The sequence below is a fragment of the Panicum virgatum genome, chromosome 8N (genome assembly GCF_016808335.1).
Source record: "Panicum virgatum strain AP13 chromosome 8N, P.virgatum_v5, whole genome shotgun sequence".
NCBI classification, from domain to species: Eukaryota; Viridiplantae; Streptophyta; class Magnoliopsida; order Poales; family Poaceae; genus Panicum; species Panicum virgatum.
In genome coordinates, this window is record NC_053152.1 from 29,391,874 (window position 1) to 29,443,279 (window position 51,406).

Sequence of the window (51,406 nt, forward strand, 5' to 3'; positions counted from 1 at the left end):
GCGCTGCGTGGGCAACGCAGCTGTCCGCCTGTCCGAGCCCATCCATGTGACGGCCCGGGTATTGATTTGCTTTCTCTTTTCCTTTCTATTTTTTTCCTCTATGTTCCGTAATGGCAGTAGTCATTCTTTCTTTCTTTTTCAGGTTTTTTTCTTTTACTTTCTACTATATTTTCTCTAGAGAAATTATTTTGACAATAATTTTAGAAAATTGTACTAAAAACTTGTATCAAGGATTGTCTATAGAAGTTGTATGAACTTGTACGCAAAAAGTTATCCAAAAAGTCTTCCTGCTAACATTTTCATAGAAGTTGGGTTGAAAATTTTCTTATGTAAACCTTTTTAGAAAAACAACGCATTAAATTTGTATGTGTTCAAAAGTTGTACCAAAAAATTATCTTTCAAGGAAGTGTTAGGAGAAAATTATACATAAAAGTTCTATCTCTATCTCTATCTCTATCTCTATACTACTAAAAAAAGGTTAAGGGTAATGTTTTTTCGTCTACATCGTTGCCCCTCCTCTTGGTTAAACCTGGGATGTCGTGATTCGCCCTTCCACCACGTTCTCGTTCCTCGTCCCGGCTCCCACACCCTTCCTCCCACAACACTGGCAGGCGCATGGCAAGTTCTCCAAACCCTAGCTGATCGCTCCCTGCCGCCGCCTCCAAGGCTCCTTTCCTCCTCCATCCTCCTCCGATGGCACCTTCCTGATCCTCGCTCCTCCCTCCCTCCCCGAATTATCTATAGCATTCAAATTATCAGATATGTTAGATCAGATATGTTAAATCTTTGGTTTATAGAGCATCGATGTTAACTGAATCCAATTTATTCACAAGTTATCGATAAAAACTATCAACACATTAGATTAATCCGTTTAGTCTAGCTTGTTCTTGCTTTTATCACAAGTTCTCGGTATTTGTTTAGATTTTACTAGGTTAATCCGTTTAGTCTAGTTTATTTTAAGTTTTTTTTACCGCATGTTATCCAGCTTAGATCTGATCTGATCAGCATCTATTTGTGATCTAATCAAGATAGCTGATTGAATCTAGATCTAAGTGTTGTTCTCAAACTACATTGCTTGAAGTATAGTTTGCCTCTATTGGGTCGTCTGAATGAATGATAGTTGATCGGTTAAGAATCTCCAGCTCAGAATTACACAGCAAAAAGAATATAATTGGTTCCACATATTTGTACCTAAAATTATGTGAGAACCGGTTTGAATTTGTACCTAAAACCAAGTAGATCCACATATTTACTTTTAATAACTATATTCTACTTTTTACAATTTGTAAACAGTTATGTATAACTAAATAGAATCACAGTAAAAATGAACGCGCGCAAGGTACTGGTAAAAGTAGAAGGGGCGGTGAGGCGAGTACCCAATGGCCTTGTGACGGGGGTGTAAACCCGGGACCCCTGACGGGCCCGACTCGTGCGAGCGGAAGCCCAGCAGACTCGCTGGGCCAAAGAACAGGACGGCCCACTAACCGGCGCTGGGAGCTGCCTTCGCTCCTAAGCCAACGAGTCCGGGAGCCCGACCTCCCGGGACACGTGGCGCCCCAGGTCAGAGCCATGCCTCGGGACGTGCGCTCCAAGAACGCCGCGCCTCCTGACAGGCGTGGTGGCCAAGATAAGCACCGTGCAGGCACCAGGACGCTAGCTCTCCTTATCTTGCGGCGAGGGCCTAGACAGCAGGACTCCCTGATAAGAGGATAGCGCCGCTCGCGCAGGCCCCGCAACACAACCGGAGGGGGCGTCCACTGACGCTGCCTCCCCCCGCCGTAATGATGGTTGCCCATGCGCACCATTTCATTACGCCAGCAAGCGTGACCGGACGCCCCCGTCCAGACCTCAGTAAGACAACCCTCACCGGGCGCGCCGTCCGGCTGACAGGGGATATGCAAGAGAGGCACGCAATAGTCCCGCAGACAAGGACGAAAACTCCGGAGGACAAGACCGGAGGTGACCCTCGAGCGACCGTTCGAGTGGTCGCGCCGCCCCGACTGATCCAGGATGGGACAACACCGGGGGAACACGTTGTTGTCACAGAACAGTCCAAATAATACCGATCAAGTGCACTAATCCACCATTTAAGTTTAATCCTCAGTTATTCCACTCAACCAGTACACCCAGACTGCCTGCTGTAACCAGGATCGATTACACGGGAACTCTCGCCAAAAGACGAGCACAGGTGATTACAAGCAAAAGCAGAGTTCAAATTAATTTACAAACATAGTTTAACACAAGCTTCAGAAATAATTTACAACAAAGTTTTACAATCTAGGGTTTAAAATCCAAATCTCAGAGTTCAACACAGCGGAAGTAAAGCAGAGTTTAAAACAGAGACCCAAAATACAATATGATAACTGCCATCGACGACAAAAGACGAGCTTCACATCTTGCCCACTGATGTGAGGCCAATCTGCCCGTACTTCATGGAGAAGACGTAACCCACTCGACAGTCCAACTCGGAGGAAGAGGCTGACCACTCCAAGACGCACAGATCTCCTCGAAGTCTTTCGGAACACAGCCTGCTCAGAAGGGGGTACAACCAAACCCTGAGTACTCTAATACTCAGCAAGACTTACCTGTCTATGGGTATACTTAGCCCATTAACTAGACATGCAAAGCTCTTTGGCTCTGGAGTTGTTTTGCGGAAAAGATACTAATACTGAATCCTTACTTTCAATATTTTAGCTCCAATTGATTTGACAGCTGCAAACTAGGTTTGCCTATTTCTCTAGAGCATACATAGTTGATCATATTATCTTTTAGTAACATAGAACTCAACATTTCCATTCCAGTCTCATTCCATTTCTTTACTACGATGTGACAGAGAGATCAAGGTTCTCATATCCGCGAGTCATGGCGAATCGATCCGATTTAACCTTGCAAGGTGGACCTAACTCACACGCCCAGTGCGACCCCGCCGAGTTACACTGAGCAACCGTTCCCACGATTACCCCGAAGCCTGAATCAAGCCTGCCAGTACCCGGATGATGAGCCCCGCACATGCGAACACCCGGTGAACCCGTGGACGACTTCACCATCCGTCATCCCAACCCAGCACCGCAGGTCGAGAATCAGAGTTCGTCGCAATTTAGGTAATTAGCTTACCGGTTTCGACTACCTCCTACTCCCGGCATGTGGTTAGTACTGTTCAATCCTCGATCAATAGTGCCAACAATGGTACGGTCCTCAATCGACATAGGTGGAGTCTCGGCTTTTCCTTTATTCCATAGTCATGTCCAACTTTCCTTCACCCGGTCTCCACTTTCAATCATACAATACTCTTTTCCCATAACCTTCTGAAATAACAACCCTATATCTCACAGGTGACAGGAAATCACCCGTCTTCTACCGAATCTTCTTTATGCGTAGCAGTGCTATCATCCTGCACATACTAGTAGAGACACTGGAGTAATCTAGGGATTATGCATCTAGGGTTCCATACAACTCCTAGAAACTTCATGCACAAGTACATACTTTAATAACACTTTGTAAATTTAAAGTAAGGTTTATGCTCCGGGGCTTGCCTTGCAGGTCAGCAGGGTTAGTGACTTCTTCGGGAGCTTGATCAAAGACTTCTCCTGGCTGCGGTTCTCCTGCGGAAGGCTCCTGAACCGGCTCGGCAATCAGCTCATAGGCGACTTCGGTTTCAGCGTCTATACGAATAAAATATGCCATGCATGAGACTCATGAAATGATGCAAGGCAATGCAGTAAACATACAAGAATGCATGGATAAAATGGATAACAATAGCCCTAACTATGGTTCAAAGGGATGGTTCAGTGCTGAGATGGATTCCTGGTTCAAATGTCTTTTAGCCTAAAGTGTCTCCATCAAAGAAGACGAGAGGGTACAATTAATCAGATCAGGCTTAACTCTGGAATGGATAAGAAATATTCTAAACCCTAGCGACTATCAAACAAGCATAGGCAAAACTACCTAGCAAAAGAGTGTGACCTACCCATCTCATGATTCTAACAGATAGAGCATGAAATTCTGGATCTATAGGAACTGGTTTTGCCTTTTTAGGATTTTTCTACGAATTTCTATGAATTGTGGGAGTTTCAGCACACAAGATTGAACAGTGGACCGGTTGGACCGGTCCACTACACCGGTCAGACCGGACTAGACCGGTCCAACCGGTCTTGCCTAGCGGTTAGACCGCTCCCAGGCGGCGCCGGCTGCAGAGTAGAGCTCTGCTCAGCGCGGCAGCCCGGCGGCGGCGTTCCCGCCAGTGAGGGGCACGGCAGCGGCAAGGGAGTGCAAGAACGCGATCCACAGAGGAAGGCGGCGCCCGTGCGCGCAGCAGCTGCACAGGAGCTCACTCTAGGGCGGCGGGTGACAAGCCGGCGGCGGCGCACGGCGGCGAGAGACGTTCCCGACGGCGGTGGCGCACAAACCAAAGAGGAAAAGGGTCGGGGAGGTCGAGTAGAGCAAGGGGAATCCCACCACTACCTTGAATCGAGTCGAGGAGGAGCGGAGGTTGGTCGTCGGCGAGAGGGACGGAGGCTCGAGCTAGGGTTAATGGAATTCGGCGGCGGCGGGCGCGATTCCAGCCAAAATAGAAGTTGTAGAAGAAGATTAGTTCTACCACTTTGATAGTGGGCGATATTTTGATTCGAAGTTTGGATTACGGAGAAAAACGTGCTCACAGTTCGGCTAGAGTTGAGTACTATCGACGATCATGATCAAGCTAAAGACATTACTAAGCCATGATTAGCGATTAATCACAGGATTAGCACCAAAATTAACACCGGGGTGTTATAGTCTTCCCCCCTAAAAAGAATCTCGTCCCGAGATTCAGGACGATAGAATTATGGTGGAAAGTTCAAGGGCAAATACCTTGATGCGTGCGTAGAAACTCTGGATACTTGGACTTTAGAAATTCTACTTTTTCCCAAGTAGCTTCCTCTTCGGAATGATGAGTCCACTGAACCTTATAAAATTTGATGGTAGTACGATGAGTAATACGGTCCTTGCGATCAAGTATCTTGATTGGATATTCAGAATAAGTGAGATCAGACTCTAGTTGAATTGAGTCGCTTTCAACAGCTTCAGTCGGAACTCTAAGGCACTTTCTGAGTTGTGACACATGAAAGATATTATGAATTGCAGAAAGATTTGCTGGCAGATCTAATCGGTAAGCCATAGGACCGCATCTTTCCACAATTGGATATGGACCAATGTAGCGGGGAGCTAACTTTCCTCTTACTCCAAATCTTTGCACGCCATTCCAGGGTGATACTTTTAAATAGACATGGTCACCGATTTCAAAGGTGAGTGGACTACTCCTTTTATTAGCATAGCTCTTCTGTCGAGACTGTGCTATTTTGAAGTTTGCTTGGATAAGACGGACTTGTTCTTCGGCTTCTTGAACCATGTCGGGTCCAAAGATAGTTCTTTCTCCCGCCTCAGACCAATTCAAAGGTGTTCAACATCGACGACCGTATAATGCTTCAAATGGTGCCATTTTGATGCTTTCTTGGTAGCTATTGTTATAAGAAAATTCTGCTAATGGCAAACATTCATCCCATTTCTGTGGGTAAGCTAAGACACAGGCATGGAGTATATCCTCTACAATCTGATTTACTCTCTCCGTTTGGCCATCCGTTTGAGGATGATATGCAGAGCTGCGAATAAGATGGGTCCCCAAACAAGCATGTAATTGCTCCCAAAAGCGAGCAACGAATTGGGTCCCACGATCGGATATGATGGTCTTTGGCACCCCATGCAAACACAGTATGTGATCCATGTACAACTCGGCATGCTTCTTTGCCCGATAGATAGTTTTAACTAGAAGAAAATGTGCTGATTTGGTAAGGCGATCTACAATAACCCAGATAGAATCATAACCCTTTTGAATTCGAGGTAAACCGACAATGAAATCCATGCTGATGTCTTCCCATTTCCATTCCAGAATACTTAAGGGCTGAAGAGTTCCCGCCGGTCTAAGATTACTAGCTTTAACCCTTCGACAAATGTCACATTCAGACACATACTTGGCAATTTCTCTTTTCATCCGAGTCCACCAAAATCGTTGTTTTAGGTCTTGGTACATCTTATTGCTACCCGGATGGATGGATAATCGAGAAGTATGAGCTTCATCAAGAATTTTCTTTCGGAGCTCAAAATCCTTAGGCACCACTAATCGGTTATTAAACCATAACTCCTTCTGATTATCTTGGTGGAAACAACTTACTTGCGGATCTTCTTCGGATAATCTTCTCTGAATTTCTTTTACTCCTTTGTCTTTCTTTTGTGCTTCAATGATTAGATCACGAAGAGTAGGAGTAAGTTCTAGATGGGCCAATGTGCCATGTGGTATAATGCTCAAGTTCAAATTTTCCATTTCAAAGCAAAGAGACTCACTTAAGGGTATAGCAGAGAGGCAATGACAGTGAGCCTTGCGACTTAATGCATCTGCAACCACATTTGCTTTTCCTGGGTGGTAGTGTACTTCGAGTTCATAATCCTTAATCAACTCGAGCCATCGTCTTTGACGCATATTCAGATCAGCTTGAGTGAAGAGATACTTGAGTCTCTTATGATCTGTATAGATGTTACACCTTGTACCCATAAGATAATGTCGCCAGATCTTTAAGGCATGGACTACGGCTGCTAGTTCTAGATCATGTGTAGGATAATTTTCTTTATGACGCTTGAGTGATCGAGAAGCATAAGCAATCACCCGATTTTCTTGCATCAAAACACAGCCAATTCCTGTGCCTGAAGCATCACAATAGACATCAAATGGTTTTGTAGTATCTGGTTGAGCTAGGATTGGTGCTGAAGTAAGTAGAGTTCTTAACTTCCAGAAAGCTTCCTCACATTGGTCACTCCAATGAAATTTGGTACCTTTTTTGAGAAGTTCATTCATAGATTTAACAATTTGAGATAATTCTAGTATGAATCGACAGTAATAACCCGCTAAACCTAAGAAACTTCGGATTTCAGCCACTGAGGTTGGAGCCTTCCAGTTCAGTACATCCTGTACTTTACTGGGATCAACAGAGATACCCTCAGTCGTGATAACATGACCTAGAAATGGAACTTCCTTTAGCCAAAATTCGCACTTGCTGAGTTTAGCATATAGCTGATGTTCCCTGAGACGCTGAAGTACTATATGAAGATGCTGAGCATGTTCTTCCTCCGTCTTGGAGTAGATTAGGATATCATCAATGAATACCACAACAAATTTATCCAACTCTAGCATGAATACTGAATTCATGAGGTACATGAAATAAGCTGAAGCATTGGTTAACCCAAAGGACATAACCATGTACTCATAAAGACCATAACGAGTGGAAAATGTTGTTTTTGGTATATCTGATGGCTGAATTTTGATTTGATGATAACCAAATCGAAGATCTATTTTCGAGAAGAACTTGGCACCGGCTAATTGATCAAAAAGGAGATCAATGCGAGGGAGAGGATACTTTTTTTAATGGTGACCGCATTCAAGGGTCGATAGTCTACACACAATCTTAACCCATGATCTTTCTTTTTCACGAACAAGGCTGGACAACCCCACAGTGAAGTACTTGGTCGGATGAAACCCTTATCTAGTAATTCTTGCAACTGGATTTTCAATTCAGCCAACTCGCTAGGAGTCATTCTATATGGTCGTCGAGATATAGGTGCTGTACCAGGCTGTAGTTCAATCACGAACTCCACATCTCGATCAGGAGGCATACCTGGTAATTCTTCTGGAAACACATCAGGATACTCACTGACCACTGGAATTTCCGCTAAGCTTTTTTCTTTAAGGTGATAGATTGCATTGATGGGTAGTTCATGCTTAGAGAGATGAATATCCAAAATCCCGTGTGTGGAAGAATTGATTCGGACAATGCGAGATGAAGTATCAAGGGTAACACGATGTTCTTCCATCCAATTCATTCCGAGAATGATATCTGTTTGGAAGAATAATGGGAGTGGTTCGAAAAAAAATTTCCACCTAGGTCAAGGAATACGCCCGAAACACATTGTCTGGCGTTTAACTGTGCACCCGGTGCATGAATAATATATGGTCTTTTCATGTATGTTACTTGTAAGTTGAGCCGTGCTACACATGCTTCGCTGATAAATGTATGAGATGCTCCAGAATCAAATAACACAACAACAGGGCGCTGGTTAACGGAAAACATACCCATCATCACTTGAGTACCGTCAGTAACATCTTCCAGTGTAGTGTAGTTCACACGACCAGTTTTGATAGGTGCTGCTTTCTTCTTGTGATCCTGTGTACTGGCAGTTGGAACTGGTGCGAGAGGCCTATAGTTAAACTACTTGCGTGGTAGACGACAATCATGAGCCAAATGCCCAGGAAGTCCACAGTTGAAACAGGGATAGTTATTAATGCGGGTCACTTGCTGCATTGGAGGTCTCTGACCTTGCTATGGCGCTGAGAGACGTGGTACCCACGGCTGCTGCTGTGGCGGCCTAGCGACCCAATGGCCCTGCTGCGGAGGACGACTTGGAGCCCACTGACTTCCTGTCTGTACTAGCTTGTACCTCTGGGGCGCACTGTTAGAAGATCCAATAGGTGCCTTCCTTTTTTTGTCGGCCTTATGAGCTAATGTAGCATCTTCTTGAGTAATAGCCTTATTAACCAGTTCTGTAAAGTTGGCACAAGTAGTTAGGGCTAGTTTGTCTTGCAGTTTGGTGTTCAGTCCCCTCCTAAAGCAATCCTGCCTCTTTTCATCACTATCCACATGAAAACTGCCATACTGAGACAACTGATTAAAGGTTTGAGCATACTGCAGAACAATATTGTTTCCTTGCTTCAATTCTAGGAACTCTGCCATCTTCCTTCTCATCAGACTAGTAAGAATTTGATGGGCCTTGAATGCTGCCACAAACTCATTCCAAGTGAGTTGTGTATTGGGAGGGAGCAATGCTTTATGATTAACCCACCATATCTTTGCTGGGCCTCTCAGTTGCTGCGATGCAAAGGCAGCCTTGTTCACTTCTGTACAATTAAGGATGCTGAATTTATCCTCGATGGTGCGAATCCAAGCATCTGCTTCAAGGGGATCATCTGCCTTGTGGAACAAAGGTGGTTGTGTGGCCAGAAAACCCACGTAGTCAGTTTCTGCCGGTGGTGCTTGTCGACCTCTGCCGGCATTGTTTTGCACCAATTGCCTCATCAATTTGGTCTGCTCATTGCGGTCAGCAATAAGAGCCGCAATAGTTTGAGCCAAGGAGGGAGGTGGCGGTGGTGGTGCTCCGTGACCCTCATTTTCATGGTTAGCAGCATTGTTATCGCCCATCTGCAAAAGCACCATCCCTTGGTTAGCCATTCCTCTATCAGGACTAATCCATGCAAATAAAGAATGTGCATAATTAATATGAACACACAGCATGAATCGTTTCCCTCGCGATATGGTTCACCAAGAGAACAAAATGGCTTGCTTCAGTTGAAACCGCATCTAATCGGATTTGAATAGCAGATTGGTAACTCGGCTAGCTACAACGCTGTAGTCTTAAGGTTGCACAACTATTAACAACGAAGCAATCAAAGTAAATTTTGATGAGACGCAACCATAAAGCAACAAGACGATCACTCAACTCGGATATGCAAGATGCATGCACGTTCTATCATTCCTCACCCAAACAATTACCAATTATGGTATACGAGGGCGACTAGTGGCACAATTACGTACTCTCCCTATATATACTAGTCGTTCCTACGATCAATGATTCATAACGCGCTTGCGTAGTTAATGTTCCTGCAGACAAACCAAGACAACAAGAGAGATATAATTATCCATTTCTGGACCCTTCGTGCCAGCACACACGAACGGCCCCTATGTGTCATACGCCACATGGGTAACGCATATGCAGTTTCCCACATATTCACCCATACTTTACCGTCCACTATAGAGACGGCATCCAAACATTCGACGCTAAATGGGCATCGCTGCATACATTACCGAAGCAATGTATTCACTTCCCGTACAAATCGCCTTACGGGACTCCCAAGGGTACACGTGCCCCAAGGTACACGGATATGACCAACTGCATAACGAGTCTTCATCTCGTAACATTGCCTTACGAGATGGCCGTGATCACAATCACATGGTAAAAAATCCGCACTCCATATCAGGCGGCAGATAGCGACTGACTCGTTTGAATTGAGCCTTATCACCTCCTCGTATGCTCATCATACGAGACCCGCGCACGTATGAAACACGTGGGCTATTCAAGGGACTATCAGAATACTCACCTTGCTTACCTCAATGTAGGTGGGTCGTTACGAAATAAGAGTTGTGCACAAAAGTAAGGTTTAACGAGAAGTAAATGCTGGAAGTGCTAGAATGAAATAGATACTTAGATGCCTCCTAACTTATATCACATAATTAGGGCATACGAACTATCTATCCTAATCCTTAGCGCATCTAGCGTCAACTTTTCGAAAAACGCAAAAGTTTTGCAGTTACGCACTCAAATAATCACCCCCAGTGCAATTAGCTCTGATACCAGCTGTCACAGAACAGTCCAAATAATACCGATCAAGTGCACTAATCCACCATTTAAGTTTAATCCTCAGTTATTGCACTCAACTAGTACACCCAGACTGCCTGCTGTAACCAGGATCGATTACACGGGAACTCTCGCCAAAAGACGAGCACAGGTGATTACAAGCAAAATCAGAGTTCAAATTAATTTACAAACATAGTTTAACACAAGCTTCAGAAATAATTTACAACAAAGTTTTACAATCTAGGGTTTAAAATCCAAATCTCAGAGTTCAACACAATGGAAGTAAAATAGAGTTTAAAACAGAGACCCAAAATACAATACGATAACTGCCATCGACGACAAAAGATGAGCTTCACATCTTGCCCACTGATGTGAGGCCAATCTGCCCGTACTTCATGGAGAAGACGTAACCCACTCGACAGTCCAACTCGGAGGAAGAGGCTGACCACTCCAAGACGCACAGATCTCCTCGAAGTCTTCCGGAACACAGCCTGCTCAGAAGGGGGTACAACCAAACCCTGAGTACTCTAATACTCTGCAAGACTTACCTGTCTATGGGTATACTTAGCCCATTAACTAGACATGCAAAGCTCTTTGGCTCTGGAGTTGTTTTGCGGAAAAACTACTAATATTGAATCCTTACTTTCAATATTTTAGCTCCAATTGATTTGACAGCTACAAACTAGGTTCGCCTATTTCTCTAGAGCATACATAGTTGATCATATTATCTTTTAGTAACATATAACTCAACATTTCCATTCCAGTCTCATTCCACTCCTTTACTACGATGTGACAGAGAGATCAAGGTTCTCATATCCGCGAGTCACGGTGAATCGATTCAATTTAACCTTGCAAGGTGGACCTAACTCACACGCCCAGTGCGACCCTGCTGAGTTACACCGAGCAACCATTCCCACAATTACCCCGAAGCCTGAATCAAGCCCGCCAGTACCCCGGATGATGAGCCCCGCACGTGAGAGCACCCGGTGAACCCGTGGACGACTTCACCATCCGTCATCCCAATCCAGCACCGCAGGTCGAGAATCAGAGTTCGACGCAATTTAGGTAATTAGCTTACCGATTTCGACTACCTCCTACTCCCGGCATGTGGTTAGTACTGTTCAATCCTCGATCAATAGTGCCAACAACGGTACGGTCCTCAATCGACACAGGTGGAGTCTCGGCTTTTCCTTTATTCCATAGTCATGTCCAACTTTCCTCCACTCGGTCTCCACTTTCAATCATACAATACTCTTTTCCCATAACCTTCTGAAATAACAACCCTATATCTCGCGTGTGACTGGAAATCACCCGTCTTCTACCGAATCTTCTTTATGCGTAGCAGTGCTATCGCCCTTCACATACTAGTAGAGACACTGGAGTAATCTAGGGATTATGCATCTAGGGTTCCATACAACTCCTAGAAACTTAATGCACAAGTACATACTTTAATAACACTTTGTAAATTTAAAGTAAGGGTTATGCTCCGGGGCTTGCCTTGTAGGTCAGCAGGGTTAGTGACTTCTTCGGGAGCTTGATCAACGACTTCTCCTAACTGCGGTTCTCCTGCGGAAAGCTCCTAGACCGGATCGGCAATCAGCTCGTAGGCGACTTCGGTTTCAGCGTCTATACGAATAAAATATGCCATGCATGAGACTCATGAAATGATGCAAGGCAATGCAATAAACATACAAGAATGCATGGATAAAATGGATAACAACAGCCCTAACTATGGTTCAAAGGGATGGTTCAGTGCTGAGATGGATTCCTGGTTCAAATGTCTTTTAGCCTGAAGTGTCTCCATCAAAGAAGACGAGAGGGTACAATTAATCAAATCAGGCTTAACTCTGGAATGGATAAGAAATATTCTAAACCCTAGCGACTATCAAACAAGCATAGGCAAAACCACCTAGCAAAAGAGTGTGAACTACCCATCTCATGATTCTAACAGATGGAGCATGAAATAATGGATCTATAGGAACTGGTTTTGCCTTTTTAGGATTTTTCTACGAATTTTTATGAATTGTGGGAGTTTCAGCACACAAGATTGAACAGTGGACCGGTTGGACCGGTCCACTACACCAGTCAAACCGGACTAGACCGGACCAACCGGTCTTGCCTAGCAGTTAGACCGCTCCCAGGCAGCGCCTGCTGCAGAGTAGAGCTCTGCTCAGCACGTGTACCCGCCGGCGGCATTCCCGCCGGTGAGGGGCACGGCGGCAGCAAGGGAGGGCAAGAACGCGATCCACAGAGGAAGACGGCGCCCATGCGCACGCCAGCAGCACAGGAGCTCGCTCCAGGGTGGCGGGTGACGAGCAGGCGGTGGCGCACGGCGGCGAGAGGTGTTCCCGGCGGCGGTGGCGCACAAACCAAAGAGGAAAAGGGTCGGGGAAGTCGAGTAGGGCAAGGGGAATTCTACCACTACCTTGAATCGAGTCGAGGAGGAGCGGAGCTTGGTTGTCGGTGAGAGGGACGGAGGCTCGGGCTAGGGTTAACGGAATTCGGCGGCGGCGGGCGCGATTCCGGCCAAAATATAATTTGTAGAAGAACATTAGTTCTACCACTTTGATATTGTGCGAAATTTGATTCCGAGTTTGGATTATGGAGAAAAACGTGCCCACAGTTCGTCTAGAGTTGAGTACTATCGACGGTCATGATCAAGCTAAAGACATTACTAAGCCATGATTAGCGATTAATCATAGGATTAGCACCAAAATTAACACCAGGGTGTTACAGTTGCCCAAGAAGATCGCCAGGATTATTCTTTGCCCAAGAAGATCGCCAGGATCAAGCATGCCCTCTCCCGACCGACCGAGTGGGCCCCGGCGACTGACAAGGACGAAGCGCACCCCGACGGTGCTGAGACACAGCGCTAGATATTTGTAAATGGGGGCCCCACCTTGGACTATAAAAGAGCCTACGTAGGAAAGGGTTGGACTCCCACGGGTTCGACACTACTTGACCAGCTTGTAAGCTCCCATCTGAACTTTGAGCACCCGGGCTCGAGAGCAATAGAGCAAGAACACCACCCCCCATACTGGACGTAGGGCACATTCGTCCTGAACCAGTCTAAATCCTTGAGTCTTTGCATGCTAGACCATATCCGATCAAGCGCACAACAAACGAGCAATCGAGTAGTTTAGTAGTTGCCCATTTCCCGCAGCGACAGTTTTGGCGTCGTCCGTGGGGAGCGCTTTGTGCGTTCACTGCTTCGGCGATCGGATGGTTTCGATCACCCCATTTACCGCTCCAGCGGTGAGCTGCGGCGAGACGATCCGCTTCGGCTCCCTAGAGTTCCCCGCGATCCCCCACAACGGGTTGTGGGTGCTTCCACCATTCCCGCCTTTCTAGACCTTCCACTTTGGAAGTCTGGAGTTCGTCACCAACCAGCTCGGTGCACTGCGCCTCCATGAGGAGGAAGCTGCTCCGGCGGCCGCAGAGGAGCCCGCTCCTACCAAGCCTCGCAATCTGAGGCATCGGCGATCAGTCCGCTGGCGCATCAAGAAGCGCAGGCCGTCACAGCCAACCCATGCGGTGCTCCGCCGCATCGCGCTCATGATGGCCTCCAACCCCGCTGTCGAGGACGTCAACTTGGTCCTCTTCTCTTTGGCCAATGTCTCTCGACAGCTCACGGGCGGACCTCCGCTCCCGACACCCCGCTCTCAGAGCGACTTCCGTTCGACCTACGCAACGCAGTGAGCGTCTACGCTCGAGAGGTGCGCAAGGCCGCCCAAGGGTTCCTGCCTACATCCCAGTTCGTGGGCATGACGGAGAGCTACCCCGACTCAGTCCACGACCTCCTGTGCTTTGAGGATCCCCTGAGTGATTCCTCCAGCACAGGAGACAACCACCTGGAGGAAACATCCGCGCCGCCGCACATGTGCGCTATGGCCGACAACGAGCCGCCGCCGGAGGTGGTGCTGTCCAAGTAGATGCACACCCCAGCGGACCACCGCGAGTGTGCACTCACCGACGCGCAGGCTCATGGCAAAGATCTCCGCCATCGCCAACAGACGCCTCTGCCCGTGGACCAGCCTCTGCGAGTCCCCTTCGGGTCAAAAGGGATAAACCCCGCGGGCTCCGCACGTCAACGCGCGCACAGAGTCAACCGCGACATCATCAACAATGCCCGCATGCAACTCCCGCAAGAGTTCCGTGCAAACCAGAACATCGTAGCCACTGCAATCCTCCTACAGACGATGCCAGAGCCGGATGATCCGGCCCAGAGGAATTTTCACCGCCAGGTGAGAAACCTGGTGGAACTCGCCGCCGTCCAGCAGGCGGAGAGCTCTTCGCTACACCGCCGACAGGCTGTTGCCTCGTGTCCCGCTGGCGGTGCGAGCCACGGTGGGCGGGAACCATCCGAAGTACGGTGCCCCCCACCGGCGCTGCAGGTCAACGCAGGCGGCGCGCCAGCCCCAGCGGCGGCATCCGCTCCTCTCCTGTCGAGGCTTCCGATTCACGACCGCGTCGCTCCCAACTACGACGCGCGCAGTGTGATCCAAGGACGGTAGCAGGCGAGGCACCACGCCGACGTCGACCGCGCGGCCGCTCGTGTAACACCCTAACTTAAATTTCAGCAATTAATAATAAAATTTATTTGGCTTTATTTAATTTTCTAAGGTTTATATGATTAGTCTTACATTTAATCTAATTTTCTTTCACAAGTAATTAAAATTTATTTTAGGTTTAAAATGTTTGTGCATTCATGGTGGTGCATAGTTTTATTTTGGTTGAGTGCTTAGGGTTTGGATTCAAATTTCATTTGAATTCGAATAGTTTGAGTGGAGTTTGAAAAAGAAAAGGAGAAAGGAAAATAGGAAAAAAACCAAACCGGGCCGAATCCCTCTCTCTCGGCCCAGCAACCCAGTCCCGCTGGCCCACACTCCAGTCGCTCAGGCGCACCCTCCTTTCCTTAGTGGCCCACCATCCAGTCTCTCGACGCGCACAGCGCCCGCGCGGAGGCGCCCTCCTCTCAGAGGGCAGGCCCACCAGTCGGCCGCCCACTCCACTCGTGCCGCTCCAGCACTTTCAGTCGCTGACCGTTCGGCCCCACCATGGCAGCGTCTCCCCGAACCTTCCTTTCTTCATCCTCCAGCCGCGACCGACCCCGACTCCACTCCGCGACCCTCACTGCGCCGTGGAACGCAAACCCCACAAACCCCACTAGCCAGCCACACCACACCCTCCATCTAGAATCTCCACCCCAAGTCCGGGATCACGCCGAGTGGTTGGCAGCATCCGCTTTCCCCACGCAGGATCAGTGCCGTGCGCCGCCGTGATCTCCGAGATCACCTTCTGTAGCACCCAAGCTGAGATTCTCGGCACAGCCTCCTTAAACGCCCCCGGGCACCCCTGCGCCCTCACCTTCGCCCTCCATCACAGCCAGAACCGAGCCACGTCGCGCCAAAACCTGCTCCGTCGGGCCGACGCTCTACGCCACCACGGCCACGCTGCGCCACCGCCCCCGAGCCCCAGCAAACCACCGTAATAGCCCCGCCACAGTACCAAGACACTATCCAAGTACTACAGGCTCGACCCCAGGCCTACACCTCGCCGGAATTTCATCTGCACCGCCAAGTGGTGAGATCGTTCCGACGCCGCAATTTCTCGCCGCCGGTGCGGATCGGCCCCAGCTGACCCCGGCTCTGGCTTCGTAGGGACACCACACGTCAACCTATGAAGCCCAGGAGCCCGGAGGAGCCCTGCACCGCCGGGACCGCGAGCTTCGTCCCAGCGCCGCCGCCCGACCTCGCCGTGGACTCCCCTGCGCTGCAGCTCCGGCCGACCCAAGCCTTCAGTAAGCACCCCAGAGTCTCCCTGGTTCCTTTGCGCTAGTTAGCTCAGACCGTAGGCCATTTTCAGTGCGGGAACGCCGCACGACTGGTGCTCCACCGCTGCGAAGCCGCAGTTCGCCGTGGTGGACTTGCAGCAGCGCTCCACGACCCAGTGCTAGCACTGCTCTGGTTTGCCCTCGGTCCACGGAAGCTCCCTGCACCCTTTGCACCCCTGGCCCGGCACGGAAACCACCCGAACGCGCTACGCCGGCGAGCTCCGCAATGCAGAGCCGCTGCCGCAGTCGCGCCCGATGTTCAGAGCCTCGGCATGCCCCGCTCATGGCTCAGGTAGAATACCCAGGTCGCTAGTCCTCCCGACCCAAGAACCCATCGAGTTGACCCCGGGAAGGCCGAGTTCGGCCAACTCCGGTGAGGCGCTGCTGCGGGAACCTCTGTTCCGGCGACCTGAGCCGCCACCTGCGCGCTTAATCCTCTCTAGCCGTCCAATCCCGTGTGGACGGATGAGATTAAAAGCCTGCGTACCCCTTCACCAACGAACTAGAAGACGCCACTTGCCCTGTGTAATCCGCGTCAGCGCCACGTGGCCACCACGTCAGCGCCACGTCAGCACACGTCAGCCGGCCCGGAGTCAAACCAGCAGAGAACGGTCAGCGCCTATAAATTTTGCAAAGGTTCCCCCGCCTTTCCCTATATCAACCCGCAGTCCATGACTGTGTAAAAATATTTACATCTAGGCCCTGTTTTATTCATTTAGACCCCTGAGCTTTCCCAGTTTTGAACCCGCAGTCCAGCCCGGTTGTTTTAGCGCTTTAGCCCTCGGATATTTTCTATTTTTAGATTCTAGTCCCTAGTTTTGCGCATAAGCCCCTGGAACCTTAGTTTTTCTCGTAGTTTAGTCCCTAGACCTAGTTTTAGCTCTAGTTTTCACGTTCTAGCTCCGTTTTAGGTGTTCTTTATGTCCACGCGATCGTTGTAATGCATAGAATAGTTCTAGACTAGTTTTGGTTGCTGTTTTTATGTATTGTTGTACTGTTTCTTAGTGTTTGCTCTTGTTTGCATGTATGTGTATGTGCTGGACTTGTTTTGGCATTGCGATCGTGAGTAGCCGTTGATCCTTCGGAGGAGTACCAGTACCCGGAGCAGCCACCGTCTTCACAGCAGTTTGAGCAGCAGGAGAACTTTGAGGAGGGCAAGTATAACATGAACACCACCTATCACTTTTAAATATAATTTCATACTGCATTTTAATACTATATGCCTATAAGGACTTTCCTAGCCACTTTATACCCTTTATATATATCCCTTGGGTTGCATTTTGGTAGTTGTGCTAGGTGCCGCGCTATAACACACTTGGTCCTTTTTAATTTATTTGATTAATGGTATATGCAACTTAATTCTGGGAGTGGCCCGCTTGAGTGGCGCACGTCTCGTTAAAAATTGGTTTTTCTAGAAACTTGGTTTAGGGGGCTCGCACTGTGTTTTGTGCTAGCTACTCTCCATAAGGACCATACTTCATTAGAGTGACAACCTGGGACAACCGCACAACCACAAGACTAGAATGGGATGGTCTTGGCTTACTAATTAGGTCATTTTGGTTCGGGAGTAACTTACCGACGGGGCAAGAGGGGGGTGAGCTTCAATGGTCCCTGCGCTGCGAGGCTTGGTCTATGTTATCTTGTACCCCCTCGAGGTGGGCCCCATCGTTGCAGAGCCTGAATCCTTAGCGGTTACACCTTACTAACGTGGTCCTTTGTAATGGCCTCGTAGTGAGTTTGCTAGTCATCTCACCTACGGAAGTGTGATGAACAACAAGCGTAGCTCATGACTTGTGGGTAAAGATGTGCAACCTCTGCAGATTGTAAAACTGGTATACTAGCCATGCTCACAGTCATGAGTGGCCCAGATCCTCCTTTTGATCAGTGGGGTTACCTTGGTGGTTTCGGTGTGGTCCTCAGAAGTTCTTAATTAATTTGATTAATTTCTATGCAACTGGGTTATGGTAATTTCATAAACTTGTAGTAATTAGCTTTAATAAAATTTTGCCAAGATTAAAAGCTAATGCAGTTGAGTCAGCCAACCTTAGAGCCTCATAGTTTGTGTTATACTTGTTGAGTACAAGTTGCGTACTCACTCTTGCATACTCTACTCTTTTCCTCTTGTTCTCTTTGGGAACACCCTACTGCTGCTCAGTTCCTGGCGACGCGGAGGAGTTCACCCGGAGCTACCAGGAGTACGAGGACTTCTAGGCGTTCGTCTCCCAGTCGACGTCCCTGTGGTGCCCAGCTTCAACGAGAGTTTACGTATATGTTTTTACGCTTCTGTTGTATCAGACATTTTTGTCATTCATGTAATAAACAACATTCGTACTCGCTTTATTATATCTTTTTACGTGATATGTACTGTGATATACTATTCATTCTGTTGTATATACGTGTGACTTGATCCTGGCACGTATATGATTGCTCGGTTTATGTCCTTTTGTAAACCGGGTGTTACAGCTCGAGCAGAGGACGCGCGGGCATACGCACCCAACCCGGAGCACTCACCGCTCTGGCGAGGGGGACGCCCCTGCGACCCTAACGTGGATCGCGATCGGAGTCCGAGCTCGGACCCCACTGGGCCAAACGCCTTTTCCAAGGCGATCCATGGGGCACCTTTCCCCCAGCGCTTCCGGCCGCCGGCGAACATCGTGAAGTATACTGGGGATACGAACCCCGGCGTGTGGCTGGAGGACTACCGGCTTGCATGCTGGGCCGGAGGAGCGAGCGACGACCGCTTCATCATCCAGTATCTTCCAATATGCCTTGGAGAGAACGTTCGCGTCTGGCTGGAGTTCTTGCCCGCCGACTCCATCGGCAGCTGGGCAGACCTCCAAAAAGTCTTCATCGGCAATTTTCAAGGCTCGTACGTACGTCCTGGTAACTTTTGGGACCTCAAGAACTGCAAGCAGGACGCACTGCAAGACCCTGGTCCACAAACTGGGGTGCCAGAAGCCGCGCACCACGCACGAGCTCCTGGAGATGGCCACCAGCCATGCCTCCGGCGTGGAGGCTGTTGGGACTGTCTTCGAGCGAGACCAGCACGCGGCAAAGGCAAAGCAACATGACCACGACAGGCCTTCCTAGAGCCGCGAGGATAGGAAGAGCAAGAAGAATCGCCGACCTCCCGCCGCCGGTGAGGTCGCGGCAACCGAGCGCCAAGATAAGCGCCCCCAAGAAACGACCACTTCAACCAGCTCCTGAAGAAGCCATGCACCAACCATGGCTATCCGGTGAACCACAAGTTCAAGGACTGTGTTATGATGAAGCGCCTTCTCCGCAGGACAGCCAAGACCAACGGCAACGGCCATGACAAGCGGCCCGACGCCAACCAGGACAAAGGGAAGCCGGCGGAAGGAAAGTTCCCGGACGTGGATCGGTGCTTGGTGATCATCGGCGGCCTGGAGGATGAGTGTTCCAAGCGTCTGCAGAAGGTTCGTCTCCACGAGGTTTGTGCTGCCGCAAGTTCCATTCCTAGAAAGTTAAAGTGGGTGTCCACGCCCATCGTTTTTGATCAAGATGACCATCCGGTCAGCATCCCTCAGCCTAGAAGCTACCCTCTCGTCGTCGACCCCGTCGTCAGCAACATGCGCATGTCCAAGGTGCTGATGGATGGGGACAGCAGCCTGGAAGCCATGGGAATCCCGCAAGCCTGCTTGCGGGAATCTCTCTTCCCCTTCTACGGCATCCTGCCGGGCATGAAGGCGTACCCGGCCGGCAACATCGACTTGCCGATCACATTCGGCAGCAAAGCCAACTTCCGCACCGAGACCCTCACGTTTGAGGTGGTGGACTGGAAGGGAGCATACCACGCCATTCTCGGGCGCCCCGCCTACGCCAAGTTCATGGCGGTGCCCAACTACACCTACCTCAATTTCAAGCTACCGGGCCCGAACGGGGTCATAACCGTGAGTGGCTCCTTTGAGCAGGCTACGTCAGCAGCCGTGAGTACTTCGGCCTCGCCACCACCGCGGCGAACTCGGCTGAGCTCGGCCAGCTCTGCGCCACCACTCTCGAGTGTCGTCCCGACCCTGGCAAGCCTAGCCAGGTGCCGACCTTCATCTCAACTGACGAGACCAAGTCGATTGCGGTCGACGACGCCGATCCAACCAAGACGGTATGGGTCGGCTCCTAGCTGTCGGCTAAATAGGAACACACGCTCGTCGACTCCCTCCACGCCAACAAGGACACTTTTGCCTAGAAGCCGTCCGACATGCCGGGCATCCCAAGGGAGGTCGCCGAGCACGAGCTCCGCATTTTGCCGGGATCCAAGCCCGTCCAGCAACGACTGCACCGCTTCGACGACGAGAGGCGTAGGGCCATAGGAGAGGAGATAGCTAAGCTATTAGCTGCCGGCTTCATAAAAGAAGTTTATCACTCCGACTGGCTTTCCAACCCAGTCCTTGTAAAAAATAAAATAGGTCAATGGAGGATGTGTGTCGATTACACCAGCCTGAACAACGCTTGCCCCAAAGACCCTTTTCCTTTACCTAGGATAGACCGGATAATTGACTCCACCTCTGGATGTGAAATCTTATCTTTTCTGGACGCTTACTCAGGCTATCACCAGATAGCGATGAAGGAATCCGACCAGCTCGCGACATCCTTCATCACGCCATTTGGCTCATATTGTTACGCATCGATGCTGTTCGGTCTCAAGAATGCAGGGGCAACATACCAGCGATGCATGCAAGCCTGTTTTTCAGACCAGATCAACCCGCCGATCGACCCCGACCGGCTGGATCCGCCTCGGGCTACGGTCGCGATCTACGTTGATGACATCGTCGTCAAGACATCGCGCACGGATGACCTGGTCGCCACCCTAGGCACCACGTTCGCAAATCTCAGGAGGTTCAACATCAAGTTGAATCCTGAGAAATGCACATTCGGTGTGCCTAAGGGCAAACTTCTCGGGTACATGGTGTCCGAGCGTGGCATCGAAGCCAACCGCAACAAGATCGCGGCTATCACTAACATGGGGCCCATTCGCGGCGTCAAGAGCGTCCAGAGGTTAACTGGGTGCCTAGCAGCGCTCAGCCGGTTCATTGCTCGGTTAGGAGAATGGGGCCTGCCACTGTACAAGCTCCTCAAGAAATCCGACACCTTTGTCTGGACGGTGGAGGCACAGACGGCTCTCGACCGCCTCAAGACCCTCTTATCCTCTCCACCGGTGCTCGTGGCTCCGGATCCCTGCGAACCCCTTTTGCTTTACCTGGCAGCCACTAACCATGTGGTCAGCGCCGCCCTGGTGGTTGAAAGGGAAGAGCAAGGACACACCCTCAAGGTCCAACGTCCCGTGTACTTCGTCAACAAGGTGCTGACGGACACCAAGTCGCGGTACCCACAGACACAAAAACTCCTCTGCAACATTATTTCACCGAACACGAGGTGTCAATCATCACCTCGTTCCCACTCGGTGAAGTTGTCCGCAACCGTGACATCGTGGGGCGGATTTCCAAATGGGTAGTTGAACTGATGGGCTATGACGTCAAGTTCGTGCCGCGCATGGCGATAAAGTCTCAGGCCCTGGCCGATTTTATCGCCGAGTGGACGGAAGTTCAAGCCCCGACCCCAGAAATCTCTCATGAGTACTGGACCCTCTACTTCGATGGGTCGGTCATGGGACCCGGCGCGGGGGCCAGAGTCATCCTGGTCTCCCCAGAAGGAGGCAAGTTCCAGTACGCAGTCCGCCTCCATTTCCCTGCGTCAAACAATATGGCCGAGTATGAGGCACTCATCAGCGGCCTCCGCATAGCCATCGACATCGGGGCAACCCGCCTGTACGTCTATAGCGACTCCAAGCTGGTAATCGACCAGGTCATGAAGAACTCCAATTGTGAGAGCCCTCTCATGGACGCATACTGCCAGGAAGTCCGCAAGCTGGAAGGGAGATTCCGGGGTCTGGAGCTCCACCACATCCCATGGAAACAAAACCCCGACACGGACGCTCTCGCAAAAATGGCCGCCGAGCGCAAGACGGCGCCTAGTGGCGTTTTCGTCAACGACCTGAACGTGCCGTCAGCGCGAGAGAAACAGCTGGCCGCAGACAGGACAAAAACAGAGGAAACAGAGCATGCACCAAAAACAAAGCACACCCCCTCCGACCCAGCCCCCGACCAGATACCTGGGGGCCCAACTTGTCTGGCTACGGGCCAACCCCACCCATGCCAGGCAAACAACACAAATTGGAGAGCTAACCTACTGGCTTATCTCCTTCACAAAGTCCTCCTCGAGGATCGCAACGCAGCCCGCCGGATAGCCCAACGAGCAAAAACCTTCACCGTAATCAACGGCGAGCTCTACAAATGCAGCACCTCAGAAACTGGCATTCTCATGAAGTGCGTCCCCATTGCTCAAGGCAAGGAGCTTCTTCTCGAGATACATGCCGGGATCTGCGGACACCACGCTGCACCACGCTCCCTAGTCGGAAAAGCTTTCCGACAAGGATTTTACTGGGCAACAGCACTGCGCAACACAGAAGAAATCGTCCGCGCATGCAAAGGCTGCCAATTCTATGCAAAACAAACCCACCTACCAGCCCAAGCCCTTCAGACCATTCCCATAACATGGCCATTCGCTGTATGGGGTCTAGACATGGTCGGACCACTCAAGAAGGCACCAGGAGAGTTCACCCACTTACTTGTCGCAATCGACAAGTTCACAAAATGGGTAGAGGCAAAAACAGATAACTATGATCGACTCCAAGGCGGCCGTCAAGTTCTTCCTGGACATCGTCTACAGATTTGGCGTGCCCAACTCCATCATCACCGACAATGAGACCAACTTCATAGGTCACTACTTCCAAGAGTTCGCGGAAGGAAACAGGATCTGGATCGACTGGGCATCAGTCGGACACCCACGCACAAATGGGCAAGTAGAAAGAGCTAACAGCTTAATACTCCAAGGGCTCAAACCGTGCATTTTTTATATGCTCAAAAAGTTCGCGGGTCGTTGGGTGGAAGAGCTGCTGGCAGTGCTCTGGAGCTTGCGAACCACGCCTAACCGGTCCACAAGACTAACACCTTTCTTCCTAACATACGGCTCCGAGGCCGTGCTGCCTTCTGATCTGGACTACGGTGCGCTAAGAGTCAAAGCTTTTGACCCACAAACGGTAGCAAAAGCCCAAAGGGACGCCATGGAAGTCCTAGAGGAAGCAAGGCTAGCTATGCTACACCGATCGGCTTGCTACCAACAAACTTTACGCAGGTACCACGAGAGGCACATACGGGAGAGGACGCTGCAGGTTGGAGACCTCGTCTTGCGACGAGTCATGTCGACGAAGGACAAGCAGAAGCTCTCACCGCCAAGGGAAGGGCCCTATAGCATCGCAGAGGTGATACGTCCAGGCACCTACAAGCTAAAAGACTCCGACGGTAACATTCTGACCAACTCTTGGAACATAGAACAGATATGGCGTTTCTTCCCGTAAGAAGCACTAACGGCTCAGTCCAAGTGCCCTGACCCGGCCACTTCCGGCTCGGCGCACACGGGGGCCCGACACCTGTCGATTTTTTTTTCTCCCGCACAACACTGTGCACTCACCCAGCCACTACCAACCCGGAATCACTCGGGGGCCGGACACCTACATTTTATACATGCTCACAGCACACACAAGCTCTCTAGTTTCCAGCACCCCGACCCAATGCCATTTGGCTCGGAGTGCTCGGGGGGCAGACCTACTTTCTGTTGTTTTTTGCCTCTACAGCCTCTTGCCCTGAGCACTCTTAGGCCAAGGCGCTCGGGGGCCTCACTGGGGAAAACTATGCAGCACACGCACACCGGTTTATCCTACCACACAACACACAGAAACTCCCAGAACCTCTCCGAAAAAACAAACCCGAGCGCGACAGAAAACGGAGCAAAAACACGGAAAGTAAACACGAAATTAAACATAGTTAGGGGCGCCACACGCACGATGAACGCCCCAGATGTTCTCCCAAGACATACGAACGGCTTGGGACACAGCACTTACATACATTTCATGATTAAACAAAATATAAACTGACAGCCGGCCAGTCCCGCGCTCTGTCACCGTCCCGTCGGGCCGTCCAATTCCGGGTCAGCGCCGTGTCGCAGGAGGTCGCCGACGTCCATCTCCGCCGCGATGACCCGCCCGAACCCGGCGAAGTCCAGCATGGCCCGCCGACGAACTGCCGCGCTAGAGCTCTCCGAGAAGCCGGGGTTGATTCCCTCGAGGTGCACCCCAGTGCGCAGCCGGACGGAGGCCAATGCAGCGACGGCACCACGATGGATCCCCAGCCTCACCGACGAGCGGATGATCTCGGGGAGGGCGTGGAGCTGATCCACCCGCATGGGCGCCTGCGGCTCCACCACACGAAAGACGGCGAGTGCGCCCTCCTCCAGGGCCTCGCGCTGGGCCTCCAACTCGCCGAGACGGCGCTGCAAGTCCGTCACCTCACGGCGAACGGCCTCCAACTCCTCCTCCAGCACTACAGGTAAAAACTATGAGATGTAGGAGAAACAGGGGACAGGAGGCACGATCAAGAATAGAACTCACCAAAGGCCCGGGACTGGGCGTCCGCGGCAGCATCCCTCGCCGCGCATACCTCCTCCTCGGCCGCACCCCGAACCACCTCGACCGCCTGCAGGCTCTCCCACAGGTGCTCAACCTCGATCGAGGCAGCCGAGTAGCGTCCGCGCGCCAAATCGCAGTCCTGCTGCAGCACTGGTATGTCCGGGTGAACCTCTGCAGGGTCGGACTCGGAGGACGCGCCGGACGGCGCGGGCAGGCCCGGCCGGACGACGGCAGCGACCGATGGCGCCGCAACGACCAGTGCCGGGGGCACGACGGAGGACGACGCCGAACCACTGGCAGCGGCAATAGACATCCCAGCACCACCCTGCGTCGGGGGCTCGCCAGATGAAGAGGATCCGAAAGCGATGAGGCCGCCCGATGGCCCAACACCGCCTTGCCCCGCGATCCACGCCCCGAGACCCGTCGACGGCAGCCTGCCACCACGCATGTATCATCACGAACACAGCAAGGCAAAATGCAGGGATGAAAGAACGAGGATGGCGTCGAAAGGTACCTTCCCCGAAAGAGCTCGTGGCACGCCCGCGGCAGACCACGCGACGGAGCAACGGACTCCTCGTCACGGGGGCGCTTGCCATCGGCCATTGCGAGAAGATCGATGACGACGGTGAAGGCGGTTAGCACTCCTCCTCCTCCTTTTTTCCCCTGCGCCTTCGCCCTTTCCCCTCTCTCTGTTTTTCTCCGAGAATTGGCAGGCAACAATGTCGACGGAGATGAGACGACGGGAGGCAGGGGGTTAAATAGGCCATCATCATCACTCCGCTGTGGTTCCCGAGCGAAGCGACACCTCGAGACACAAGCCGGCATAGACGGACCTCTCCGCAGCAACCGGCGCGACACATCTGCTCCACGAGTGCGTGTTCCACAGTTTCAATTAAACCCCCGTCGTCAATTTGTTTCCAATTGCAAGGAAGACGGCGAACCGTTTCCATGTCTCAAACGAATCACAACCGCACGATTCGATCTCAAGGTTCGAAGGCCAGTCCGCTGAGGGCTCCGCGCCGCCTTGACTCAAAAAGCCAGGTAAGAAAAACCGAGACGAGCACCAAGCGGCCCAAGCCCGACCTGCCCCGGCAGTAGTCGGGTCATCTCAAAATTTCTTGTCCGATCCGGCCTCTAGCGTTCCACGGAATCCCATCCAGGGGGAGGCCATCTAGGCCCCCCGAGCTGGCTGACAGCTCGAGTATCTGACTGGGATGCGGGCTATAGAGCAGTGGAGTGCTCCCAATGGGGCTCCGTCGACCCGGTCGTCCGCGGCAGGGTCGGACTTCACTCGGATTGTCCTTAAATGGGCGTACCCGCTATCGAGCTCACCGAACCCGCCATTCCGGGCCATCTAGGTCAAGTGGTAGGGTTCACCTCCTCCGATCACCACAGATCGCAGTGGAGTCATTTATCGTTGAGGCATGAAAATAAAAAAAAATAGTGCGGTAAATAAACAGATGAAAACGCCCCCGGGCAAAACTTTATTTCATCAATCCTCTCCTTACGACAATCGGCCAAGAGCTGTTACAACAAACGAAAGCTGGCTGTTCTCAACTTAGGGAAACATCGGATACAATGGATCAAATCCATTTACTCCCACCAAGGGAGCAACAAAAAGGGGCTAAGGCAATGACTGCTACCTGGCAAGCTGGAGGACATGGCCAAAGAACGTCGCAAGACTTCTTGTAGCACCTCGCAAGCCTTCTCCTACAATCAGCCGCGCCGAAAAGCCCCGGCGGAGACAGAGGCAGATGATGCCGACGAGGGGGAGTTTAATGGGGCTGAGGTTAGCCCAAAACTCCCCGTCGGCGCCTGCTTCTGGGTATCAACCTCAGGCACTGAAAGACGGACCATAATCTCCTTCCGTTGGCCACGACGCCTTCCAGTCGCACCACTCTAACCGCCCACCTCCGAAAAGAGGTCCGGACACCCATCTTGGCTGCAAGACCACCCTGCCTGATGAGAGAGGAGCCCGTGACTGTCCCCCGCTGCCGCAAAGAACAGCGCCAAGCTGTGCCACCTTCCAGCTATAGCTGGAAGATGAGGCAGTGGATCTGCGGCTCCGCGTCGACGACGCGTGAGATGCCCACCCGAGATCTCGGGAAAGCGGCAATTGCAAGAAGGACGCAGAGGGGCGACCCCCGTGGCAGGAAAGGTCCGCACCACCACCAAGTCTCCGAGCCGACGCCGAGGGGAGTCCAAGGAGGCCACCAGAAGCTGGGAGCCCCCCTCGCCGATTGGCAAGGGAGCCGGCAGACCAGTGGCCTGGTTTGCCTAACTCCAGTAGCAAGCCCTCGGATTTGTCGGCGCCGAGCAGCGGTTGGAGGGATGAACTCGCTGACGAGTTCATGCCTGAGGAAGATCCCCCCGCCGTTCGAATGCATTCTTCTAGCACCAGAAACATGAACCATGCCCACTCTCATCTGGAGGACAGGTGTGGGGTGTGAGGAAGAGAACTACCAAAGGGATTTTCATGATCCGTTTTCTTGTGTGGAACCATGTATCCACAACGCCCCTATTTATAGGCAAACGTGGACGTAAACGGCACCAGCGGTCAGCGGGCCAGCTGAAACAGGGCACACCAAGAGGTCCTCACCCAGCCAAACCCCCTCTTGAATGCCGACGGGAAGGCGCCAGCTCGCCAAGCGACCGTCGCGCCACTCGGAGCACGATCGCCGCACGACCCACCAATGGGAGGCGATCCTGGGCAGGGGGGAAAACGAGGCATCCACGACAGGGCGACGGGATGCGATGACCGTCCTCGAGATTCCACAGCACCGGGGCTCCAGTCGACCATCAAGACGGGCTAGACCCCGTCACGCCATCACTGGCGCACGCCGAAAGCTGAAGACATGGGCAGTTGGATGGGACGCCCCGGTCAGGGGTCATCAAGACCAAGTCCAGCGGCTCCATGATTATTAAAAATCGCAGAGCCGCTCGGGGGCCTCTGACGGGGGTGTAAACCCGGGACCCCTGACGGGCCCGACTCGTGCGAGCGGAAGCCCATCAGACTCGTTGGGCCAAAGAACGGGACGGCCCACTAACCAGCGCTAGGAGCTGCCTTCGCTCCTAAGCCAACGAGTCCAGGAGCCCGACCTCCCGAGACTCATGGCGGCCCCCCGACCTGGCGCCCCGGATCAGAGCCATGCCGATGACCCGAGACGTGCGCTCCAAGAACGCCGCGCGCTCCTGACAGACGTGCTGGACAAGATAGGCCCCGTGCAAGCTCCAGGACGCCAGCTCTCCTTATCTTGCGGCGGGGGCCTAGACAGCAGGACTCCCAGACAAGGGGACAGCGCCGCTCGCGCGGGCCCCGTGACACAATGGGAGGGGGCATCCACAGACGCTGCCTCCCCCCGCCGTAATGATAGTTGCCCCTGCGCACCATTTCATTACGCCAGCGAGCTTGACCGGACGTCCCCGTCCAGACCTCGGTAAGACACCCCTCACCGGACGCGCCGTCCGGCTGACAGGGGCTACACAAGAGAGGCACGCAATAGTCCCGCAGACAAGGACGTAGGCTCCAGCGGACAAGACCGGAAGTGATCCCCAAGCGACCGTCCAAGTGGTCGCGCCGCCCCGACTGGGCCGGGATGGGACAACACCGGGGGGAACGCGTTGCCCAAAAAGATCGCCAGGATCATCCTTTGCCCAAGAAGATCGCCAGGATCAAACCTGCCCACTCCCGACCGACCGAGTGGGCCCCGACGACTGACAAGGACGAAGCGCACCCCGACGGTGCCGAGACACAGCGCTAGATATTTGTAAATGGGGGCCCCACCTTGGACTATAAAAGGAAAAGCCCCCCACGTAGGAAAGGGTTAGACTCCCACGCGTTCGACACTGCTTGACCAGCTTGTAAGCTCCCCTCTGAACTTTGAGCATCCGGACTCGAGAGCAATAGAGCAAGAACACCACCCCCATACTGGACGTAGGGCACATTTGGTCTGAATCAGTCTAAATCCTCGAGTCTTTGCGTGCTAGACCATATCCGATCAAACGCACAACAAACGAGTAATGGAGTAGTTTAGTAGTCGCCCATTTCCCGCAGCGACACCTTGTTTGGTTACGGATACTATTCTAGGATTCCTAGAATGCACGCTTCTAAAGAAAAAAAAGAATCTCGCATGCATAAAGTGCTAAATGAAGTCTATTTGCAAAACCTTTTCAGAAATGGGTATAATTTTTTGCGACAAATTTAATGACGTTAATTAATTGACTAACAATTCTCTAATCACGTGGTCAAATACCTCATTAGATTCTTTAGGGTTTTTAGTGCAGGGTTCTGGAGTTGATTTTATAAATTGATTTTATTTAATATCGTAATTAAATCAAAGTTTTCTAGTACTTCGTAGCACCGAAAACCAAACAAGGCCATTATTTTCGCTTGGTCGCGATTCGTGACAAAGGAAATTATAGAAATGGAACTACCTCGGCCACTTCACCTCCCAACTACCGATCGATCCAAGTCACCCGAGGCAAATGCCATCAACGCCGCTCGCCGCGGCCGCGTCAGCCGCCGGCGCCCCCGTCAGCCGCCGCCTGAACCTCTCCCTCCTCGCCGACCGCTGCACCACCACGCGCGCGCTGGCCCGCGTCCACGCGGCCATGCTTGTCTCCGGCCGCCTCGCCGAGAACGCCTTCGCGGCGTCTCGCCTCCTGGCCGCCTACGCCGCGCTTTCCCCGGACCCCGCCGCCGACGCGCTCGCGCTCCTCTCCTCCGTCCCTATCGCCACCAACACCTTCATGCTCAACACCACCCTCCGCGCACTCGCCTCCTCCTCGGAACCTGCCGCCGCGTTCCCCTTCTTCGCGCGCCTCCGGGCCACCGGCGCCCTTGCCGCGCCCGGCCGGCACACCTTCTCCTTCCTCCTCAAGGCCGCCGCGCGCCTCCCGCACCCGCTCCCCGTCGCCGGGCAGCTCCACGCACTCGCCATTCGGCGCGGGGTGCACCTCGACGGCTACGTCGCCAATGGGCTCGTCCGGGCCTACTCCGTGGCCGGCCGCCTCGGCGCCGCGCGCAGGGTGTTCGACGCGGTGCCCGAGCGGAACGCGAACCTGTACACCACCGTCGTCTCCGCGTACGCGCAGAACGGGCGGCACGAGGGCGCCTTGGCGGTGTTCGACGAGATGGTCCGCGAGGGATTTGAACTGTGCGGCGCTACGCTGTCATCTGTGCTGTCCGCGTGCGCGCGGTCCGCGTCGGGTGGGCTCCAGATGGGGCGCCGCGTGCACGATCTCATGGTGGCTCGCGGCGTGGCGGAGGGGACCGTCCTCGCCACGGCGCTCGTTGACATGTATGCCAAGAATGGCGCCATCGAGGAGGCGGTGGCGGTGTTCGACGGGATGCCGGAGCGGCGCGTGGCGGCTACTTGGAACGCCCTGATCTCGGGGCTGGCGCACCACGGCCATGGCAAGCGCGCGCTGGAAGTGTTCGAGAGGATGCAGCAGGAGGGTGTGCTGCCGAATGCAATCACACTCGTCGGAGCGCTCTCAGCGTGCTGCCACGCAGGGCTGCTGGATGAAGCCCGCCGGCTTTTCAGGTCCATGATAGACTTTGGAATCGCTCCAGGCATCCAGCACTACGGGTGCATGGTCAACCTCCTTGGCCGGGCGGGGCTCCTATCGGAGGCAGAGGAGATGATAAGGGGAATGAAATGCAAAGCGGACACCAAGATTTGGGGAGCACTTCTGACAGCTTGCAAGAATCATGGCGACGTCGAGATCGCCGAGCGGGTGGTGGTGGAGATGCTGGAACTGGATCCTAGCAACCATGGCGTGTATGTTGTGCTGTCTAACTTGTATGCAGAAGCTGGAAGGTGGCAGGACGTGGACAAGCTGAGGAAGGTGATGAAGGGAGAACGGCTATCGAAGATCCCTGGTGCTAGCACAGTCAGTGAATCAACGGAGCGACTGGAGGTCGCCACCACCAGATAAGGTGCTGGTCCAATTGCACTGGCTGGTGGCTTTGTGTCCACTAAGTGAAGAACAGATGTGCTGCATGTTTGTGATAATATAAAGCTGCTATGAGAGAGGAAAAGTTGGATTGGATCAAATGCATCTTAAGATCAAGATTGGAGGACTGATAATTGCATAAAACAGCACGAAGCATTGCAAAGGATAAATGCTGCACTTCTGACAATATGAATATCACCAACATTGAGACCGGATGATGGCAATACTAATTCCGCATGGTAATACACTGATGAGTTGTTTACAGAGGCCCAATTCAGCATGACACAAGTACGCCATCACTCTACATAGATGCTAAAAAATTCTTCCTAGAATTCAGAGGAAGGGAGGTGCTATACAGTTGAACCACAAACTCAGTTATGTTCTCCTGCGCTGCGTATTTGGTATTTTTGTCACTAACAAAGCAGGCTGTATGATGGCATGTCTTCGATCCTCATCACATCATCCAGCATGAGCTCCCTCTCCAGCTGGGTTCGTGTTGACTTCAGTACCTCCTACGAGTGGCATCACAAACATGAGACAAGTAGATTTGGGTTCCAACTGAGGATGAGATGTGAATAAGCAGGTATTTACATTGAAGTCCATGTAAGAGGCGTTCTTGTCAAGCCACTGCTTGTCCATCACAACAAATGCGACACAGTAGAGCAGATCAAATGCCCACTCATCCTCTAGGACAAGGAAGTCAAGCAATTCGTTGGATACTGAAGGTACATTAAAATGTCAGAGCAGAAGCACAAAAAAGTTGCTAAAGCAGTCCTACCTGAAAGCATTTGAATAAAAATGGCTCGGACAAATGTTCTTGGCTTTGCTGCAATCAATATTAACTTCTAGTTAGAAAAAATACATTTTTATAGTCATAACAAGATGGCATTGGAGAGTCTGGGTCAGTCCTTACTTGACTGTAGATCAAGCATCTGCATGATCATGAATGTAATGTTTACACCAGCAACTGCGAATGGGTACTCCCATGTGGCTCTGTTACCACACTGTTTCTTTAGCAACCTCTGAAATGATGTCTGCAGAAATAAAATTAGATGGTTCCTCACTAGCTAGGGAGCACATTCAAATAAAGAAAAGCTATCTCTATATACTGCTTACAGAGAATGTCTTGGCAAAGAATAGAAGGTTCTCCAGAGAGATGAATCCTGCTCCTCTGTAGCATGTATTGCAATGTCGCATAACTTGACACTTTGAAAGGTACTCAGACAATTTTTAGTTTAGATCAGGCATAGTGTACCTAAAGTCAGTTGATGGGTCTCTTCCTTGCCAACCCATGTCCTTCCACTGTTCAGATATCAAACCTTGAAGTTCTTGATCAGGGTATGTCGCATGCCAAAGAGCTTTCAGGGCTTCCTGTAACGGTGTAACCGTTAGCATTGCTACTCGTCACGATTCAGTAGACATAGAGCAGAACAAATAGAAACATAACTATACAGGTGAAGATGCCAATCCCAGTAACACAGCAGTAAACAGTTCAGCACTTGCTAATTACTATTTGGCATGCATGATTTAGTACGATTCAATTTATGTGGCCATACTATCTGAGAACTATGATGAAAATGAAGAGTTAATTGCATTTCAACGTACTAATGGGTTCAGTTTCTTAGAAGTAATATTGCTCGTAAGTCTTCAATCTGTGCATGAAACCCTCCAGTATCAAGGAGAGCAGTTGTCCAGAAAAAAACAATATATCTGCTCTTAACTGTTAGTTAGCAGGGTAAGTGAGATAACTCAATGTGCTCTGTTCTGTTTGATGTCTATTAGTATTGTTATTTGATAAGGTATAAAATTCCCAGCACCAAAGATAAAAAAAAAAGTAAATGCTTGGAGCAGTTGTTTTATGCAGTTCAGTGTTTTCCACCTTAGATTGACAGACTCTAGTGCAGAGCTAATCAGTTTTACCAATCATTTACCATACTTGCGGCACAAACATCACCTGGTGATCTCGTCTAGATGAATCAAAGTAAACCTTCATGCGATGCTTTAATCTCTGAAGCCTTTCTTCCTGCAAATTGGCAGGAATTAAAATAGAATAACAAGTGGTTTTACCCTCAATAAGCAAATTGCCTATTAAACTTTTTCATTCTTGACTACGCAGCCCCAATATGGGATATGGATACAGAAACATGGCAGTACAAGATCTTCCCAAAAATACATCATGCATACAAAAGGAGAATTTCATATAAAGTTTTGATCTGGACCACCCAGTTTGCTGTGTTTGTCCTGCATTGTTTAAATGGTACATTGAAATTATACAGGACCACCTAAATACTCAATGCACATGAAGACAGGATAGTAGTGTCTCAAACAAAAGCTCTTGGAAGTCCTTTCGAGTGGCCACTTCAATTATTTGTTGTCTTCTTCACCCAAAAAGTAGACCTAGGCACTGATGAATTTAGTTGCGCAAACCAATTGTCCTACTATGAAATGACCCAACATCACAGATCATTGGCATAGTGTAACGAACATGGCACCATTTATGCCATTTTGAGTGATTTTGGTGATCAAATGACAACACAACACTTGGACTAATATGATTGTTAAGATGATCACTCTCAGGCTTTTAGGTTCAAGTGATAACAAAGAGAAAGAGAAGATAGGCGTAGCAAGGCCCGAAGGGCCGCCCCTACGGGGGTTCCGCCCCTCGCGGGTCTCAGGGCAGCGCCCTGAAAGCTCTTCGGTCAGTAGCACCGGAAGAACCGACGCCATGGGCATCGGAGCATCCGATGGTAGTCGGAAAAATCGACGCCATGGTACTTTGGTGCAGAAGGGAGTCGAAGCCAAGTCTGCCTATAGGCACCGGTTGAACCGACGGTCCAAGAAAGGGCATCGGTGCATTGGGCGTCCTATGTTCCAGAGATGATGCAAGTCGCGCAAGAGCCAAGTCTTCAGCACCGGTTGAACCAGTGAATCATTGGTGCATACCATCGGTGTAATGACGTCAGCTGTCAGGAGAAGATCCTTAAGCACCGGATGAACCGGTGATGCATCAGAACAAAGCATCGATTCAACCGGTGGTCACTGTAGCAGCAGTCAGAAGTTCAACGGCTACTTCGTGGCTTAGAGTGACCGGATGAACCGACGCTACCCCTGCCAGAGGCATCGGTTCTTCCGGTGATACGCAGATTTTCAGCTGACCGTTGGAGCAACGGCTACAAGACTTGGTGGCCTATATATACGCCTCACCCCGGCCATTTGAAGATTGCTGGAGTTGCTGGACATCCCACACACACCCAAGAACATCTCCAAGCCATACAAAAGCATCAAGATAATATACTTAGCCCTTAGCACACTTTGAGAGTATTGTGTAAAGGATTAGCTCTTAGTGAGTGAGATCGCAAGGCTTCGAGCCTTTGTGTTGTGGTTCATTAGCGAACCAAAACAAGAGCTTGGTGCGCCGGCACCTTGGAGCGTAAAGCTCGCCGGCAATGTCATCGACTCTCCAACTTGGTGTGGAGCGGCGACGACATCTTTGTGCGGGGGACATGGAGACCCCCATCCTTTGTGGAGAAGCTCCTTAGTGGAACCCGGGACCAAGGTGACCGTGATTGTGTTCACGGAAGAGACTTGGTGGCCGAGTAGCAATACTCTTAGTGAGTGCTACAACAACGTGGATGTAGGTGTGCCTTTGTGGCTAACCGACCACGGGATAAACACCCGCGTCAAGAGTTTGCTATCTCCTATCCCGCTCATTAAGCTTCCGCATTTCATACTAGCAATTTGTGTGCCTTTACTTTCATAGAATAGTTTCTTAATAGGAAAGACTATAGGTTGCTAAACTCTTTTGGGATAGAGGTTTTCACACTAGAATAACCTAGTTGCACTTCTAGATAGCATGTTTTAGTTTAAGTTTTGTGCAAACTAGTTGGAACCATAGGTCTAAGTTTTTAGAGTGCCTAATTCACCCCCTCCCCCTCTTAGGCTAGAGCACCCGATCACTTTCACATAGTTCTGAGAACTCAATAACTATTACCTGCACTGGTGTGAGGTTCATGCATATTCTCTCATATGCCCCTTTTCGCTTGATGCACACACAAGATAGGCCTCGCCCTATCCATCTTGGTGATCCACATGACGCTTCGTCTGCACAACAAAAAGTACACTTCATCACATAATCAGTAAACAGCAACTGAATAAGTGTAATTGCATATTTTTTATAATAGAAAATGTAGAACCAGTTGTACACATGTTACAAACGTGACATTCTCCATATACTGGATTAAAGTTAAGACAAAAAAGGTGATCTGAGACAGGAAGAGAATATCTGAACTGGCAATTTTAGCCCACAGTGCTAGCTGCCCCAGCATCCCAGAGCCAAAACCTTCAGGGTCAGACGTCTAAGGGCTATTGACACTACACACACCACGCACTCATGATGTGGTTATAGACCACCTTAAATACTAGCTTATGATGGTTATTAAACTCAAATGGATCTATCATGATAGGATGAAGACAAAACAAGTATTTTTGTAGCCTAGCTACCAAACTGATACCACCCTCACATGAGGTTACATGACAATGTTCTTGATCTGAGAAACACACAAATGCCTCCCTAGAGTTTCTCACCAAACTCTCTTTTCATTGCCAAAAAATCTGTCAGGGGATCCAACGCCCAAATTTCCTACCAAATCGGCTGCCTCACACCGAAATGAGACGTGCGAGCCCAACAAAGCCATGCCCAGAAGCTAAAGCAACTGTTGGCTTGCCCTGCTGTTGATAATGGTCCATAATTTGCTGTCAGATAGTTGTTGATGTGGCCTAGTCTTATGTATGATGTGTCTTTGAAGAAGAAAGGTACCCATCGGTCCGTACCAAAATGAGCAGGGCAAAGGAGAGGAGGGCAACAAAAAAAGATGGCAACTCTGAACTCATAGGAGCATGATTGTAAATAATGGAGTAGTGTTTAACCATTGCAATTTCCATAAGCATTATATGAACAGTTGGCAACTTTGAAAGTTCGGAATTAGAAATTCAAATACAATCCTAATAAAAGCCCCAAATTTATTCTAGGATGGGAAGGCATACAAATTGTTATCATAAAAACAATGAGGCAAAATACAACCAAGACTCAAGACATTGCCATACTGAAGAACTTCCACGACCAGCAGCCATTCCTCAAACCGGGAGAAATAACTGCCTAAACTTCCATGTCGAATGCACAAATTGTCAAATCTCATAGTAGGAAATAGGTGGAGAATAAAAACTTCCAACAATCTAAAAAAATAGATAAATTCGCAAGAGCAGTGGCTACAAACATTTTGATGCTTTGGTCGCTGAAAGAAAGGGAGAAAGGACAAGAACCATGATTAGTTCCTCTAGGTTTATCCTGCCGCACCTACGCCGTTAAATGGCGGCAAAAGCGACACCAAGTACCGGATTGAGAAGCACATGCAGTGCTGAATTTTTTTCCCTTGGAAAATCAATGAGTCCTGCTCCTGCCTGCTACAAGTACTAATCTGGGTGCTAACATCAATGTGCCGCAAAATGACATTACCCCAATTCCCCAAAAAAGCACATCAAATGCAGCAAAAGTCGTGAAAGGAAAAGGACTCCTGAAAAGAATGCAAGAAAATAAGTGAAGAACTCTGCCAGAACAGAGGAATATCATCGCGAAGTCATCAGCACAGCGAGGCCCACAGCAGACGAGAGAATATTCGCTGCTTCTTCAAGAACAACAAGATAAGCCATGGTAAAAAAAATAATTTACATAAATGCTGGGAAACTGCTAGATCAATTACGTAAACGGAAGAGCAGGAAGAAACTGCAACCGCAGGCATCATACATTGCAAAGTATGAAAAAAATTATCAGAAGGACAGGAAGGGGATCAATCAGGGAGAGACTCACCGGAAGATCCAGCAAGCGAGGAGCCGCCGCCGGCGCCGAGGGCGCACCTCGGCAGCGACGTCCTGACGGCAAGACAGCCGTGGTGGTGCTCCGGGTCCCTCTCCGCCGCCTGCGCGGGCTCGGGCGCCGCTGCCGCGGCCTCCATCCCCCGCCCTCTCTCGACCAACGGCTCCCTGCTGCTGCACGGTGGCGTGGCGTGTAACCGGGCGCCGGCCACCTCGCGCCGCGCGCTGGACGGTCGAGCGGGTTCTTCTTCCCCGCGGCGCTGAGGGTAGACGTGGGAGCGCGTCAGAATAATGCCGGGCGAGGGAAAGTAGAGAGGGGGGCGGTGGCGGACGGACGCGGAGCTGGGGCGGCGGCGGCGGCGGGCGTCGCGTGCGTGGTTGGGTGGCGCTGTTCCGGGGACGAGCACGTCGCGTTGCGGCTTGTCGCCACGCCCCGGTGGCACAAGGGCACCGATTTAAATACCAAGAAATTACTTTTTAAAAAAACTTTTATGTTTAATTATCTATGTTTGTATTGGGATCCCTCTCTCTCTCCTGGTGTGTTTGGCAGTGTCCCTTTCTCTCTCTAACTTATCTCAGACAAGGTCGTGTTAGACAAGGGCCGTGTTTGGTCAACACGGTGAAATTTTTTTCACAAAATGACAAATGCATGCATGGAGTACTAAACGAAATTTATTTGCGAAATTTTTTCACGGATGAGTGTAACTTTTCGAGATGAATCTAATGAGGCTAATTAATCTATGATTGCTACAGTAATGCAATAGTAACCTTCCTCTAATCATGCGGTCAAAGACCTCATTAGATTCGTCTCGTGAATTTACCAAGGGTTCTAAAGATGGTTTTGTAATTAGACTTTATTTAGTACTACTAATTAGTGGTCAAAGGTACAAAAAGATTCACCAAATTTTTTTACCACCCTAACCAAACACAGCCAAGATTGGGATTACTTCTGTTTAGGGTCTAACACTTGGGGCTGGGGTCCATGTAGGTCCCCTGATTTGGATCATAGAATTGGGATGCGTGTATTTAATTGTATTCCCATTTCAAGTTTAGGCCATGTTCTAGGACTTGATTAGATGCTAGGATTTGATCAGAAGCTTTAGGACTAAAGGATCAATGTAAGAACTTCGGTTCATTTTCATGTCCAATAATCAGAAGGGATTCTTTCTAATTTACCTAGCTTCGTATTAGTTTTTGTGCTTTGGTGATAATAGTTTTAATTTACCCCAGAAAATGCAAGATCAATCTTGATGACCTTGAAGGAAGGATGGATTTGATTTCAATGATATATATAAGTAATTTCACCAAAAAATAGTGATCAAGTTGTTGACATTGTAAAAGAGTTCTTGGATTTTTCTTTTCATATCTAGTTGCTGGTTGTTGCGTGTTCGAACATACTCCCTCCGTCCCAAAATACAAGTCATCCTAGGAATCAAAATTTGTCCCAAAAAACAAGTCATCCTACCCTATTTAGAAGGTGCATGCGCATGCAAGAATCAATTAGTGCCAAATATGAATAATATATAGGGGCAAACATGATCATTTTACCTTCTTGTTAAGTTGTCCTAGAATTCCTAGGATGACTTGTATTTTGGGATGGAGGGAGTAGCCCCCAAGCGTTTAGCAATTTCATGTTTTAGTATAGGAATTACTTTCCTAAATTGATGTGTAGTAGTAATTAATTATACAGGTCATTATTAAACTTGAGTTCCCTATGTTGGCATATGTACATTCGGATGGAACTAAAAGAAAAGGATTCGATGTGTAGTGGTAATTAATTATAGGTCATTATTAAACTTGAGTTCCCTATATTGGCATACAACGAGAATAATCTTTTGTAAATGCACACTTGCTATAAGAGGATTGCAATCTATTATGGTTACCTTTCCTCTCATCTACTATATCATCTTCTGCTTTGCTAGGGCAGGTGGCGAAGCCAACTGCGCCAAACTGATCAAAGATTAAGTTTGCCTTTTCAGGGTTAACGTTCACCCATGCTATAGAGGTTGAGAGGGGTGAGATTGTGGTTTTGCTATTAAGTGAGTACATCAACGATGATGATGATGAGGAGGAGGAGGAGGAGAAGAATTGTATTTGGAGACAAGAAAGGAGGGTATCACAGAGGAATTGTTTAGTAGAAATGATGGAGCGTAGTAGACGAAGAGAGTGCGGACAGAGCGAGGGGAGGTGATGGCGGCTAGGAAGAAGGTAGAGGATTAGGGTTATCCTCCAGCATATGTCAATGATTTATGTACATATTGAGATTGAGGGAGTAAATAAGGCAGTTTGATGTGATGCATTGGTTAAGAACGCTTGAAATCTAGTATTACATCTGTTCCACAATATAGCTCTTTTTATGTTTTCTCCGAGTCAAATCTTTTAAACTTTGACCGTAGATGGCAAGAAAACTACAAAAAATTGACAACATTAATGTGATATTAATTTATTCATAATGAAACCAATTATCACAATATGTAGTATTCTTATTTAAAAATAATTATCTTTGAAAATATTATTGGTTAAAAATGGAAATTTGACCAAGTCAAAAAGTTGTTATATTTTGGGACGGAGATAATATGTCTCGAGATTGATGAAGTCATCATAAACGTCTTTCTATTGACAGTCACGTCACCTACCAGATAGCGCTAGTTAAATCCTAAAATAAATGTAGAAAAATACGAGCACCACGCTGAGTTGAGGATTGGAACCCGGGTAGGAGGTTCTACCACAAGAAACCTTATCAGTTGATGTTCAGTTCGCTTGGTGCACCATTTGTGTTTGTGATAGGGATATCTATTTGTGTTTTCTACTTACAACATCTCTTTTTTGAGTGTTATATGGCTAGATTAATTTGAATGATAATTCACGCCACCTTTGGTCTACAAAAATCTAACAATGTCATTCATATGTTTGGGACTTGGCTACAAGGGATTAAGTGGAAGGAAAGAAATTTAATACTTACAGGTGTAAGTGTTGTTTGTTGGGCCATGTGGGTAAGCACAAACGATATTGTTTTTAAAAGTGAACCAACAACCTTGTTTGTAGATCCTTTTCAGGGCAACACACTGGATAAGATTATGGGTTTTGCTTCAGAAAGAAGAGACTTGTGAGTGTTGGAGTCTATTGCTATGGAGACATTCGTAAAAAATGGACGGCGGTTTAGTAATAAGCTTTATTTACGATAGCTTAACTAAATATATCTTTTTCCGCTCCATATATGGTTCTCTCTTTTAACAATGGTTGTATATTTCACACCATGTGATGTAGAGGTCGGAATATTGAAATGTCTCTTTTATCTAAAAAAATATACATAGACATGTAGACACGTGGCAGGATCCAAACCAAATCGGATGTATGAACCGTGTGTGCCCGATCCCCTGCCACTTGGGGTGATAAAGAGCCCTAATTTTTAACTTAGATAATTTAAGAATCGAATCCTAAAAAAATCGGTTTCTAATTTTATATAATTTTAAATTAAAAAAATTAAAGATTAAATAGAATTGTGAAGGAAACATTCACATCATAGCCTATTACCTATCTGCCGCGGGAGACGGCGCGGAGGAAGAGGGACAGCATTATTGTGTCCGCTGCGGCTACACGGCAGCGTGTGTCGCCGCGCCGATCGCCGGGTGCGCCACGGAAACGAGACAAAATAATGGTCCGCGCATGCCTCTGCCCAGCAGGCTGCTCCTGCCCGGCCATGCAATGCAGGTCTCCAATCCTCCGTCGTTGCATTTGGAAGGTGCCCCGCACGCTTGCCTGCGCACGCACCATCACGCCAGCAGGCTTCACCAGTAATCCATCTATGAAATATATCTTAGATCACTTTAGCTAAATCCTCGTTCTGGAATGAATTTTAGATCACTTTAGCTATGTGCTAAATCGAACTGTTTAACTTCAAAATAAATATAACTTCGTAGTGATTTTATTTTGGTATCGGAGATGTTAATATATTTTCTATAAACACAGTTAAATTTGGAGAAATTTTATTAAAAAGGCACTCCACGCACATGGAATTAGTAGGCTAGAATAAGGATAAAGTCAGCTATAATTTCGAATGAAAGAAGAGCACTATGTACATACAATTGCTTGACACGGTAATAGCACCCCAACAGGTTAAAATACTAAAATGGAGTATGCTTATAATTATGTTGCTGCAATGCACTTGATGCGGGCGGCAACACGCAATTATGCATGCTGGGTACTATATGTGGCACCCCTGTTTGCTATGTGGATTAGCCTAAACATATTGGAGTCTACTAAGTCTAGAATAGTTTGTTAAGTACGCTTTCTCATGCTTTTGGTGCTACCGTTGCCATTAAAAGGGGTGCCAATCGTTAGATGATGGCTGAAATTGGAGCAAACATCAGTCAACAACAACAACTCAGGGGGCGTTTTGTGCAGCTCCAGAGGGCTCTGGCTCCTTCTGACATTTACTGTAGAAGTACTGTACCACATAGCCTCTTTTCTCTACTCCTTCCCTCTCACATCCGGTGGAGGAGCCACAAATTGTAGCTCCTCTAGCTTCGGCTACTCTGACGGCACACTGCCGCTCTCAGGAGGATCCGGAGCGCCCGGGACAACACAACCTTAATATGTATTTTTTTATCTTAACTCGGACCATAATAATATGATATACCTGGTGACTGCAACTATTTCTCACTTTTTCAAAGACCATGATCACAAATCTTTCTTCGTATAACTAGTTCGGCTAGCCATTACATCACTACCGGAAACCAGAAAGTTGCCGAGTGTTGTCTTTCGGGCACTCAGCAAACCGCTTATTTGCCGAGTGCTTCCTAAAATACACTCGGCAAAATGAAGGCACTCGGCAAAGAGCTTATTTGCGGAGTGCCAAAAAATACACTCGGCAAAGAGCTTGTTTGCCGAGTGCCAAAAAAGTACACTCGGCAAACTTGCTTGTTTGCCGAGTGTATTTTTTTGGCACTCGGCTGTAAGCATCTAGGCCCTCAAGGTATGTTTCGGTGATTAATGACAACTATTATTGTGACTAATGAGTTTGTGCAGCTTAATAGATCATTATCGCTCATTTGGTCATATGTCAAAAGAGGCCCCTCAATTTCGGTCATTCTAAAAGGCGATCTCGGTTTTCAACTTATATATGTCAAAGCTAAGGATCTTTCTAGTCCTAAGTGTCATAAGGTTGAGAAGGACACTTAGGTTAGTATAGGTTTTATAGTTTTGTAGTGATCGCACTATTAAGAGGGGTTAAGGCTTAGTAACTTGAGCATGGACATGGTCATTTGAAAATGGATGCACACTATGGTCACTCAGGTTTCTAGAAGTTCAAATAAGTGGTTCTCAAACTATATCTCAAGAATATTTGGATTTCATTCAAGACTCAAATCAGAAAAGACAAAATCAGAGGTGATTGGCATCACCTAGGCGATCTTGGTGATCGAGGTGTTTTCTCGCGGAGCTTGCCAAGGATTGTGGGAGCCCGGAGAAGAAGATTGTACGTGGCTTGATCTCCACCACGCCGGGATGGTGAACGGAGACTCTTAGTGAGCGTCCTCGTCTCGGTGACTTGGGAGGTGACAAGACTCTTTGAGAGTGTCACAACGTGGATTAGGGGTGTGTGCCAACACATCGATACCACGGGAAAAAATCCGGTCGTCTCTTGTCCACTCTCTTTATTCAAGCATTTTCTTTCATGCAATTTACTCATGTGCTTGACTTAGAGATCATAACTTAGCTCTACCTTGTTAGGCTTTATTTTTTTTATCTCTCTTAGCTTGTGTAGGTAGCTTAGTTATCCGGTTGGTGAATTGGTGCCCTACTAGTATTGCATAGGTTAAGGTTGCTTTACCTTATTTTAGAAATTGAAAAAGGCCCAATTCACCCCCCCTCTTGGTCCATCGATCCTTACAATTGGTATCAGAGCCTCGTTGCTCATTTGGATCATTAGGCTTCACCGCCTAGAGCTATGGCCAAGATGGGTGGTTCGCCGCCCCACTTCGAGGGCAAGAACTTTGCTTATTGAAAAGTTCGCATGGCCGCATATCTTGATGCGATTGCCCCCGAAGTGTGGTTGGCCACTAAGACCGGATTCACCGGAACTCCCACCACCGAACAATTAAAATAGAATGCCAAGGCTAGAAATGCAATTTTCGAAGCCATTAGTGAGGAAGTCTTTGCTAGAGTTAATGGCATGGACTTAGCAAGTGATATTTGGAAGGAGCTCATTGAAATTCATGAAGGCTCCACTAAAGTTCGTGAGCAAAAATATCACTTATTTAGAGCTAAGTATGATTCTTTTAAAATGCTAGCTCATGAAAATTGTAATGATATGTACTCTTGCTTGAATGTCATTGTCAAGGACATTAATGCACTTGAAATATCCAAAATTGACAGTGCCTCCATCAATCGCAAGATTCTCATGCTCCTCCCGAAGCCCAAGTATAACATCATCAATACTATACTTCAAAAGGAGAATCTTGACACAATGGAAGTAGGAGAACTTGTGGGCGAAATTCGCGCTCATGAGATGAGTATCCTTGGTATGTCCGAAGAGCCAACTTCAAGCAAATCAATTGCTCTAAAGACCAAGGCAAACAAAGCCCGCAAGCTCAAGATGATCAAGCAAGATTCAAGCTCAAGCAATGAAGAAGATGATCATCATGAAAGCTCATCCGATGTTGAAGATGATGGAGAGCTTGCTCTCATGATGAGGAAGTTCACCCGCTTGAATGACAAGATCAACAAGAAGGGTTTCAACTTTGACTCAAAAAGGGGAATGTTCCGGCCAATGGATGTCAAGAACAAAATTTGCTACAATTGTGGAGAAAAAGGTCACATCCATCCAAATTGCCCCAAGCCAGATAAAAGAAACAAGGACAACAAGAGCAAGCATCGCCATGATTCAAGCGATGATGAAGAAGAAGAAAGGAAAAACAAGAACAAGAGACTTGGGAAGAAAAAGAGCCATGACAAGAAGACCAAGCTCTTCCCAAAGAAGAAAGGGCACACCAAGAGAAGCTTCTTGGTGGAAAAACAAGAGTGGGTGACCGATGTCTCATCAAGCGAAGAGTCAAGTGATGAAGAAGACATAGTCACCATCGCCCTCACAAATGAAGAACCATCACTACCTCCACCTCCAATGTGCCTCATGGCCAAAGGTAACTCTAAGGTATGTGAGAGTGAAGATGATAGTGATGATGAGCTTGACCCTAATGAGTTTGCTAACCTCATTAATGAGTATACATCCGTTATCAAGAGGGAAAAGGGCAAAGTCAAGGTTCTTGAGAGCACTCGTACCAAGTTAGAGCTTGCCCACTCCGATTTGCTTGGCAAGTACAATGACTTGCTTAAAAAGCACAATGAGTCACTTGTACTTGCTAAGCAAGTTGAAGAGAGCCACAAAAAGCTTAAACAAGAGCATAGGGAGTTGGCTCACAAGTATCAAGAACTTGAATTTGCCTATGAAGCAATTGACCCAAGTCTTGAGAACTTTGCTCATGAAACTATTGAGAAGGTCAATGCTTCTACTTCATGTGATGACCTACTCATTAATGCAAATGCTACTAATGTTTTGCCCGAGCTTGCACCTTCTAGGGAAAAGCAATTGATGGATCAAGTTGCAAGCCTCAAGAGTAGTGTGGAGAAGCTCTCAAGAGGAGAATACATCCACAAAGAGATTCTCTTCAACAATGCCCGTGACTATGGCAAAAGAGGTCTTGGTTCATTTCCGGAGCCAAACATAGCCACTACTCCTTCTCCGGAGATAAAGATTAGCTTCATCAAGGAAGTTGGATCATATTGCCAACATTGCCAAGTCACCGGGCACCACACTAGGGAGTGCACTTTACCATCACGTCCTCTTCCTAAATTACCCAAGAATTACTCTTCAATGTTTCAAAATAACCATTTTCTCTTGAGTAAAGTGAAGGGCAAGGTGAAGGCCAAATTTATTGGCAAACTCACTAAGAAGTCAAAGAAAAAGCTCCCCAAGCAACTTTGGGTCCCAAAAGCTCTTGTCACACATGTGCAAGGCCCAAAACTTGTTTGGGTTCCTAAAACTCAAAAGTGAATTCTCATATGTGTAGGTGAACTACAAAGCCGGTGGAAAACATTGGGCACTAGATAGCGGTTGCTCTCAACATATGACCGGCAATGAGAGCATGTTCACCTCCCTTGAAGACCCCGGCGATCATGAACATGTCACCTATGGTGATAACTCAAGGGGAAAAGTTTTAGGTTTGGGTAGAATAGCTATCTCTAAAGATTTATCCATTTCTAATGTCTTGTTTGTAGAAGCACTTAGTTTTAATCTTATTTCTATTGCTCAATTGTGTGATCTTGGACTAACGTGTACCTTTGACAAGAATGGTGTTGTAGTAACTCTTGAAGAAAACAAGTCAATGGTATTCACGGGGTTTAGGCATGGCAACATCTATTTAGTGGACTTCTCTTCAAAGCAAACAAGTACCATGACATGCCTCTTCACCAAGTCTTCTCTTGGGTGGCTTTGGCATAGAAGAAATGCTCATATTGGCATGAGCAACCTCAAGAAAGCCCACAAGAGAGGGATGATCACCGGCTTGAAGGATGTCACGTTTGACAAGAACAAGCTATGTAAAGCATGTCAAGCCGGGAAGCAAGTTGCAACACATCATCCCATCAAGACGATGTTGTCTACCTCCAAGCCGCTCGAGCTACTTCACATGGATCTCTTTGGTCCAACTACATACAAGAGCATTGGTGGTAACCTCTATTGCCTAGTAATTGTTGATGATTTTTCACGTTACACTTGGGTTATGTTTCTAGGCGATAAGGGTGAAACTCCGGAAATCTTCAAGATCTTTGCAAGAAGAGCTCAAAGGGAGTACAACTCCCCAATTGTGAAGATCCGGAGTGACAACGGCACCGAGTTCAAGAACATGAAGATTGAAGAATGGTGCGATGAAGAGGGCATCAAGCATGAGTTTTCCGCCACCTACACGCCTCAACAAAATGGAGTGGTGGAAAGAAAGAACAAGACTCTCATCACCCTAGCTAGAGCAATGTTGGATGATTATGGCACGTCCGAGAAGTTTTGGGCGGAAGCAATCAACACGGCGTGTCATGCATCCAACCGAGTATATCCTCACCGACTCCTCAAGAAAACTCCATATGAGCTCATCACCGGGAAGAAACCAAATATATCATACTTTCGAGTTTTTGGTTGCAAATGCTTCATCTACAAGAAGAAAAGGCTCGGTAAGTTTGAAAGTAGATGTGATGAAGGTTTCTTTCTTGGTTATGCATCAAACTCCAAAGCATATAGAGTATTCAATCAAACCTCCGGGTTAGTTGAAGAAACATGTGATGTGGAGTTTGATGAATCTAATGGCTCCCAAGAGGAGGTTGTTGGCTATGAAAATGTAGGTGATGATGAGATTGATGAAGCTTTGAAAAATATGTCCATTGGGGATATCAAGCCGGAAGAGGTGCATGAAGGCAATGATCAAGGGGGAGGACCTTCCTCATCTACACCAAGCACCTCCACGGCGCCCCAAATGGATGAAGATCAAGAAAAAGATGATACACAACCTCAAGAAGATGTGCCAACGCCAACACCCCAAGTTCAAGAACAAGAAGAGCAAAGTGTTCCACCACAAGCACAAGTCACCCATGATCCACCCCAACAAGCATCCACGCAAGTACCGCTAGTGAAGCATGGTCGCATCTCCAAGGATCATCCAATTGGTCAAATCATTGGTAGTCCATCAAAGGGAGTAAGAACTCGCTCTAAACATGCTTCATTTTGCGAATATCACTCGTTTGTTTCTTGTATTGAACCCACTAGCATAGAGGAAGCGCTTGAGGACTCGGATTGGGTGATGGCCATGCAAGATGAGTTGAACAACTTCACCCGCAATGAAGTTTGGGTCCTCGAAGCTCCTCCGAAAGACAAGAACATCATCGGCACCAAGTGGGTCTTTCGAAACAAGCAAGATGAACATGGGGTGGTGATACGCAACAAAGCAAGACTTGTGGCAAAAGGGTTCTCTCAAGTTGAAGGTTTGGATTTTGGTGAAACTTTTGCTCCGGTCGCAAGACTTGAAGCTATCCGTATCCTTCTTGCTTACTCTTCACATCATAACATTAAATTATATCAAATGGATGTGAAAAGTGCATTCTTAAATGGCGTTATTAACGAACTTATTTATGTTGAGCAACCTCCCGGGTTTGAAGATCCGAGGAATCCTAACCATGTTTATAGGTTGCACAAGGCACTCTATGGGCTCAAACAAGCTCCAAGGGCTTAGTATGAGAGGCTTCGTGACTTCCTAATCATGCAAGGCTTCAAGATCGGGAGGGTGGACACCACTTTGTTCACAAAAGATGTCAACGGGGATCTTTTCATTTGTCAAATTTATGTTGACGATATTATCTTTGGCTCAACTAATGATTTACTAAGCCATGAGTTTGCTACCATGATGTCTAGAGAATTCGAGATGTCCATGATTGGCGAATTGACCTTCTTCCTTGGTTTTCAAGTCAAACAAATGAAGGAAGGGACATTCATCCATCAAGAAAAGTATACTAAAGATATCTTGAAGAAGTTCAAGATGGATGAGTGCAAGCCAATCAAGACACCCATGGCAACCAATGGGCATCTCGACTTGGATGTGGACGGTAAACCGATTGATCAATCCCTCTATCGTTCTATGATAGGGTCTTTGCTTTACCTTACCGCATCTAGGCCCGATATAATGTTTAGTGTGTGCTTGTGTGCCCGCTTTCAAGCTAACCCAAAGGAGTCACACCTTTCGGCTGTGAATAGGATCCTTCGGTATCTCAAGCACACCCCTAGCATAGGCTTGTGGTACCCCAAAGGCGCTAGTTTAGATCTCTTGGGATACTTGGATTCGGATTTTGCCGGAAGCCGTGTGGATCGCAAGAGTACCTCCGGGGGTTGCCACTTGCTTGGGCGTTCTCTAGTTTCTTGGTCAAGTAAGAAGCAAAATTCCGTGGCTTTGTCCACCGCGGAAGCGGAATATATAGCGGCCGGTGCATGTTGTGCCCAAATCCTATATATGAAGCAAACCCTTTTGGACTTTGGTGTGAAACTAGATAGGATCCCACTCCTTTGTGACAATGAAAGTGCCGTAAAAATTGCCAAGAATCCGGTTCAACACTCTCGCACAAAGCACATTGATATTCGTCATCACTTCTTGCGTGATCACGAAGCCAAAGGAGACATATCTCTTCAAGGTGTGAGATCCGAGGAGCAATTGGCGGATATTTTCACAAAACCATTAGACGAGAGTACCTTTGTTGGGCTAAGGAATGAGCTTAATGTGTTAGATACGGCAAACGTCATGTAAGTTGCCATGTCATATAGAAAAATGCATACATATAGGACACTTGTCTAACCATGGTAAGATAGTGATGAGCAAGGGTTTAGCTAGAGGTGGTGGTCCACTTGTTTTCCTCTAGGCTTGTAGAGAGGCTCATCATGAAGAAGCTTCCCGTGGGTTCAAACTTGACAAGTAGATCTTAATTTCTTGTTACGCATTTCTTGTCATATAGATGTGCACTTCATGTTTACTTTACTTTCGCATGTGGTTGTAGCTTGCATTATCATTGCATGCGTAAGGGTCACAAAGGAGGTCACTTGATGAAAATGAGACTTGTTTCATATACAAGATCTTAATTCATGAAAAGTGAAAAGAGCAAAGTATTAGGTGCGTTATTGCCTAGTGAGCAATGTCATGATGAGTTTGAAGTTTTCTATCTTCAATATTCCTATGACATGGCTCATACATTTTATTTGGCGTTTTGTCTCTCTTGCGGCTTTTCCTTGTGTTTAAAAAGAAATTTATTTAAGCAAGTGTGCTATCCTATTTATTTTGAGGGGTAAAGTCGCCTATGCAAGTCCATTAACTTGAGTTTATTTGAATCTTATAAGTTTATTGGACTTAGCATAGAAGAGTGAGCTGAGCGTGGGGTTTTTTTTTGCCTTCACCGGTTAAACCGACGTTCAAAGGATCTATACCCATCGGTTTAACCGGCGTTACTAAGTTGTGGCTCAGCTCAGTCAAGTTTCAGGCGTTCAACCGACGTATTCAAAAGTCAGAGCATCGGATCAACCGGTGATCATAATTGCAGATCAGACCAAGCAATCAACCGGCGTTTTGATCAATCAACCGACGAGTTCACTTTTGGCATCATCGGTTCAACCGGCGTTCAAAAACAGATCTCGCAGAGCCTCGGGTGAACTACACCGACGCAATCAACCGGCGCTCAAACCCTAGGCGTCGGATCGACCGGCGTTAAGGAAATTCGCGGGCCCACATGTCATATATGTGTCTTATGCCCGCCGCCGGTTTCTTTCTTCCTCTGTTTCCCCCGATCCATCCCAACGCAAGCCGCCGCCGCCGCCGATTCACGCCGCCGCTGCCACGCTCCACGCGCCGCCTGCCTGCACACCGCCACGCCGCAGACGCCACGCTCTGCACTCCCGTGCGCAGTCGTGCGCCACTCGCCAGAGCCGTCTCGCCTGCGCCGCCCGTTCGTTCACGCTGCAGTCGCCGCCTCCGTGCGCCGCCCGTACACCTGCGCCGCCTGTGCACCAGCGCCGCCCACGCCGACGCCCACGAAGCCGTGCATCCACGCCACACGCCGCAGCCGCGTCTCCACGCCACTCGCCATAGCCACAGTACACATTCACGCCTTGCGCACTAGGTGTTCGAGTTTTTGCCCGTTTGAGATGGGACGCGAAAAGAGGAAGGGGAAGGAGGTGGTTATGGAGAAGCCCGCTCGCAAGCGGACTCGTGCAGAGAAGGAGGCCGAGAGGGCCGAGATGGTGGCCAAGGCCGCCGAGGAGCAGGCATCAGGCCGTGCTCGTCCGTTCCAGATCAGGGAGGACCCCAGAGGCAGAGGCAGAGGCAGAGGCAGGGGTATGGGCAGAGTGAGAGGTGCCAGGGCCACCAGAGCCGCGACGGCAACAGCAGCAGAGTCAGATCAGTCAGATACAGCTGCAGATTCAGATTAAGAGGCAGAGCAGTCTGAGCAGTCTCAGGGGCAGAGCACACAGGAGTCACCGACTCTACGACGGTCTGGCCGCACTCGGCAGACATCCCCAGCAGCAGAGACTTCACCAGCGACCGAGCGTCGCACTGGACCGAGGACGCGAGGAGGTCACCAGCCACAGGAGCCTCGCAGGTCCGCAGCTGCAGCAGCAGCAGCTCGTAGAGCCGAGGCCCTAGAGGCCGAGCGCGCAGTGTTCCGTATGGACACTGTTGTGCGTCTGGAGCCAGGTGTGCTGCTCCAGAACTTGACCAAGGCCAATGCGGCGAAGGTCAAGAGGCTCAGGTGGAGTGTTCAGGCGGAGGACTGGTTCCCCGTGACCCGTGACAGCCGAGTCGACCGTAGGTTCTGGACGCTTCTTCAGGCCAGTTTCTACGAGTCCTACCAGAGGCGGGGTCACAGGATCTTCCCGCACAGAGTGCTTGACTGGGTGTCTCTGAGGACAGCCGCAGGGGGAGCAGATGTCAGAGAGCACTTCGCTCACTTCAGGGGCCTGCCCAGGTTACTCCAGATTGAGCAGAACAGGTATATTGAGGACTGGGTCAGAGTCTTCTATGCCACGGCCTGGATTGCTCCCGAGCGTCGAGCAGTACACTTTGTTTATGGAGGCCAGGTCTTTGGTTTGTCGAGAGCGACGATAGCAGGGATTCTCGGAGTTGACTTAGTTGACGTCTCCCTGCACGAGATGGTTTACGGAGATGCAGATCCACCGCGCAGAGCGATGATTGGCGGGATTGCACCTTCTCATGAGGCGATCTCTCAGTGTTTCCGCCAGCCGTTCCCTGCCTCCTACGCCAGAGTTCCCAGCCTGCTGACCCCAGAGGCATACGCAGTACACATGGCACTCCGGAGGACTTTGCTACCGAGGAGTGGCTACCCAGAGGGGTTTACAGGACTGCAGCAGCTCCTGCTTCTACACATCCTCACTCACGAGCCGTTTGACATAGTTGACTTTATTCTGGCTGAGATAGAGGATGTGATCACAGACGGGATGGGTGTGGTGCGACAGTTTCCCTTTGCACACTGGATCAGCTATATATGTTCTATGATTGTGTCAGCAGAGTCACCCATCAGCGCTCCCTACCGTCACGACGAGGCTCCCCAGTTCCCAGTTTACCGACCGACAGCTCCACAGGACCGGAGGAGGGGCAGACAGGCAGAGAGAGCTGTCATGGCGCAGTTGTCACCAGAGGCACAGGCCCGTGTGGCACAGGAGGACGAGGCACTGCTTGCCGCCGAGGCACAGCTTCCCGGAGGAGACGATGAGATACACTGGTCTGAGCTTGAGTCAGACTCCTCCGAGGACGTAGAGTACTTCCCTGCAGCAGCCCCAGCTAGTCACGACCACGAGGCAGGGGGGTCTAGAGAGCCAGCTCCAGAGTCACCAGCACCTGCTACAGTCTCTGAGTCCCAGGTGTCTCAGCCGTCCGAGCTCACCGCACTTCTACAGCAGCTCGTGACTCAGCAGAGAGAGGACAGGCTTGCACAGGAGGAGGCCAGGAGAGCCCATGAGGCTCAGCTTGCTGCTATACAGAGAGAGGCCGCCCGAGAGCGGGCTGCGACCGAGGAGCGTTTTGTCGGGCTTATCGACAGAGTTTCACAGAGGACAGACGCTCAGTTTCAGCAGATGCAGCAGGGGATGATGGCGATGTTCGGGATGATCTCACAGCTTTACTCTC

General features: G+C 49.2%; 2 protein-coding genes across 6 annotated transcripts; one reads left to right on the forward strand and one right to left on the reverse strand.

Moving 5' to 3' along the window:
- Positions 1 to 29,329: 29,329 nt before the first annotated feature.
- Positions 29,330 to 31,887, forward strand: LOC120686188 (pentatricopeptide repeat-containing protein At4g21065-like). The gene has a single exon (XM_039968359.1). It carries the CDS (start codon positions 29,349 to 29,351, stop codon positions 30,801 to 30,803), a length of 1,455 nt encoding a protein of 484 aa, XP_039824293.1. The 5' UTR covers positions 29,330 to 29,348; the 3' UTR covers positions 30,804 to 31,887.
- On the reverse strand, positions 30,988 to 37,113 carry LOC120686189 (ELMO domain-containing protein A-like). 5 transcript variants are annotated; one of them, XM_039968363.1, is made up of 9 exons: positions 36,685 to 37,113; positions 34,813 to 34,922; positions 32,776 to 32,844; positions 32,077 to 32,192; positions 31,938 to 31,992; positions 31,735 to 31,855; positions 31,600 to 31,647; positions 31,413 to 31,507; positions 30,988 to 31,333 (listed from the first exon to the last, which is right to left on the reverse strand). In XM_039968363.1, the coding sequence occupies exons 1-9, from the start codon at positions 36,827 to 36,829 to the stop codon at positions 31,235 to 31,237; spliced, it is 858 nt and encodes a 285-aa protein (XP_039824297.1). In that variant the 5' UTR covers positions 36,830 to 37,113; the 3' UTR covers positions 30,988 to 31,234. The 5 variants fall into 5 exon arrangements, with proteins under 5 accessions (XP_039824297.1, XP_039824299.1, XP_039824296.1 ...); XM_039968365.1 differs by lacking the exon at positions 36,685 to 37,113 and adding an exon at positions 35,110 to 36,317; XM_039968362.1 differs by having other exon boundaries at positions 31,017 to 31,507; positions 36,685 to 36,949; positions 37,026 to 37,110.
- Positions 37,114 to 51,406: the final 14,293 nt, after the last annotated feature.

What these genes read in the sequence shown, in the direction of transcription:
- LOC120686188 (XM_039968359.1), top strand. Translation starts at nt 29,349, where the DNA reads ATGCCATCAACGCCGCTCGCCGCGGCCGCGTCAGCCGCCGGCGCCCCC.
- LOC120686189 (XM_039968362.1), bottom strand. Translation starts at nt 36,829, where the DNA reads ATGGAGGCCGCGGCAGCGGCGCCCGAGCCCGCGCAGGCGGCGGAGAGG. An exon ending in GATGCTTGATCTACAGTCAA is followed by an intron (nt 31,648 to 31,734) that starts GTAAGGACTGAC and finishes TATTGATTGCAG; the next exon opens with CAAAGCCAAGAACATTTGTC. An exon ending in TTTTATTCAAATGCTTTCAG is followed by an intron (nt 31,508 to 31,599) that starts GTAGGACTGCTT and finishes TCCTTGTCCTAG; the next exon opens with AGGATGAGTGGGCATTTGAT.